Source organism: Bombyx mandarina, chromosome A1 (genome assembly GCF_030267445.1).
Source record: "Bombyx mandarina strain Sakado chromosome A1, ASM3026744v2".
Lineage (NCBI taxonomy): Eukaryota > Metazoa > Arthropoda > Insecta > Lepidoptera > Bombycidae > Bombyx > Bombyx mandarina.
The window spans coordinates 20,867,040-20,939,128 of NC_143234.1; the positions used below are offsets into that span (position 1 = coordinate 20,867,040).

Here is a 72,089-nt window from a genome sequence, read left to right on the forward strand (position 1 = left end):
TGCGTGTTGTCAATCACGCCCTCCCCCGTCTTACCCTGCCACATACCTCAGGAGGTGACTAGCGCTTCCGCGCGCACTTAAGTACTTATATATTCAAATAAAATGTGTATAACACGCACTAGGACTCGAAAATCTACTTCTCTTTGTGGGAGTCAGATTAGGATTCGATAACGATGTGAAGGGTAACACAACGGGTCAAATATTATTTGTTGAAGGTTGATGTTGAAGGTTCTGTAAAATAAAAACGACATAATATCATTGTAAGGCCGTGCATCATAAAGACATGAAATATATTAACATGAAACAAATAAACTGAAATAACTAACTTGGATCACACCAAAAAATCGGTGGTAGTTATGTTCCTTCTTTTTTTTATTGCTTTTTGATGGATGGACGAGCTCACAGGCCACCTGGTGTTAAGTGGTTACTGGAGCCCATAGACATCTACAACGTAAATGCGCCACCCACCTCGAGATATAAGTTCTAAGATCTCAGTACAGTTACAACGGCTACCCCACCCTTCGAACCGAAACGCATTACTGCTTCACGGCGGAAATAGGCGGGGTGGTGGTACCCACCCGTGCGGACTCCCAAGAGGTCCTACCACCAGTGATTACGCAAATTATAATTTTGCGGGTTTGATTTTTATTACACGATGTTATTCCTTCACCGTGGAAGTCAATCGTGAACATATGTTGAGTACGTATTTCATTAAAAAAATTGGTACCCGCCTGCGGGATTCGAACACCGGTGCATCGCTACATACGAATGCACCGGACGTCTTATCCTTTAGGCCACAACGACTTCTTCAAGTGTAATGAGATTTCCAGACTCGGAATGGCAGTTTTCTTCAGTTGAGTTTTTTTCTTCTTGAAATCTTTACTTCTGAAATGCTTTTCACAAATATATTTCTATTGATGCAATTTTTCAATTGACACAGACTAAGCGTTCTTTTCCTGTTACTTTAACCCATTGTTTACACCTAAAAAGTAGGTGAAGAGTTATTTTTATTTATAAATTACGTAAACTACTGCATTATAAGAATGTAAAGAAATAACTTTATACAATATCATGATATTGCTAAAATGATACCATTAATACGTATATTTTATGCACTTGTTCGACCAATGTAAGGAAATTTATAATGACAAAAGCAACTAATTGAGAAAGCATTGATTTTACTTTAAATTCAAATTCATATTCATTTATTTCAACTAAGATGTCAGTATGACACACTTGTTGAATGTCAAAATATAAATAACAATGTTAACTCTACCACCGGTTCCAAAAAAAGCCACAGTCCTGAGAAGAACCGGCGAAACAAAGTCACCGGGTTTTTTTTTTTTCTTTAAATATTTTCTTTTTTTAAATAAATAAAAATATTTACAATAAAGGAAAAAACAAGTCAAAAAATACAATTAAAAAAATATAATAATAATGAAAAATGAAAAGGCCATGAGCGAACGTGTCATTTTCACGTAGTGCCATCTAGTAAATCATCCTTAACTTTATAATATGCCTTGTTGCACAAACGTTCTTTGACAGTTTTCTTAAGTCTATGAACAGGTAGTAATTGAACGTTTAGTGGGATCTTGTTGAAAAGTTGTATACCCAGCCCCCTAAAAGAGTTGCTTATTTTCTTAATTCGAGCCGCCGGCAACGCAAGCCTATGTTTGTTCCTAGTGTTCACATTGTGCAAATCGCAGACTCTGGGAAATTCTTCAATGTTTTTACGCACGTATAATAAATTTTCAAAAATGTATTGGGATGCTAAAGTTAGAATTTTGATATCCTTAAACTTGTCCTTCAAGGATTTCCTCGGGTGCATATTGTAGACGCAGGAACGGAGGATATCCAAAGAGAATTCGTTTTACTTTATAATTTCGTATATTTTCGATTTTTTTTTACAAAAAAGGTGTATAAGTTCGTATACCCTCGATTTTACAAAAAGGCTGTTAGTTCGTTACGTTCGAAAGTTATGAATAAAACGAATTCTCTTTGGATATCCTCCGTTCCTGCGTCTACATTTGTTCCTACGAGACGTTCCTGATTAGAAGAATTGTCAACCAGCGAAGCGAATTATACGGCAGAATATTCGTCTGCGATCTGCATATATACGGGACTTGGATTTTTGACGACAAGATTACGAGACCTACAGCGAGACTACGAGACCTACGACACTCGACGGTCAGGATATCCTATCTTTTAACCATCCTTTACGCGAATTGTGTTAAAATTGTGTTTTGTGCTTACAGTTGCGTGATCGGCCGGCGCGGCCTACTCTTTGTGTCGGTTGGTGGTGTTTTTACAAGTAAGTGCATTTCGTTTTCTCATAAAACGCCACAATGACTGAGGAGACTTCTAAACTATTACCTGTTTCTCCTAGAAAAAAGTCGAAAGATGAATACCTTTCAGAATTAAAAAGACAAAGAGGTCATTTAAAAGAACGGTTAACTCAATTTAAAAAATATGTTGACTCTTTTCAAGATGCCACTTTATCTAAATTACAAGTAGCTGAAATGAAATTGCGATTACAAACCGCCAGCGAATATTTTACGAAATTAAATAATATTGCTAGTGAAATAGAAATAAATTGCCCTGAAGTAGATATTGTTAGTCATTTGGAATACTTTGAATCAATAGAATCATTATATTTTAGTACAACGGCATCAGCTTCATGTTTAATCGAAAGTTTTGAGACTAGTGATAGTTTAAACAATGGAAAGTGTAGTCATATTTTAAACGAAAATACAAAAACTTTAAATGTTAAACTACCTGAAATCAAGCTTCCTATTTTCGATGGATCATATGATCGCTGGTTGGAGTTTAAAAATTCCTATGAAACTATGATTCATAAACGGTCTGATCTTGACGCTATTCATAAGTTTCATTATTTGAGATCTTCACTTAGTGGCACAGCCTTACAGGTTATAAGTGCATTAGAGTTCACTGTCTCTAATTACACTCATGCATGGGAGCTCTTGGAGAATAGGTTTCATAATCACAGATTATTAGTACATAATCATATTAAATCGTTATTCAATATTCCATGTATAAAACAAGAATCGCCATTACAATTAAGAAAGTTAATTGATACAATTTTGAGGAATTTGCGTGCTCTAAAATCATTAGACGAACCTACCGAGTCATGGGACACATTAATCATATATTTAGTCGTAACGAAGTTAGATTCTGTTACTGATCGTGAGTGGGAGAACCACAAAGGTTCCCTTATGTCTCAGCCAAATAGATTGAAGCTAGAAGATCTTCTTACCTTACTGAGAAATAGGGCAGATATGTTAGAAATGATTAATGTCACTCATTCCAAGCCACAGTTTAGGTCCAATCAATCGAATACAAACGAAACTAAACATAACCAAGTTTATAGCTATGTATCTACCTCTAACAACACTAAATATTTCTCTAATAAAAATAAAAACATAGATAAAACAAAGCGCAACTGTGTTATGTGTAACAATAATCATAAGTTGTTTACATGCATTAAGTTTTTAAATTTATCAATTACGGATAGAATAAAATTAGTAAACGATTATAAGTTATGTGTCAATTGCTTGCGCCCAGGGCATTCAATTCAAGATTGTATATTCGGCCCTTGCCAGCAGTGCAAACGAAAACATAATAGTTTATTACATTTAGACGAACATAGCGAAAGTAGCAGCAATACGAATGTGTGCACTACGGCATGCGCTCCTACATTCTCGGCTATGCATTCAGCGGCTTACCGTGCCGATGCGATAAATAATACGGACGGTAGGAGCTCATATTTTAACCAAGTGCTACTTTCAACTGCTTTGGTTGAACTAGCGGATCAAAATAATCGATATCATGTCGCCCGTGCTCTGTTAGACAACGGCAGCCAGCATAGCTTAATATCGGAAAAATTAGCTAAACGATTAAATACGAATTTTACACAGTCCACTGTTCGAATAGCAGGTGTGGGTCAACATCTCACACATACGAATAAATCATGTGTTATTTCTATGCGTTCTAAAACAAGCAATTTTAATAAACGAATATCTTGTTTAGTTTTACCTCAAATAACCTCAAGTTTGCCTATGACAAACATTTCACTCGAACATTTAAATATCCCCGATAATATACAACTAGCAGATCCCACTTTCGATGTATCATCAGACATAGATTTATTACTCGGTGCTGATATATTTTGGGATCTTTTGGAACAGGGTAGGATCCGTTTACCTTCAGGTCCATTTTTATTAAATACGAAGTTAGGTTGGGTGGTTTCTGGTCCTATATTCTCTAACCATTCGAATATAAACGAAGTTCAATGTAATTTTAGTCATTCGTTAGATTTACAACTTCGTAAGTTCTGGGAAATAGAAGATTTATCTGTGTCAAAGAATATTTTGACACAAGACGAAAATAAATGCGAAGAATTATTTATTAATACGACAAAACGCGAAAAAGAAGGTAGATTTTCAGTTCGCATACCGCTACGGGAATCAGCTGATTTTCTAGGGGACTCCTATTCAGTAGCTAATAAACGTTTTTTAGCACTTGAAAGGAAACTTGAACGTTTGCCATTTCTTAGAGATATGTATAATAAATTTATGAAAGAATACGAAGTTCTCGGTCATATGACTCGCGAAGAAAAATATGATAGTCCAAATTTTTTCTTACCTCATCATGGAGTTTATAAAGAGAGTAGTACTACTACTAAACTTCGCGTGGTTTTTGACGGCAGTGCGAAGACTACGTCACAAAAATCATTAAACGACATTCAATTGCCAGGTCCTGCTCTTCAAAATGACATTTTTTCGATTCTGTTGCGTTTTAGACAGTATAGGTATGTAGCGTGCGCGGATGTTGAAAAGCTATTCAGGCAGGTTTTAATTTAACAAGACCAAAGATCACTTCAGTATATTCTATGGCGTGAAAAACCTACTGATGCATTAAGCGTTTATCAATTAAATACAGTTACTTACGGAACCGCCTCCGCACCCTACTTAAGCATGCGTTGCATTAGGCAATTGGCATTACAATGTGACGATGACGTCATCTCTCGTGTTATCAATGAGGATATGTTTGTCGACGACCTGATCACCGGGCATGACGACTATAACGTGCTTCTCGAAATTTGTGAAAAAACAATGCATATTTTGCAGTCTGGATGTTTTCCTTTACGCAAGTGGACCTTTAATTTTGATCCTATGCGAAATAACAAAGAAAGGTTTAATGACGGCTTAGCACAAAGTAAAACTCTCGGATTGGGTTGGTATAATGACAACGATCAACTTTATTTTACTTCACAAATTAACACTAACCTTAATACGTCAAATTTAACTAAACGAATGATGCTATCAGTGATCTCGCAAATTTACGACCCGTTAGGAATTCTAGCGCCAGCTGTAATAATACCTAAAATATTGTTGCAGAAATTATGGCTTTGTAAAATAGACTGGGATACTCCTGTATGACAAGAAATCGCCATGACTTGGAGTAATTTTATTAAAACATTAACTCATTTAAACGAATTGCGTATACCTCGGCAAATTAGAGGTTCAAACACCCAGTTTATAGAATTACACATATTTACGGATGCATCACAGAATGCATATGGAGCATGTGCATATATACGTACTTATAATTTGAATACAGAAATTACTGTTCGATTGCTATGTGCTAAAAGTAGGGTCGCACCTTTAAAAACAATAAGCATTCCACGACTTGAATTATGTGGTGCCCTACTGGGAGCTAGGCTTTATAAGAAAATAATTAATTCGCTAAAGTTATCATTTACTAACACTTGTTTTTGGACGGATTCGACTATCGTAATGGGCTGGATACGCATGTCACCTCATTTATTAAAAACCTTTGTTCAAAATCGTGTAACTGAATTAAACGAATTGACAGGCGACTCAGTATGGTTACATGTAAATAGCAAGAATAATCCTGCTGACCTGCTATCTCGAGGTTTAAACCTTGATTCACTAATTCACTGTCAATTATGGTGGACAGGACCCTCTTATTTACATGATCATAATTTTGTAAATAAAAATATTAATTGCGATCATATTAATTTAAATAACAATAATTTACCAGATTTACGAAAAACTATACAAACAAATACTACGACATTAATCGACTGTTTATTCGACTTCGAAAGATATTCGTCATTTCTTATACAGTAAAACGAATTTGGAATTCTCCTTTTGGATATCCTCCGTTCCTGCGTCTACACATATTATAAATAGCACGAATAGCTCTGTTCTGCAGTATGAAAATCGTTTCGACATCGGCAGCATTGCCCCATAGCAAAATGCCATAGGACATAACACTATGGAAATAACTAAAATAAACCAGACGTGCCGTATCTTCATTAGTATACGTTTCTATTTTTTTTTACCGCAAACGCTGCAGAACTAAGTCTACCCGCTAACTTGCATAATATGTGAGGACCCCACTGCAGCTTGGAGTCAACTGTTATACCAAGAAAAACTGTCAAATCCACAAGCTCCAGTGTCTCTCCACTTACAGTAATATCTGTCTACTTGTCTAACATTAGGTGTGGTAAATTTTATACATTTTGTTTTTTTGTTATTTAATAACAGATTATTAACACTAAACCGATGTACCACGCGCGAGATAGCATCATTCACATCGACATAATCTTCCAAATGTCGTTTAATTTTAAACAATAAGTATGTATTGTCAGCGAAACGAATTTTGAAGTCGTCGTGGCCTAAAGGATAACACGTCCGGTGCATTCGTATGTAGCGATGCACCGGTGTTCGAATCCCGCAGGCGGGTACCAATTTTTCTAATGAAATACGTACTTGACAAATGTTCACGATTGACTTGCACGGTGAAGGAATAACATCGTGTAATAAAAACCAAACCCGCAAAATTATAATTTGCGTAATCACTGGTGGTAGGACCTCTTGGGAGTCCGCACGGGTAGGTACCACCACCCCGCCTATTTCCGCCGTGAAGTAGTAATGCGTTTCGGTTCGAAGGGTGGGGTAGCCGTTGTAACTATACTGAGACCTTCTTAGAATTTATATTTCGAGGTGGGTGGCATATTTACGTTGTAGATGTCTATGGGCTCCAGTAACCACTTATCACCAGGTGGGCTGTGAGCTCGTCCACCCATCTAAGCAATAAAAAAAAAAGAATTATACATATAATTCCTTAAATCATTATCATCATCAACGTAGTCTGTAGATGTCCACTGCTAAACATAGCCTTCTCCAGTAATTTATATAACTGAAGATCGATGTAGATAAATCCGATTGATGGGTTATCTATATCACTAAGTAATGTTTTGTTAAAGTTTTTTTTTTGTTAAAATGCACTAAACCTTTAGGAATTTTACTAGAATTTACTTCTATAAATATCTAATTATGCAAATTGTTCTTCATCTAATGGAAATTTAGCTTATTTTGTTTTTTTTAAAACACTCGACGACAAACAGAAAACAACTTTCTTCCAAGTAAATGATCATTAATACTATTATGCAATTTGTACGCGAAAATATAACTTTAGAAAACTATAAGTTTTAAGATTTTCTCGTAATACTAATGAAGATTCTAAATATTTCTAACACGTAATGACTATCTCTATTATTTTACTAAACTTACTTGAACTACAGTTTGGACTCTGGGCTTGAAAATACTCTTTTTTTTTTTAATAATCCATATCTAAATGAAAAAAAAAACATTTTGAGACATACAGTTGCGTCGTTGTTACCCTAGAAAAAGAAAGTTCGGGTAGTTATGACAGATTGATGTTCGATTAGATTAGATAAAATTTACTTTATTTCGATTTCATTACAATCAAAGTCAGTGGCGACATAGATATGGCAATTTAACAATAACACAATGTAGCGGAGCTTTATCCTAATAACACTTTAATAGGAATGAACTCACTAAGTACTAAACAACAAAATAGGTTTATAGGTCTTACTTTCCTACTATTTATTATCTTTATGGTACTGAAAAATTACAGATGTTTACTACAATATTCTTAAAATCAAAAAGTTAAAAGTTATGATCAATAGAATTCTAGAACTGTCATTAAGTATTTCAGACTCATTATTAGTTAAACAAATTTTCGTAATATCCAGAATAGCATTTGGGGATAATATTTTTAATAAACGTATTTAATAAACGTATTTCAGTAATATTTAAACTATTATTTTATCGAGTTTTACGTATATTAATAAGTTGTTTTTGATTTTACAGCTATCCATTTTTATTTATTTATTTATTAAGTTGCACCAACAAAGTGATCATCGATACAAAACATTGAACAATTGACAAAAGTTCATGGCAGATGTCACCTCAATTATAGGTACAATCGACAGTGCATTAACAACAAAAATGAAAAAAAAATATATAACTAAGATTTGATTACATTTGATTGATTGCTTAAGATTAATTTATATTTAATTGGGAAATGATCTGAATTTTCACTCTCATAAGAATATTTTATATCGTAAGTCTCACTATTTTTAATAAATCGTATAGCTTTTAATCGGGTTGCTTTGCAGATATTTATATAAATATTAGCAAAGTTTGATACGTATTGACGGATCGATGTTTGGCGTGTGTAATCGGAATCTGTTTCTGGAATCGAGTTAATAAATTCTTTGATGTCAGAAATTAATACCTCATCTGATTTATGGTTACAAGTCATTCTTCTAAAATCAGTCTTCAAAACTCCATGTTCGTTAGTCTTACTTTTTATCGTACGAATCACACGATCAGATATATCCAACGTATTAAGAAAAAAAACTACAAACGCGGATAGGATTACTGTTAACAGTAAAATGGAAAGCGTTGTTACAATTTCTTGGGGCCAAAGCATTGGTATATTCTTCTCTTATCTCTTCGGTCGTTACATCAAACTTCGCGGCAATTACAACCCAAGCATCCATCTTAAGGTTACGATCTTTATACGCACTAGCTTCTATATTCCATAATTCTGGACATTCAAAATTTCTCGTATGAGTACTCAAAAGCTGCTACTAGCTACTTCAAATCAAAGCGGGATAAATCATTTGCAATATAGCCGGCTAGTCATTAAATACTTGCAACTATAATGAAACATATTGACAATAATGCAGCATTTGTTGCACTGTCTTGAGATATAAGGGTTTTCCATTAAAGACTTTACAACTTTTTTTCAAAATAAAATGAAATCCATTTGAGATATTTCAAAACTTTACTATGGGGTTGAAGTACATTCAAAACATTTATGAGTGGAACTCAACTTCGCTTATATGGCCACCGCAGGCACGTTTGCAACAGTTGATTCATTGGACCCAATTTTCTATGACTCGGCCACACATTTCGGCCAAAACGGCTGCTACTTCGCGTTCAATGTTGACTTTGAGCTCTTCCAACGTCGTCGGCTTATTAGCATAGACCAATGACTTGACGTAGCCCAAAGAAAAAAATCTAGAGGCGTTAAATCGCACGAACGAGGCGGCCAATCGACTGGTCCATTTCTTGCGCTCATCAAGCTTTTTCTTCAATAAATCGATTGCAACGTGTGCTGTGGCTTGTGGCGCCGTCCTGTTGAAACCACATGCTGTCCAAGTCCATACATTCCAATTCGGGCCAATCATAATCGATAATCATGGCGCGATAACGATCACCATTTACAGTAACGTGGCGACCACTATCGTCTACGAAAAAATATAGTCCTATGACGTCACCGGCATGCAAACCGCACCAAACAGTTATCTTTTGTGGATGAAGCGGTTTTTCATTAAGCACATGTGGATTTTCACCGCCCAATAATTTTGTTTATTGACAGACCCATTGAGCCAGAAATGAGCTTCGTCACTGAAGATGATTTTGCGATGAAATTGATCTTGGCGCATCTTTTCCAGAGCCCAATCGGTGAACGTACGTCGCTTCGAATGGTCCATCGGCTTCAACTCTTGAGTGAGCCTGATCTTGTATGGGTGTAAAGTAAGATCCTTACGCAAAATTCGCCATAAAGTGGTCTTGGCAATGCCCAACTCTTGAGAACCCCGTGGAATTGATTGATTTGGATCATTTGCTACGGACGTTTCAACGGCAGCGATATTTTCGACACTTCGACCAACCCGTCGTCTCAACTGGCACGGCAACATCACACAACGAATATGTAGACTCAAACTTTTTCACTAAACTTGTTACTGCCTGTCTACTAGGGCGAGAATTACGACCAAAAATCGGAGTTAACGCTCTTTAAGTAGCGGCCACCGACTCCGAATTTCTGTAGTAAATTTTTAAGATTTGCCGACGTTGTTCGTTCGTGTACTTCACAATGATCTAAAGGTTATGTTTACTGAATAAACTGACAGTGATAGTTCGATGTTAGTGAAAAGGTGCGTTCACAAACTAAATTCAAAATTGTCAAGTCCCTATTGGAAAACCCTTTATAAATAGACCAATTTCACTGGCAACCATCATAGCCAAGGTGTTCGACAGCATGCTTGACTCACATCTCAGTGGATACACTAAACTACATGATACATAGTTTGGATTTTGTGCTGGGCTATCTACTGAGAGAGCCATTTTTGCACTGAAGCATGCTGTCAAATACTACACCGATAGGAAAACACCAGTATATGCCTGTTTCCTGGACCTATCAAAAGCCTTTGACCTTTTTTCCTATAATATCTTGTGGAAAGCTACTGGGAGAGGGTGTACCTCCTTCATTAGTAAATATATTATCTCTGTGGTATGAGAAGCAGAGGAACTTTGTACGGTAGTCCAACGTACTGTCACACATAAACACATTTGTTTATAACAAAAAGTAATAAAAACATATGTAGATTTTTTTAAATTGGACGTATTGCTATTTTTATCTTAGTCGAAATTATGAAACGAAACGTTTTGACAGTCCGTTTGTCAATAAGCAGTGATCAGTTTCTTTTGTTTGTTTTTCTATTGTTTACCTACTATATTATATGATGACTTGCCTCCAAACCGCTTTAAAACTTTCGTTTATAATTATAAGTGTGTTTACAATTATTATTAAAGAGCTTCAGTGAAATAAAATGAATTCTGTAAGTATCTATGAACTACATTGATAATAATAATTTTACTTTGAAGTCTTTGAGTTCAAGTTTAGAAAATATATCTTTTTCAGTCAAGAAAGGCAGCACCCATGACAAAAGATGAAACGATGATTCTAGCAGAACTTGTGGCGGCGAAAAAACATATCAATAATAAGGCAACAAATGCCACAAACAATAAATTGAAGGAGCAGGATTGGCAAACCCTTGTAAATGATTTTAATTCGTCCATTCGTCGTTTCCCACGAACTCCATCGCAGCTTCGACTAAAATGGGAAAACTTAAAGAACACTACGGCAATATAAGAAACAACCTTAGTAAGGTTAGTATAATTAGTTGATTGTTTCTCTAATGACACATTGATAAACATGATTTTTTCTTCAGGTTGCCGTAGTATTTGAAATAATTATGCTCTTTGTTACAGGCTGGAGGTGGTAAGGATTGCAGATGAAATTTTTGATAAAGCATGCACATTGTTGTAGGTCACATATATTTTTAACACTTTTACAGCCAAGCGGAAACAAGATGGAAGAAAAGAAATGCAAGGCTAGCATAAGGACAATGCATTAGCAGAATATCTAATAGCAAAAAAGAGACTTGACTTGGAAATTGAAAAAAAGGAGATTGTTGTAGCAAAACTTAAGTTAGATTTAGATAATGCTAGATTAAAAATAAAAAAACTAAAGGAATATTAAATTTCATAAATTAAGTAGGCAATAATAATTTTATGTTAGATAGTTTTTTAAGTATATGTACAAATTCTAAATTAAATATCTTGCATGTACTAACTACTATGTAATTATCATTTTAGAAAATAAAAAATAGTCAAATTATCTTTGGAGTTTATTTTATAAATTATCTTTGGAAGCAATTATTTATAAGTAGTTGTATTTCAGATGTAAGTTCTGGAAAATTGTTACGAACAATTATATTATTTTCCTGTAATGTATCTGCGACTGAAATTTCTGATTCTAACTCTTCTAAATTCATATTCCTGACGATATTATGCAGTATGGCAGCTATAATAACAGCTTGCATATTTTCTAGTTTTAATCTACTTTTCAATGATAATACAGGGAGTCTTCTTTTACAAACACCAATGCATCTGAAAATTATACATTATTCGCTTACATTATTTTACAATACAGTCTAACAAACTCTTAACTAAAAAAAAGATTACCTCTATAGTATTTCTTGTTTTAATATGTGATTCATTATAAATCGTTTCGATTGAGTATGTGGGTTAATTAATCATGTTAAAGATAAAGTTGTGGGGATAGCCTCTATCGGCAAGCAAATAGCAATTTCCAAGTCCACCTTGTTATCAATGTTCTCTTGATATGTGGATGATTTATTATAGTAGTGTCATATTAACATAATCATAAATTCATATAAACACCTAAATAAGGAATACCTTTTCAATCGGAATGGTTAATTATAGTTGCATCATGAGTAGACCCAGGCCACCAAGCAACAACATTTTGAAACATCAATGATGCATTGCACACAAATTACACATTCAAAATACTCTTTTTCTATTTCTAAATTCCTCTCCTATATTTGAATCTGTAACACAAATATAAAATGTAGAGGTATCAGTGTGTATATAATAAGAATGAAGGTAAATAACCTACCAGGTTATTGTATTAGTATATGAATGTCATTTAAGGCACCATGAGAATCCAGCAGTATTATAGAATTCCTGTTGAGTGTGATTTTGTAACACAACAAAAATTGGGTATAATTTTGCTATTGCTATAAACAAATATAAGTTGTAATAACGAGTACTTTTATGGTTAACATTTATCTTACCTTTTTGACGTTACACTCAAATATGATCTTATTAGTCAATTCATTCACAACACCTTTGCTCAGAAATCTATAGTCAAATTCGTAATTATTGATCTTCGCCATGTAATTCAGACGATCTTTATTTTCCTAACCATATGATATCGGCCTCACTATCACTATCTGCATCACAATCCATTATCATTTGAAATAATTCCATATCACTATCATCACTGCTACAATATGCCATTATGAAGAGAAACAATTATTAAATTATAGCGATTTACTTTCGAAAGATAAACATGTAACCGGCCGATTTTGACAGATAAGCGAATGCCCTTACTAGAGATAGCGCCGCCTACCGGAGAGTTACTCAAAACTCATATTGAAACGGAAGTAAGCACGATTTGTATGAGCGTTCTATCTTTAGTAGGCTATCAGTCCTCCCGACGATGGATGGATAAATCCGATAGGAACTGCTGTCCGTCGATAGGTTATTGGAACGTAAGTAAGGACAAAAGGATAGATTTGTCTATCTTTAGTAACCGAAACTAGGGATAGATAGGTTATTGTATACGGCCGTTAAAGAAGGCATTAAAATTTAAAGTCTGTTTCTGCAACTGAGTGTCAGTGGATTTAGTGGATTTAATGGGCTCAGTGGACTCAGGGGAGTCAGTGAACTCAGTGGACTCAGGATACATGTTTGATTTCTTATTATTAGGTGACTCTATGGTCTTAGTAAGAGCAGCGTCGAATTTGTTAATATTGTGGTGCCTCGCACGACACCGATACGGGCCACCTATTCGTTTTTTGGTTTACCGTTTTCATGTACGTTGTCATTGTTTCCATGTTCGATGTAATTGTTCTCGTAATCGTTTGTGTTATTTTCGTATTCGCATTTATCAACAAAGTTTACGCGTTGTGGTCTGAAACCGGAAGAACATGGATTTTCGAATTCACGAGCACGATTTTTAAATTCTCTCTTTTTGCAATTTTCAACAGAGTGTCCGGAGGATTTACAGTATTGGCAAAAGCTATTGTAAAAATTATTATTTCGGTTAAAATTATTAAGATTAGGACGATAGGTCTGTGGACGATAGAGAGTTTGATTAAAATTATCAATTCTGTTAGATTTAGAAAACCTATTTTCCGTATTTACAGGGCGTTTGTTGAACATGCTTTGTTTAATGCGGTCTTCGGAAATCGCAATATTAATAGCTTCATTAAGAGTTTTGGGAGACCTGCATCTCACAATTGCAGATAACCGCGGATGTAATCCGATAGTAAAATGATGCAGTGCGAGGTCCTCCATTGCCGCTGTACGGCCTGGTAGTTCCTTACTTTTGCAATTTGATAGCGAAATTTCGGTGAGTAATTGTTAGAGGCTATAACGTGTCTGTGTTTAAGGGTGTCCCTGGTATGCTGATGTTACATGAGGCCCAGTCGCGTCACTCCCCAAAAGGTGGTCTATGGGTCGAGAGACACGGGGCCGAGTCGCACCACTTCTAGACACGTCACCACCGGTAGACAACCGGTGAACAGGAGACTCTGTGAGGAGGATCTCAGGGCGCCACCACTTACCGCTCTGGAAGACTCACGCCAATAAATAAAAATAATTACAATATAACACTTGTGTTTAGTCGATACAAATAACACAGTTACAATGGTTATAATAATTTACAAAGATTAAATTAGCGGTTAGGTACAATGTTACATGTGTGTCGGTAGGTATACCGAACACACGAGAAAGTTATCAACGAAATTAGTTTAAATTAAATTACTAGAAACAATGACGGCTTCACCAATTTAACAAAAAGACGATGAAACTTCCCAGCAACTGGGGTTGCTGGATCCGAGCAAGGCTGTGTATGCAGGTGTGTTCTTGGTCTACCGTAGTCAAGTACTCTTTCTTGGATCGCCTAGCCAGAGCACCTCGCTTCCGGCAGCGTCCACGCAGAAAGGTACTGCGGGATCTCGAAGGTGATCTAAAGGTCACACTCCGCACCCTAACTGATTGTACATATAATGTACCAGTTATTAGGACCCTGGTTTAAGAAAAGACACCAAGGAACTATTTAACTGACTCAGGTAAATGCGTAAGAAAACTTTCACTGCAGCTCGAGAGATGTTGATCGAAAAAGGACCCGGACAAAGTGACTTGTCCTTTTATATTAATAGTCTGACGGTTCTTGAAGTTTCTGCCTAATAGTGCGGGGCTAATCTCACCTTCGAACTGTTATAAATGGTTCCCGTATACAATAGTGCTAAGGAACCCCATTACAAATCACAAAGTCAGCAGTTTGATCATCTCTTTATATTTACTCGTATAATTTAAATCAGTTTGAAACCATCATCCGCGCGCGTGACACTTGCCCTAAATTGAGCCCAATTTATTGTAATTTAATTAAATAAATCTATTCTTTCTTAATTTCATTTTTTAAAAAGGCCTTCGGCCAAATCCCTATAACAATTTGGTGGCAGCGGTGGGATACCGAAGGTTAAGGTATCCCTGGGACGTCTCCGTCCGGGCTCATTAATTAGTGAAAAACTAAAAGTGAAAACTAAAGTGACCTTGCCGCGAGTGTCAAGAAGTGCATCAAACTCATATCCATCTCAATTCCAATAATTAAGAAGAATTTCGTGCTCAAATACGCCGCATTATCCTGGCGAACACTTAGTCTCGACCCTGAAAAAATAAAATATACCAGTTTCCTGAAAAACGTATTATTTAAAAACGAAAGTAGCTTGCTTTCGTCTTGTTACGCGTTACGCTCCTGAAAAGAAAAATAATTATCAAACTTACCTGCTGTTCCTGTGGAAAATCTGCGAGTCCTAAGGCGTGTGGCGTTTCCTGAAAGAAAACAAGGTGAACCAGTCATGTTCCTGTACCTCTGTTGCTGCGTGATCCTGTAAGCGAATTTATTTATCAATTTACTCCATAGTGAAAGTGCATATCAATATTAGCTGAAAATAATCGAGTGCGTAATTAAAGTGAATCATCGTGACTGAAAATCCGTGTTTGACGAATTGAAGAATTAGAAATAATATAAAAAAAAATAATTTTAATAATATTAATCATAAGTTGCCAATATTGTTTTTAACATTATATTCTCACGGGTCAATTCTTAGAATTATACTTGTCACTCACCACACCTGCATTAACTACTCAACGCTATCTGTGTATCAAGTTACTTAGGTGGCTGCCTATTACACCGTATAGTATCATTGTTCACTATATTTTATTCTATTTCATTTGTGTGTATTAATTACTTTTAGCTATGTCTCAAAAAGAGTCTCAATTTAAACTAGAAAAAACCGATAACGTAACGATTGCTATATTATTTAAATTTATTAAACCATTTGACGGAACACGCGAGAAATTAAATTCGTTTCTTTCTAACTGTCGTAATGCCATTGAATTAGCGTCAGAACCACAACAAGAAATTCTTTTTAAATTTATATTATCACAACTAGAGGGAAAAGCCGCAATAGCTTGTTCAATAAAAGAATTCAGTAGTTGGGACCAGTTATGTGATTTTCTAAAGACACAATTTGGGGAAAGAAAGCATTACGCCCATTTGTTAACCGATTTGCAAGAATGCCGTCAAGGTAGTATTAGTGAACTCGTCAGCCAATTTGCTCTACGCCTAGAAACTTGCCTCTCAAAATTATTAACAGAAGTAACCTTATCCAATAAAAAGAAGTCTGAGCTTAGCGGCCGCGTAGCAGCCATGGAAGACTTAGCTCTTCATACATTTTTACTCGGCCTTAATCCTGAAATTTCTAATTTAGTCAGAGGTAAAAATCCATTAAACCTCAACGAAGCTATTAATTTAGCAATTGCCGAGGAGAAAATATTAAATTTATTTAACAAACGTAACCCTTCCATACCACAACGCCAGTCCCCAAAACCCTTCCAAATCTCCAAACCTCCCAACTTCAACGGAAATCCTAGGCCTCAACCTCAAATACAGAGACCTTACAATCAAAGCAACCAAGGTCTGTACTGTCGTTACTGCAAAACCCAAGGCCACACAATCGACACCTGTAAAAATCGTGAATACAATAATAATCGATTCAAAATACCTCAACCCTATTTTCAACAACGTCCAATTCAAGAAAACATTAAACCTAATCCTGCTCGCGTAAACTGTTTAGTTGACGAAAATTATACCTACGATGATTTCGAGCCGCAACCATCATCTAGCACAGATTATGCACAAGATAATCTTAATCAGAATTTAAACGAATAAGGGACTCACGAAGGTGTCTCGTGAGGCCCAAACCGCAACTTCAAGCTAACTGTAACGATAAAGACACCTTTTCTATATCCAAGGACCACATGGGTAACCAGCCCCAAACAAGTGTCCATAATTCAATTCCCAAGGACCACACGGGTAACCAGCCCCAAACAAGTGTCCGTAATTCAATTTCCAAAGACCACACGGGTAACCAGCCCCAAGCAAGTGTCTACATTCATCCAATATCAAAACACAAACGCAATATCATTGAAAATACAATTACAAAACAAAACGAAAGTAAAATTTATGAACTATCTTGTATTTCTAGTAAAATATCCTTACCCCATGTACTTGTTTCGACATCTATATCCTTCAAGCCGCTTACTTTCCTTGTTGACACTGGATCCTCCGTATGCCTCATAAAAAAAACATCTATTCAATCATTTTCACACATAAATCTCATAAATAATATAATTAAATTAAAAGGTATAGATAGTACGGAAGACCCCGTACCTACTTTGGGTAGTTTTGATCTTAAACTTATATTTGGAAAAGAATCAATTCCTTTCACTTTTCACGTAATAGACAAAATAGATTTACCCTATGACGGAATAATAGGCACAGATTTACTCACCCGTTTTCAGTGCTCTATAGATTACAATTGCCAAATTCTCTACTTAAATAAAAATAAAATTAAACTCAATTTCACGGATCCCACTTACCAAATTCCGCCTCGCTCAGAGGTAACTGTTGAGTGCTCAGTTACAAATCCTGAGCTAAGAGAAAGTCTCATTCTTGATCAACACGTAAGTGATACACTTTATATTGCTAATTGCTTAGTGAAGGTAAAAAATAATAATCGCGTAAATCTTACTGTCTTAAATACCTCTGAAAAACCTGCTATTATAAATTCTAAACTTCAACTTACTCTACTTCCAGTTGACTATGAACTCTGGAAGTCGCAAATCACAACTAAAACCTGCTTAGATAGAACTAATGATGTCCTTAAATCATTACGCGTATCACATTTAAATAGCGAAGAAAGTGAAGCCCTTTACGATATGTGCTCTAAATATTCTGATATATTTCACCTCCCTGATGACTTACTCACCTCGACTGACGCCATCCAACATGAGATTAGAACTTCTTCCGATCAACCTATTAATGTCAAATCCTATCGATTTCCTGAGATTCATAAACAAGAAGTAAACTCACAAATACAAAAAATGCTCGACCAAAAAATCATACAACCTTCTCTATCTCCTTGGTCCTCGCCTATATGGATTGTCCCAAAAAAGACCGATGCCTCTGGTCAAAAGAAATGGCGGATTGTAATTGATTATAGGAAACTTAACGATATTACTATTGGTGAAACTTACCCCATACCTAACATTGTCGAAATTCTTGACCAATTAGGAAACTCAAAATACTTCACAACATTAGATCTCGCTTCTGGCTTTCATCAGATAACAATGACTCAAAAAGACGCTTGCAAAACCGCGTTTAGTGTCCCTCAAGGACACTTTGAATATACAAGGATGCCCTTTGGCCTAAAAAATGCCCCATCAACTTTTCAGCGCTTAATGAACAATGTGCTCACTGGCCTACAAGGTGAGCGCTGTTTTGTGTATTTAGACGATATTGTGTCTTATTCTCATGACCTTAAAACTCACATTGAAAACCTCGGTGCAATATTCGATAGACTACGTAAATTTAACCTAAAATTGCAGCCAGACAAATGTGAATTTCTACGAAAAGAAGTCGGCTACCTAGGTCATATAATTAGCGAGGAAGGGCTAAAACCAGACCCTAATAAAATAAAATCCCTTAAAGAGTTTCCAATCCCAAAATCCCCCAAGGATATTAAATCCTTTTTAGGATTAATATCATACTATAGACGCTTTATCCCAGAGTTCTCCAAACTATCAAAACCACTCACATCCCTCTTGAAAAAGGATGCATCTTTTCTTTGGACTAACGAGCAACAATTAGCTTTCGAAACGCTCAAAGATAAACTCATTACCTCTCCTGTATTAATATACCCAGATTTTACTAAACCATTCAACCTTACTTGCGATGCATCGAACTATGCAATATCAGCTATCCTTTCGCAAGGTCCTATAGGTAAAGACCGCCCTGTAGCCTATGCATCCAGAACACTAAATAAATGTGAAATTAACTATAGCACAACCGAAAAGGAGTTGCTAGCTATAGTTTGGGGCTGCAATTCTTTTAGACCGTATTTATTTGGTCGTAAGTTCATCATAGTAACAGATCATCGTCCACTAAAATGGCTATTTAACCATACTGATCCAAGTAGCAAACTACAACGTTGGCGTCTCCAACTACAAGAATTTGAATACGAAATTATATATAGAAAAGGCAAATTAAATTCAGCAGCTGACGCTCTATCTCGTTATCCCGTTAATCCTGTCTATACCGAAAATCCTGAAAACTTAAATGAAAATGAACTGATTGATCTGGGTCCATTAGACATCAGTCCCTTTAATGCCGAAGTCCCTGATTTTACGCCTCTAAGTCCAAGTCCTAACAATTTACCTGATACTCTGCTCCAACCAGAAATTGTACCTGAAATCACTGATCAAAATCCAATAATAGAAAATGAACCCCAACCTTCTAGTAGTCAAGCTCCTATTCTACAACAACCTAATACTTTAATAAGCCCCCATAACTTACCTGATCTCGACGACACCTATACTAAATTCTTAAAAACTCCTTCAAGCTTTAAATACGATACAGCCATTTTTGAACATAATGATAGTATAATAAAAAGCCAACACAAAACTATCGTAATACCTGCATCCCTTGATTTAGATGAGTCAATTCCCTATGTTCAAGAAATCTTATTAAATTCACCAGATTCAGAATCATTCACGAATTCAGAGAAAACCTTACTTTTCTACAAAAACCTTTTACTTAATGATAAAAACTATTACTTTCTATTTATAAAGGTACATCACTTTGATAATTGCACCTACAGTGACATTTTTGAGTCATTAAAAGCCCTTAGAAACCATTTAATATCCATGAATGAAACTATCGATAAAATAAGCATTACTGACTTCAAGAACCCGTTCGATAAACATATTTATATAAAAATCTACAACATACTTGCTCACTTATTCCATAATACCGGTATCCAAATACACATTTATAGTAATAAAATATACTATCCTTGCCCTACCGAAGTCCAAAAAATTCTCCGCGAAAATCATGACTTACCTGTCGCCGGACACCTCGGTTCTAGTAGAATGTTCAACAAAATCCGGGAACAATTCTATTGGAAGAACATGCGTAGTGAAATAGAAAATTATGTTAAAAACTGTAATCAATGTCAAACTAATAAAGCGCTTAGGAAAATTAACCGTGCACCAATGCAGATAACAACCACCTCAACAGCTCCCTTCGAAAGATTGTCCCTAGATATAGTTGGTCCTCTCCCCGAATCCGGTACAGCAAAAATTAAATACATCCTTACCCTTCAAGACGATCTCACCAAGTATTCTGTAGCTTATCCCATTCGCAGTACTACCGCTGAAGAAACCAGCGATTGTCTGATTCACTTTATTTCCTTATTTGGCATTCCCAAAACCATCTTAACACGTTAACTGCCAAGGTATATTTTCTAAATCCTCCTAATTTAATTTCTTGAATTTGATTTCAAATGGTTAATAATGAATAATTACGTATAGAAAAGAGTTCCCTTTTCTTTATTTTAGTAAAAAAAAGAAAATAAAAAAACTGTCAGGCACCGGTCCCTGACGTGGCGCGAATGATACAAATTGTAGTCCCTGCGCCATGTCAAGCATTATGTCAGGCACGTAGGTGTAAATCCACGAGTTTGAGCGCGCTTCCTTCTGCATTTTGGCGGGAAATAACCGTCAGCGTCCGCCGCCTTCGGCTAACATCGGTCAAGTGTCGTGTGCACTGTGCAGTGTCATATCGTATCGCAGTTTACTCCGTTGCTCCGTTACCCCGCCCACCCGCACTGATGTTTTGACTTTTGAGTTATAATTTCGAATCCCATGCATTTTAGTTGCATTAGAGTTACGGAAGCAGCGGGTTTGCGTAAAAATAATTGTAGACGATATTGTCGAATATGGATGATTTTGATTTGTCCTTATCAGATTTGCAACAAATTGATGAATTAGAAAAGCAGTTAACTCAAGGTAATCTTGAGTTATTAGATGTTCAGAGTAATGGTGAAGTAAGTGTTGAAGAAGAAGAGACTTTGCGTTTGCGTATCAACAGGAAGAGAAGATATATAATTGAAAGTGGAGACGAAGATGAAAGCACTAATCAGCAGGTTAGATTACCAATAATTGCAAATAAAACTGATTTGTGGTACGAACCGTCGCGTAACCAAAGGCGAATTGTTCCATTTACTGAGTGCCCTGGTTTGAGACCTTACAGTCTGAGAAGTTTGATGGCTTATTCAAAACCAGAATCATTTTATGCTTTGTTAGTCCCGAACACTGTTTTTGAAAATATAGCTATAGAAACCAATCGCTATGCCGAACAAATTATTACAAAGCTAAATTCAAGAAAACAAATAAAAAAAGGATCTCGATTACTTGGCTGGACAAAGACAAATACGGAAGAGATCAAAAGATTTTTTGGTCTGATTTTGTGGATGGGAATTGTCAAGTTACCAAAGCTAGCTGATTATTGGTCAACTGATCCCTTGATTTGTCAAAATTTCCCGCGTACAATTATGGCTCGTAATAGATTTGAGATTATGTTACGAATGGTGCATTTTACTAATAACGAAGATCAACCTCCTGGCGACCGTTTGTTTAAAATTCGTAGTTTGCTTGATGCTTTGAATCTCAACTTTGCTGCACATTACTACCCTCAGGAAAGCCTCTGCATTGATGAGTCTTTAGTGCCATTTCGAGGGCGAGTAATTTTTCGACAATATATTAAATTAAAAAGGCACAAATACGGTATTAAACTATTTAAAATATGTACCAATCCAGGATATACATTAAAGGTTCAAGTTTACTCTGGTAAACGTGATGAAACTGAATATGTAACACCTAGCAATATCGTCATGTCTCTTATGACCAGCTACCTTAAACGAGGTCACACGCTCTATACCGACAACTGGTACACCAGTGTAGATTTAGGCAGAAAGCTCTTAGAAGAAGATACTCACCTCGTTGGTACGTTGCGCAAAAACAAAAGACATTTGCCTAAGGACGTTATGACAGGAAGCCTAAAAAAGGGAGAATTTCGAGCAAAAGAGAACGAAGACGGTATGACATGCATGAAGTGGAAAGATAAACGAGACGTTTATTTACTCTCGACAAAACATTCAATTGGATTTTCAAGAACACTGAAAAGAGGCAAGGAAATAATAAAACCTAAAATTGTGACCGATTACAATAATGCTAAAGCAGCAGTAGACCTATCGGATCAAATGATCGCCTACTCAACACCGCTACGAAAGTCAGTAAAATGGCACAGAAAACTGGCTGTGGAGTTACTACTAAATACAGCTTTGCTCAATTCCTACATAATGTACAAAGAAACTACTAAGTCTAAGATGGGGATAGTAGACTACAGAAAGATTTTGTGCAAATATCTAACAGAATCGGGCAAAGAAAACAACGAACCAGAGCTGCGATTTACAAGAAATACAAGAAAAAAGCATACATTAACAAGAAAAGAAGGGACTGTGAGAAAATCTCGGAAATATTGCTCTAGATGCTATAAAATAAATGCACAGACAGTTGACAGAATATATGCAAGAAAAAAGACCAAACAAGTTGTAACTTACTGCCCTCAATGCCCAAATGAACCTCATTTTTGTCTTCAATGTTATAATATTGAACATAAATAATAATTTTGAATATCTCTATTGTTCGTTAAACAATGATTCGCCAAAAATATGTGATTACCTCAGTAAATATTAAAGTTTTTAAAATTTCATTGTGTTTTAATTCACCCCTATCATAAAAATACATGATAACTTTTTTTCTAGATATAAAAATAAGAGGCCATGTTGAATATGTCTTGCTTGGGGCCACGTCAGTCATTTCTAATAGAAAAGAACACTGTAAACGTGCTAGACGGCACACTGCGATCATTTAAGTTTGATGCTTCGATGTCAGTCACCGGTAGCTGACATGGCCTGAACAGTTAGTGAGTCTGTCAGGCACCGGTGACTGACATGGCAGCTAACGTGTTAACCGACCAGGGTTCAAATTTTACTTCTGAAATGTTTAAAGAAACATGCAAATTCTTAAAAATTAAACAGCTCTGGTCGTCTCCCTATCACCCACAGACGCAAGGTGCATTAGAAAGGAGCCACTCTACATTGAAAGAGTATTTGAAATCCTACGTATCCGACAACCAGGACAACTGGCCAAGATATGTATATACAGCCATGTTGGCATATAATACTGCAACCCATTCAACAACAAATTATACGCCTTACGAGTTAATTTTCGGTCACAAACCCGTTCTTCCAAACTCCATTTATGAACCAGCTCCAAATGCAACTTACCCTGATTATATTCGAATGCTGCAACATCGCCTTAAAGTCACTAGAGAACAAGCTACTAAACATACACTGAAATCTAAAGAGTCTTCCAAGGCCCGCTACGACGCCCACACTCGCCCAGTAACTTATCATGTTGGCGACTACGTTTATTTGAAAAATCACCTCAGAATGCGCAAGGCTCTTTCACCTATCTGGAAGGGTCCTTATAAAGTAATTAAATTAAATGGTAGGAATAGTTTAACCTTATTAATAAATAGGCGTCATGTAATTCATCACTATGATGAAATAAAACTAGCACGCCGATGTAATGCATGAAATTATTATTATATATGTTTAATAAGTGCTTAATAGATAACTATATTTAATACATAACTATAGTAAGATACGTATATTAAGATTTAGTATAGTTATTATTCCCTTACAGTTCCTTGTCTTCATCACACGAAACATTCATTGAACCCTCAATGAATACATCTGGTATATACTTTGACCCTATCGGGTCACTCAAAATAATAGACGGACATCTTAGTGTAATAGTTCCTGTAGATATTTCTTACATACAACCACACATTATAAATCTGAACGGTGTGATAGGCAGCTCAAAATTTCTGTGTAGGCAAAGTGCTCTCTACTCCAATGTCGAATGTTTAAACTTACACCAGCCGTTATCAATAAGATATAATGACATAGTTCGCGACTTTGAATCAATATCAATGAACAACAGCTAAACAGTGCAATTGATACTCTAATTCATGCACAACAAAACTCCACACTACTTTCGGACAATCTACTTCAAAGGTCAAAACTTAACGAAATATTGAACGTTCTAGAGAGCAGTTTGTTAACGCTATCGTTTAAATTACAAGATATTATTAACGCAATTATGTTCAGCAAGTCAAATATTTTATATCCGTCCAGAACTTGTAGACAATTATAGATTTTTGGCTGATTATCACCAATTCCCCATAAGTTTGTCATTAGATAATATTTATACACTAATGAATGTATCTGAAATCGCTACTTATTATAATAACAATAAAATTGTATTTGTTCTAAAAGTACCACTTGTCGATTCAAAAGATTATCACTTATACCATAGTATTCCATATCCAGTCATTATTTCTAACAAAACATACGCAACTATCATTCCATCAACTAAATATATCGCCATCACTAGAAATAGAAATCATTATTGTAAGTTGAATAGTTTAATTAGTTGTAAGGTAATATATAATTTAAACTACATTTGTGAAAACATAGATGCCTATTCCAGTTCTAGATCCCCGATCTGCGAATCGGAAATTATTTCTAAAGCCTTAAACTCTGTACCTAATGTTTGTAAAACTAATTTTCTTGGAGGTCATTTAGATATTTTGCAACCACTGTCCAATAATAGGTGGGTCTTTGTAATTACAGAACCTTATAAACTCTCCATAGATTGTCAAGACCAACCCAGTACAGAGATAATAATAGTAGGTACAGGCATCATTAACCTTCCCATACATTGTGTAGCATTTTATAAAGATTCAAGGTTAATACCAAAATATTCAAAGATAATAAAATTTCAACCAATTATTGTAAATTTCAACCTTTTAAACGACTCTTGCTGTAATTCTGTAACTCTATACAAAACTAAATTGCCTTTATTAAATTTATCTAACTTTAACCTTATTCTATCACCTCCCAACAACATACACAGATAAATAATATTATAAAAAGTTTAGATACGATTAATGAAAAACCGCATATTGTTCTATACGGCGAATATTATTCATATACAACCATAATTATTTCTATTATAGTTATTATTTTTATTTTAGCTCTTTTTTATAATGTTGTAAAATCGGGTACGTGTCACCGTCTTTTAAAATTCAAAACTAAATTAAATATTGAAAAAATCGAAGAATTATCGGAAGTCGCCGCCGTTTCCCCTAGTGTGCCAAAACTCCGTACATCTTTTTCCTAAACTTAACCCTTTTGGGGTAAGTTTACTCTCGGCCCCGGGGCTGTTATAAATGGTTCCCGTATACAATAGTGCTAAGGAACCCCATTACAAATCACAAAGTCAGCAGTTTGATCATCTCTTTATATTTACTCGTATAATTTAAATCAGTTTGAAACCATCATCCGCGCGCGTGACACTTGCCCTAAATTGAGCCCAATTTATTGTAATTTAATTAAATAAATCTATTCTTTCTTAATTTCATTTTTTAAAAAGGCCTTCGGCCAAATCCCTATAACAGAACCACAGACAAGATCGCACAGTCACAAAATTATTTTATTTCTAAACACTGCGCCACGTACACGCTAGATGGCGTTAATTTAAAAAAAAAATTATTTAATTTTTCTAGCGTTACAAGGCAAGTTTCGATTTTTAAGGCAAATTGGCTAACACTCTCTTGCGGGTTTTGCTTGCTATCACTAAGTTCCGTTAGTAAGTGAGAATAAAGCTTTCTCTCGCAAAATTGTTTTTTTAAAAATTCTTTTAATTGTTTCCAGTTTTGAATTTTTTTTATTGAACAGGCAACCTCCGCTCTACCACGTAATTGACTTAGTATGTACTTAAATTATATATGACGTTGTAGTTCCGTAGCGAGCTCGTAGGCGTTATCGCAGCTCATTATCAATGAATTTAATGTTTCTCGTGTACCATCATAGGGGTTAATGAATTTGAACAATATATTTAAATCCATTTCGAAGATAGGCTTTATGACACGTGGGGATAGAATCGGTGATTTTTCTTCGTTAGGTTGAGCAGGTAATTCCACGTGTAAATTCAGTTCGTTTTTGCTAGTCATTTTTCGTAGTCGACTTTAATGGAATGAGTTCGACGAAAACAGTTTGTTTAGACTAGTGCGGTGTTTTGTTTAGACTCACTGTATGAGGGCCACAGCGAGGGATGCGATAAGCATATCGGTGCGTTGCGGTGCGGTGCGTTGATAACACAGCTTTCGAAGACTGATTATTTTATTTTGTTATATATTTAATTAATTGTTTTATTTTCTGGTTTATTTGACACTTCACAATTAGTTTGTTTTTTCACAATACTTATTTTCACTTTTTTATTTTATTTCTTATTTTCCACTTTACACATTCACTTATTTTAGACGTGGAGATGTTTCCGAGGGATATTTATATCCCCTTGAGCTGCCACCAAATGCTATACGGGACTTTGAAAAACTCTATTTAAAAAAAAGATTTTATTCACTTTGAAGATACAAAAATTCTACTTAGAAAGAATGTAGCTTATTGTAACGACGCAGAGTGACTGACATCGAGCCAACGGGGCTCTAGTAAGTATATGTTAGACTGGAAAGTGTTGATAGACGCACTTTTCGATCTTAGGTAAATTAATTAATATACTAGGTGATATTATAACATTACAGTAGACCTCACAAAATACTGGAAAGGAACGATAGAGTATTCAAACTGTTGATAAAAGGGAAACCAGTTTCTGTAACAATGGAATGAATAAAACCTGCCTATATACTCACGGATACCGCAGATCCTGGAAGATTTTAAATGGATTTTGGATTTTAGATTTAATTTGCCACGTGCTCGCAGAGCTCATCAAAAACGGAATCGGATTAATTTTAAAGCATACTACGATATGGAAAAAAGGACACAACTAACAAGCACTCAGCCCCTAAGCCCGATTTATGAATCTTTAAACGACGACAGGATATCGCCTTACTGCCTCGCTGTGAAAGTCCTATTCCATGTTCATCCCATACACAATTACACAGTTTGCAGACTCCTCAGAAATCTTCTAGTTTTACGTTCCCGGACAAAAGAACCTACACTCGGGTGCAATGAAATCGCACATCTGTACATTTTTTGAAAAATATTATTTACTTCTTTTTATTTAAAAAATACATATATTTTTTAACATAAGATTAAAGGATAGTTCAATACCTATTCATTGATACCACATAAGACATGATAAGTTTACCTGCCTGCTGAAACAAAACGACAACAGCAAACTCCAAAAATTGCTCCCTCAACTCACTGCAGTTTGCAAGTTGCAACTGCAGGTATAAAAAGGCATGTTTTGTGTAAAACGTCATCAGTTGCAAGCCAACGCTTAACCTGATAAGACCTCTAGTGACTCCAATTGCATTTGTCTGAAAAAGATGGATACTACTCCGGAAAAAGCCGCTCAAGTCGTCGCTCTAATTGAAGCGGGCCAGAGCCCGAGCACTCTGGTGCTTGTAGCTCGACAAAGCGGGCCAGAGCCCGAGCACTCTGGTGCTTGTAGCTCGACAACTGAATATCAGCCGATATTCAGTTCGTCGTGTGTACCAGCGCTATCGGGAGACTGGTGGCTTTGAAAGGCGACGAGGATCTGGTCGAGCAAGAGCTACAACACAGCGCGACAACAGATTTCTTGTAACGACAGCGTTGCGAAATCGTCGTTTGACTGCCGTTGAACTTGCACAGCAACTTCAACAGGTGCGTGAAGTGGTAGTCAGCAGGTGGACAGTCAGAAGGAGACTTGCCGAAGGTGGTTTGACTGCGCATAGGCCAGCAAATGGCCCTAAATTGACGCCAGCTCACCGCCGGGCTCTTTTTCGATTTGCACAAGAACACGTCAACTGGACAGCCGACCAGTGGAAAGCAGTCCTGTTCTCAGACGAGTCCAGAATGTGTCTTCATGATAATGATGGACGTGGAAGGGTCTACAGAAGGCGCTCAGAGCGATTTTCCCAATGTTGCATCACAGAACGTGTAGCATACGGCGGTGGTTCGTGTATGTTCTGGGGAGGTATCTCACTCGAACGAAAAACAGAGCTTGCCTTCATCGTTGGGGCCAATATTAGGCGGCAAACAAGAGGTCTAACATCTCAACGATACATAGAGGAAGTTCTACAAGAACATGTCGTACCATTTGGCCGTTTAATTGGAAGTAACTTCCTTTTTATGCATGACAATGCAAGGCCTCATACCGCTGCGATAGTGAGACAATACTTACAAGAAGTAAATGTACCCGTGATGGAGTGGCCAGCTCGGAGCCCGGACCTTAATCCGATTGAACACTTGTGGGACGAATTAAAAAGAAAAATTAGAGGTCGAAATAGTGCTCCAGCTAATCTCCAGAAGCTACAAAATGCGCTCAAAGAGGAATGGGATGCCATGCCACAAGACTCGATGGGGAATCGGTGTGAAGCTGTAATTCGGGCAAGAGGGGGCAATACTTGTTACTAATAAATGATTTTTCAGTATTTTTTGTGTTTTTTTTTTATTAATCCCCAAATTTTAAACGGTTTAGTTGACTAATAATTTTGTAATAAAGATTAAATTGTTGTTGTATTTTATTTTCCTCAAGAAAGTAACCTTATCTCCACTTATATGGTATCATTGAATAGGTATTGAACTAACCTTTAACCCTATGTTAAAAAATATATGTATTTTTTTAAATTAAAAGAAGTAAATAATATTTTTCAAAAAATGTACAGATGTGCGATTTCATTGCACCTGAGTGTAGTTTCACTGATTGTATTTCCGACACAAATTTCGCTGAGACCAGTTCCAATCCTTCAAGAGTTCCTTATACTAATCGTTCAAATACCCCAATTTATCGAGCATCTTCGCCCCTAATCACTCCCAGTATTGACAGTATTCAATCGCCAGATTCAAGTTATGCGCGAAATAGTCCAGTATCAGATATTTCTACAGATTCTCCTGTATTAAGAAGAGAATTTAATGATAAATTAAGAAAATACCAAAAACGAAAATCCGCTGAAATTATATCTTTAACAAAAACTATAACAAAAATTAAAAAAGAGAAGGAAATGTATCGCAAAAGATTATTTAGATTAGAAAAAATTATAAAGACCAGCCCGAATATTAAATTGCCTACGATCAAGATTAGAAATAATATTAGTCCAGAAAAACAAAAAATACGCAATATAGTAAAAGCATTTTATGAAGAAGATGCGAATAGTAAGCAGTGTCTAGGAAAACAAGACTGTAACACAAAAACTATATTTAACTGACTCACTTAAGGATCTCCATCGAAAATATCTAGACCCTGGAAACCCGGCTATTAGTTATGTAGCATTCACCCCTTTTGGATTGTACAACCTAGCTTACAGTCTCGTGACACATGCTTGTGCAAACAGCATGCTTAAATGGACTTATTAGTTTTATCTTTGACAAATCTATATATATAAAAATGAAACCCGTTTTCCGTTGTCACGACATAACATGAAAACGGCTTGACCGATTTGGCTAATTTTGGTCTTGAATTATTTGTGGAAGTCCAGAGAAGGTTTAAAAGGTATAAAAATATGAAAATTCTCGGAATTAAATAAAAATAACAATTTTGTTTTCCCTTTGACGTGTCCCCCGTCGGACGGATTCCTTTTGTTTGTTTTAAGTTTATTCTTCATAAAAGTTTAGGTCTTTTATTTATCGATTGAGGCACTACGAAGTCTGCCGGGTCAGCTAGCAATAAGATAATTAAAGAAAATTCCACCTCAGAAGTTCTTCGTAATTTTTTTTATTGCCCTTGGTGAGTGGTTACCTTTGGCCATGGACTTCAGCAATGCCAGGGGCAGAGACAAGCCGCTGCCTACCATTATTCACTACCATAATTTCACTTGTAGGGAGGGTAAACTCGAATGTTTGCAACGTAGATGTGATAAATGTAAATTTAAGATAATTTCGTATAAAGAATTTGATAATTCTAATAGTGATACCTATTATGTTTGGGAAAAAAGTACTAAAACACATGTCAGAGACAATTAAGAAAAAACTGCCAATATTGTGAAGAAATTTCAGAAAGTGGTGAAACCTCTATAAATCATTAAACAATTCGAAAAATAAATTAAACCATTCCTGATGAGCTGTGGTAACATAAAAAAATCAATATGAATCTATAAAAAAGTTAATGACTGCTTAGCGGAAGACTAATCTATATTATATATAAAAATTAATTGCTGTTCGTTAGTTTCGCTAAAACTCGAGAACGGTTGGACCGATTTGGCTAATTTTGGTCTTGAATTATTTGTGGAAGTCCAGAGAAGGTTTAAAATGTAGATAAATATGAAAAAGCTCGGAATTAAATAAAAATAACAATTTTGTTTTTCCTTATATGTGTCCCCCGTCGGACGGATTACTTTTGTTTGTTTTAAGTTTATTTGATACAAAAGTTTAGGTCTTTTATTTATCGATTGAGGCACTACGAAGTCTGCCGGGTCAGCTAGTGCTTATTAACATATGGATTTCAGTGAAAACTATAATACGACGTATGCTTCAGAAATACAATCCGTTCATTTTGGTGCTAACCGATCTCAGATAACACTGCACACCTCAGTCATTTATTATCGTTCAGGACATGAAACTAAATCTCATTCTTTTTGTACTGCTAGTACTTCATTACGACATGATGTGTCTGTGGGGTGGGCACATGTTATTCCGATTTTACAAGAGGTTGAAGAAATCGTTCCCAGATTTTCTACTATACATTTTGTGTCTGACTTTTCATCAGCAAAATATAGGAACAAAAAGGTTTTCTATTTCATTCTACAGTTGAAAATGTTTTTTTTTTTAATTGCTTAGATGGATGGACGAGCTCACAGCCCATCTGATGTTAAGTGGTTACTGGAGCCCATAGACATCTACAACGTAAATGCGCCACCCACCTCGAACACTTTAGGTTAGGAAGACACATTTTGAAGTCGTTGTGGCCTAAAGGATAAGACGTCCGGTGCATTCGTATGAAGCGATGCACCAGTGTTCGAATCCCGCAGGCGGGTACCAATTTTTCTAATGAAATATGTACGTACGAAATATGTACGTACTCAACTGTACTGAGAATCGGCTAAGGTTCAACTGTCGAGTAACGTCAACCTGTCGCAGTCCTGTTTGCAATAGCGCAATGATTTGAGCGGCTTCTTCAGGGGTTGTATCCATCTTCAGGTATTGTTCTTTGGAGTATGTTGTTCCGGTGTGTTCACTCTAAAGTCTGAATAGTAACTAACCCATTTTTTACCTGGGCATGACCTTTTGTACCCTTTTAAGGTAAGAAGTAGCTAAACGCATTTTTGCTCCACTAGTTAATCGACTCTTTAAAACAAAATTTATTAAAATCGCCTTATCACCATCAGCAAGCATTGAGATGACTCAATGCTTGCTGACATACAAATCAATCGCAGAAATTAAGTCACTAGTTACCTCTTCATCACCGGTCATTTTAGGCAATAGGCTTACAGCCGTCTTTAAATTAAACTTTTCACCTGACACTGACATTGTGGCAGATTTATCATGGCTCTGACTACCACTCGAACTAGATTCCATTTCAAATTTCAAAATTTTATCATAGCGTTTGTTTATATATGAGCATATAAATAATAATTCTTTAGACGGATCTTTAGGTAAAATACTCAAAATATTTTTGAACGACACATACAAGTTCTTAGCTTCTGAAATCTTATTCTCTAAATTACTACCTACTCTCGTTGAAGGACCTAACTTAGAAATAGAATCCGTGCAATGTTTTCATTGCTTATACATATCTGATAATTTTAATTCTATACTCATAATCTAATTCAATAAGTAGGTATTACCGATTACGACTTACTTGTTGGTCACTCTTACAACTTGGTTTCTGGGTCCTCATGCTCTCTGATTTCCCTGCGACGTCGGTAGCTTACACGCGCGAGAACTCGTTGCAAAGCGTTACTACTCAGCTGTTTCTGAATCCAGTTGGTGTGGCATCGCTTGTACAGGCAGAAGAATCCGATCAACACCGCCAGCAGCATACATACGCATATTATGGACAAAAAAATATTGTTCGTCTGAAGGTGTTCCGCCGTCGCTTGTGCGTGGTTGCTCCCGGCTGCAGACTGCGCAATGACCACTTGTTCTTTGCTTTGCGTTGTACGTTCTTGGTTCGTGTTCTACGTAGATATCCCAAAAATCGCGAGAATCCTGATGCCAATGCAATATCCAAAATCAACCAATATCCCGAAGTCTTGAAGATTGAGAAATATTGTAGAAGGTGCATGTAGCTATAGAGAAGACAGCTACCTGGCATGGTCGCCATGTGGTGTGGTCTGGTCACGATAGATTAGAAGAGTTGAAATAATACGTCCATTTAGTTTGAAGGACTGGTTTATTGTGTAAAAAGGTATAATTCGTTACAAGACAGAAGACAGTAGTGCTGAAGAAGCACTTTACATAAGGCTGTTTCCATACTTGAAATGTTACACACTACTCCAGATGCTAGATACCGTAATGTTACAGCTAGTCTTGTTTGAGGTAAAATTGGCTGTCGAAAATTTGTTGCTCTTTTAGCTATTGACGTATCAATTAACTCTAAAAGATGTTCGAAATCACTTTTTGACGTCCTCATAAAGTTAATAAAGGATCTATTTGCCATCGTAAGACCACTTATCTTTTTGCATTTCGCACCCACCACTTCTTTTTTCTTCTTTTTTTATAGAAAAAAAACATTATAAGGTACGCAGATCACAACAACACTACTTCCTCGGGCAACATTTTAATGTAGACTTGCGTTTGGATGGAAAGTATGGCTGTAAACATTGTTGCTAGCAACTCTGATGTTGAGAAACTTTGGTATTTAGAAACAGTTGCGCAACAAATGTTTACAATGAATACGGTGATTTATTCCAACATGTTTACCATCGACGCCACCGATAATATTAGGAAAGTTAGTACGCTCGTGAAACTGATCAGCAATTTTATACCCACCTTCTTCATTTTTTTCTGCCATGTACAGAGGTTGCAATGCTTCCCATATCGATAGGCATGTTGAATTTACAATATTCCAAAGCGTTGTGGCTCCAATTAGATATTCAAAAGATCATGTAATGAAACTTGCACCAGTTGCTAAATACCTGTAAATAAAAGAATGCAAATTTTTAGTGATACAACGTTGTTGGAAAAATTTAAGAGCATGTTTTTCGAGGGAGCTTCGTTGTCAAAAAGACGTAAAATTAGGGCAAGCTGCACCTAAACGAAAACAATACGTGTTCTTCAATAAGTTACTATTTTTGGTGCCTTTTATGGAGCCAAGGGAGAGAAACCTCAAGTAACGTGACATCGCTTGACGAAGAAGCATTAGTGAGAGCGATTCTTCTACAACAATAACACGACCAAGACAAGAAAAGAAGAAGAATAAAAGTTACGAAGAATCTTTAATTAGACAGAAATAAAACCAACCACCAAGACATCCAGACACTACCAGACCCAGACAATTATTTCGCGTTATCTTTGGTTCCATTATTAAAGTCAATTACACCAGATCAGAAAATCAATTACGATTTTGTACAGCCTAAAATATTATACCCAATCTTCTAGTAACTATAATAATTATAATTCTGCATTATTCCTCAACCACAACAACCTTATATATTATCCCAACAAATAATATCCCCAGCCCAACCAGCACCAGCTCGTATAGTTTCTCAGCCAATAATGTCTACACCCAACCACAGTTTCAACCACCACCACCGCCGCCACCCCGTGTACTTTCACAGCAATGTTTCAATCCCTCTGCGCCCTCTACATCTACTTCAATCTTTTTATGATAACATATCTCCCCCGCGGTCGAACGAAACTGTGCAATCATATGTGTCAACTCTGTTTGTGTTACTCTGTAGATGATTCTGATATTGCAAATGTTTATGCCTCTGAATCAAAGATTTTTTCGTCACATACACGGCAAACTTACGAATCTGCCTTTTTTGGTAAAATCAGTATTTAAAAATAATGGAAAACCGCGTATCATGTACACAATTAGACGAATTGCTGGATTATTTAGTTGCGCATCCACATCTCGTTAAGGGCATCGGTTTAGGAGCCAGATCCAAAGAAGCCATTGCTCGGGAATGGGATAATTTGGCTTCGAAATTAAATGCCCACGGATTGGTTGCTACAAAAACTAGCCAACAATGGAAGCGGGTGAGTTTTAATATAGAATTAATATCACAAATTGTTAGTAGTCTTAGTTCATTTTCGTTCACTTAAATGCATGATGATGTTTGAATCTTTACATTCGTAGTACCGGGCTGACCTTAAGCACAAGGTCAAAGCCAAAGCTGCAGAACGGAAAAGGAATGCTTATGGTACTGGTGGTGGACCTGCGAGCCAGGACGACCTAAGCAAAATTGAAAAAAAAAATTTTTGCTGTAATAAGTGACGCATAGCACAGGCACCTGCAATAACTGTGAGTAATAATTGTAATTATGTAATGCTAAACACTAATAACGTTTTTATTGTAATTAATGCTTAATCATAATAGTTATTTGCATCATGTAATTATAATTATTAACGTGAAATTTTAACTTTAAAAACAAAGGTTTATGTCACTTTATTTTAGACCACTATTGTTCCAAAGGAAGGAGGAATAGGGGTATCGTCGGGATTGGCTGTCACTTCCGAAGATCAGGGTATAACCCAGGAAATAGTAGTTTGGTTTGTGGCGCATTTACGTTGTAGATGTTTATGGGCTCCAGTAACCACTTAACACCAGGTGGGCTGTGAGCTCGTCCACATATCTAAGCAATAAAAAAAAAGGTAAAATTAATCTCATTTGATGAACTAATTATTTTTGTAACATTAACAATAAATAAATTTCAGATTCACCGCCTCAACGCCAGATCTATCCCATTTACTCAGTTCTCCATCCTAGAGAAGACAAACACGTGTTTGTTAGTTATTTTTAAACTTTTATAATTATTACGCCAGTTTAATATTATTGCAATTGCATTTTGTATCTGGATTTGGATCATTAACCGTCCTACCGTCAAGATTACGTAAAGAATATTCGCAGGTTTGATTTTAAATAAAAGATCATCTTTTATTTAGATACATCACTTTTAATACGCAGGGCGGCTTATTCACGCGGCATAGGCAGAGACAACTTCAAATGAAATGAATTAGTTATATAGTTTTTCCAGTAATAATTTGTAAAACAGATGCTGCTCACGCTGAGATGATCCCGTCAACGCTATAACAGCCAATCAACGATATTATAGGTAAGATGCTGATATACTTGATAAAGTAGTGGTTAATAGATTTGCTAGACTTTGCCAAAGTATGCTGAGTTTATTTTTGATGACTTGATTTTTTTTTTATTTTTTTATTTCTTAGATGGGTGGAGGAGCTCACAGTCCACCTGGTGGTTAGTGGTTACTGGAGCGCACAGACATCTACAACACAAGTTCTAAGGTCTCAGTATAGTTAAAACGGCTGCCCCATCTTTCAAACCGAAACGCAATACTGCGTCACGGCAGAAAAAGGCTGGGTGGTGGTACCTACCCGTGCGGACTCACAAGAGGTCCTACCAGCGATCACTCGTAAGCGCGTGGCCTCTGCGTGGTGCCGGCTCCGGAACAGCCCGAACAGCCTCCTGGCCGTGATAGGGAGTCGCTATTGCTGCCCTATACTGAGGCACTGAAATAAGTCCATGTTGGCTCAAGACCAGCCATGGTCAATGTAAAATAAATAACTGAACTGCTTTTTTTAAGAAAGATTTTGTATTACTAACACTTCATATGGAATTTAATTCGGAAATAAAAATTTATTATTATTATTAATATCTTTTAAGACTTTACATAAATATTTGTTTTATAGTTAAACCAGTTTCTCGTCGACCAAGAAGTCACCTTAGAAAAAGCTTCATTGCGAATACCAGGCTGAAATTTAGTAAGTTGTTTGTATTCCATAGCCAAGCACTCTTTGCACTCACTCACTACAATCAGAATAATAACCAATCATTATTTTATCTATAGGACAACAAACAAGAGTAGACTCCTCCTGGGTTATAGAGCTGGAAAAAAGCCCGTGGAAGCTGAAGGGAAACTGGCTGATGCAGCTTTAATTTTAGCAGAGGCTGCCCGTACGCAAACCAACGCTGCACAACTTCGAGCCGAAGTAAATGTATCTCAGCATAAAATGTTAGAAAAATTAATCAACAGCATTGAAAATCTTGTTAAAAATAAATAAATTAATATTGTTTTATTATTGTATATTTTTAGCAAATTCCAAAATGGTATGTCACCCTAAGTACGAAATAGGAATTGTTATTTAATAATAATGAAGAAATTCTAAATTTTTATAATTATGTTTTACTTTAGGCAGGCACCATAGTAAATTTTATGAAACTCATGAATATAATCTACCGAAACAAAACAACTCTCGCATTAGTATTTCAAAATGAGCATTTACCTTGACATTATATTCAGTTCTTGTCATATTCTGCCAGTAATCTACAAAGTATATATCACCTACTTCTGCCACAGTTAGTCATGTGTTTCATTGAAGTCATAGACACAATCGATATTACATTTCATTTGAAATTTCGATTTCATGTTGCTAGGAGTTGGATCGTCTTTTAAAAACAAACTACTATTTCCTTAAAAAAATATTATTCAAATAAAATTTTATTAGATAAAAGAAAGGTACAGAAACTAACTACAAAGAACAAAAATCAAGCTGGAAAGATTAATATGTGTTTTTAATGTGATAGAAAAATATAAATGAACTAGCTGTACCCGTCCGCTTCGCTGGGCATTTCAAATTATCCTTATTATTTCTCACCCCCACAAAGATCCTCATCATTAACGCCCCCGCAACTGGTATAGGGAGTCCAACACTCATATAAATATTAGCCTATCCATTAAGTACATGAATTTTCTACATGGATACCAAGTTTCAAGTCAATCGGATTTACGGTTCAGTAGTCATAACGGAACATCCCTAAAAACCACTGTAGATTCATATATTAGTGTAGATTGAAAATTTCTAGCCAATCTACTGGTCATCCTAATCTATAATTAAAAATAGCCGTAAAATAATATAACTACACAACACACAAGGTAAGCAGAAAGATAAAATAATACATAATGATACAAAATGAATTGAGCATGACAGATTAAAATAATTTCTCAATAAGACCTCACGAAATTTGTCCAAAAAAAGGGTACCCTGGCATTAATCCACAAGCTGAAAATTTACGGGTATGTAAGGAATACCATTCTAATGAAAACCTGAAAAGTCCCTTGATCCCATATGTGCTAACATTTTTATTCAAAACAAGTTCGCAACAATGGAATTTTTACAGACTGAGTCAGTACTTCGTCAGTAGTCGAGGATATTATTTTTCTATATTATCTATTATCTATTTCTATATTATATTTCTTATGGTGTACACACGTTTGTAAAGTTAGTGCGGAAAAATGAATTCTCGAAAACAGCAAAAAAACAGAGTTAATAATTTGTTAAGAAAATGTACCTTTGTGTGATGCAAGAACCAACTGTGATATATTGCAATTATTGGTAATATATCATATTATCTATTTTTACACATTGTGTATTTTTACCGCGTAGCAACACTATTTTTGACAGTAGTAGGTCAAGATGGCGACCAGACCGAGCTATCTTCGTGTCGTTCAGATAAATAATTTCTTTTAAATAGTTTAATATACATAAAATGTGAAAAATACTATGTAAATCAGTTGACGTATATGTAAATTGTGTTTTAATTTATTTTTCAAGTGTTAAAATCATAAAGGAAGGTTATGACAGACTTCAGACAAAAGTGTTGAGTCCACTCCAAAGCTTCGATTATTGTGTTGAGTATCCTCAACATAGTTGCTTGGTGTGGATTTTAATGATTCTTTTTTCTTGAGTTTGGTTTTTTTTTTTATGTCTGCTTCTCTTACTTTTAAGCATTATATAACTACGTCATTATTTATTTATTTGTTTTAGAGTGATAATTTTCACCTATGTCGAACCTTCCATCTGTAACGACATCATTTATTCTTGATCAAGTTTCGAATTCCGCTGTTCCATCTCCTCGTTTTTTCCTTTGAACCACCTAGTGCTTTTCAATCTCCTCAAATAAGTACTCCTAATTTGACTCGTAAATCTAGAATAATCTAGATCAATGAAGAGAATTCAATGAACAAAACCACATAATCAGCCGCGACACTCAGTAAGAAAAAAGCAACTAAATTTGAACTTCAAGTGGACTACTGGACGTTTTCAGCATCGCGCTGATATAGAAAATGACAAGTTTTTTGTTGTAAATATATCAAAATACAGATGCCACTAGTGACATCTCCTGATACTTATTTATAATAACTAATCTATTTCATTATCTGATTTATTAAAGCTCTGTCATTCGCTTCCCGTCACAGTTTGAATCACGTTGTTTTATTTTAGGTTATGGGCGCAGACTCATAAAGAATCATAATCAGTGAATTTATTGTTAGAATTACCAGTGTGATGAACAATATTTTTGCTAACAGTGTTCTAAAATATCAAAATCGTGCGTGAGTGGCAGTCATGGCATCTAGCTCCAATTATTTAATTAGCGTGCCTAAGCTAAGAGGACGCGAGAACTTTAGTGAGTGGTGTTTTGCGGCAGAGAACTTTCTAGTATTAGGAGGAATGGTTGGGTGCATTAAACCAGAACCCGGTGAGCCCCCAGCAGCTGCAGATGACGCTAAAACAAAAGCAAAACTGATCCTTACCATCGACCCGACTCTTTACGTTCACATAAAAAGCGTCAATACATCGAAAGAATTGTGGGATAAATTAAAGATGCTGTTTGATGACTCTAGATACACGAGGAAAATCAACCTATTGAGGAATCTGATATCTATCTATTAGATTAGAAAATTGCACATCGATGACGTCGTATGTAACGCAAATTGTTGAAGCGGGTCAGAAGCTACAAGGTAGGGTTTTAACATAATTGACGAATGGATCGGTTCTATCATGTTGGCTGGATTATCTGACAAGTATATGCCTATGATAATGGCGATCGAACATTCGGGCATGATTATTACAACGGACGCCATTAAAGGGAAGTTGATGGACATGGAACCGGAAGATAGTGATGTGAATAATGCGTTTGCAAGTTTCAAGAATAAATCGATTCATTATTCAAAAAAAGTGAAGTCTATGCGATCTATGGTCGGTAAAGATGGTGGAAATCAAAGTACTCAAATGTCGTCATCTGTCAAAGATAAACTAAACGTCAAATGTTATGGTTGTAAACAATATGGCCACATTCACAATCAGTGTACAAATACAAATATACAAAAATCTTGGAAGATTACGCAAGATTCAGAAAGTAAAACTAAAACAATTAATGCATTCAGTGCTGTGTTCTTTAATGGAACATTTGATAAGGGTGATTGGTATGTAGATTCAGGTGCAAGTTCACATTTAACGTGTAACATGGGTTGGCTAAAGGATGTTTGTTATTCTGGTTATACCAAACAGATAATGATTGCCAATCGAAGTACAGTTTCCGTAGAATGTTGTGGAACCGTAAACGTAACTACGTCAACCGCGGAAAACGATTACAACATAACAGTAGAAAAAGTTTTGTGTGTACCCCAGTTGGCCACAAATTTATTATCAGTGAGCCGACTAGTGAAACAGGGCAATAAGGTGCGTTTCACAGGCAAAGGGTGCGAAATATTTAATAAAAAAAACACTTTGGTTGCTACTGCATCACTTATAAATGGTGTTTATAAATTGAATACTTAACAATAAACTTAACCGGCTTCTCAATAACTGCATTCGATTTATTTATAATCTTCGGAAATACGATCACGTATCTTCTTATCGCTCCCAACTCAAATGGCTCCCCATTCGTCAACGCCGTAGCTTGCGTGCTCTCAGTACTCTTTACTCTTTGTTGCACTCCCCAAATCCACCTGCTTATTTTACTACTTCCTTTCAATACTTAGGGTCTGACCACAGCCGAAACTTCGTTCATCTCACTACCTTCTTCTTCGCTGTCCTCCACATAGTTCTGATTTTTTACATTCTTCATTCACTATTCAGTCTATTCTTCTATGGAATGCGCTCCCACTCAAAATAGGGTCGGCCACTTCACGTGAAGCGTTTAAGACGAAGGTTCGGGAACTGTTTCTCAGAGAGTTAGCAGAGTCATCTAATTGATAATATTTGTTTATATATGTTTTTATATGTATATGTTTATGATATGTATATATTTATATATATCTATATATTTATGTATATGTATTTATTTAAGTACGAGTATTTGTATCTATAAATATTATGTATGTTATATATACACATATGTTTAAGTAATATCACCTTCACACTACACCTACCAAGCTTCATCTCTGCACTCCCCTAAGGTAGACTGTTAGAGAATGCCTATGGCATTAAGTCCGCCTTTATACTTTCCAGTATAAGAAGTTATAAATAAAAAACACTTCCACTAGTTTGGTGGCAGCAGCAATTGAGTCTGCAATAGTCTGGTATCGTCGATTGGGAGATGTGAATAGCTTCAATATGAATAAAATGCCTGGTGATGTGGAAGGAGGTCAGCTTACAGAGACGGCAAACATTAGCAAGTCAAATTACATTGTATGCTGCGAAGGAAAACAGAGCCGATTACCTTTTGCTCATAAAGGAAATAGAAGTAATAAGCTGTTAGGTGTAATACATACTGATATTTGTGGTCCAATGGAAAATATATCACTTGGTGGATTAAGGTATTTCATTATTTTTGTTGATGATTATAGTCGTATGACACAAGTTTATTTTTTAAAAAGTAAAGATGAGGCTTTGCAGAGTTTCATAGGTTATAAAGCTAAAGTTGAGAATTTATTGTCAAAGATAATTAAAACTCTAAGAAGCGATGAAAGTTATTTAAAGAATTCAGGTATTAATCATCAAAAAGCTAATTCATATACACCAGAACAAAATGGACTCTGTGAGAGGATGAACCGAACAATTGTACAAAATAGAATTGTGAAAATTGGATTAAACAACCGCACACCATATGAGGTATGGACAGGTACTAAGCCAAACCTGAGTCACTTAAGAATATTGGGAAGCGCTGTTATGAAACACATTCCTAAAGAAAAAAGACAAAAATGGGACAAAAAGTCTGAACAATGCATACTTATAGGCTATCCTGAGGATGTTAAGGGATACCGTATATACAATCCTGCAACACAGAGCATCACAACAAGTCGAGATGTTATATTTATAGAAGAAAATAACTTTGATGAACAGAAGGTAATTGAAATAAAAGTAAATGATTTAAGTAATAAATCATTGTCATGTTCAGTGGGAGATTTGCCGGACACCAGTAGAGAGGATTCATTTACATCAGCTGAAAATTGCTACTGACTTGGATGAAACCTATGTACCATCTTCTGAGAATGAGGAGTCTTTGAAATTAGAAAAAATGTCTTTTTCTGAGAACATTACCGAAAAGGCACAGAAAGCAACCTGACAGATATGGATATATGTGTACAGAAGAATGTAACAATCCGGTCAAAGATGAATTGACATTGTAGACTTGTAGACTAGCATTGCTGACGTCCATGAGTGACGGTGACCACTTACCATCAGGTGGGCCGTATGCTCGTCTGCCTACAAAGGCAATAAAAAATAAAAAAAAGACTGCAGATGAGATATAATTTGAACCCCCACTTGTGGGGTTTATTGGGCATGTATTGTTTTATGTAATGGCTCATTTTGGTTGCACACATCTGCTCGTCTATGGAAAGCCTTTGGTCTAAGGGAACCTTCCCAAACTGGCAGTTGAGCGTTTCCTCAAGAGGTCTTATTTTGATTAGCCTGTCATAGTCTGGATGATCTTTGGGCAAGCATAGCGTATCGTCGGCAAAATGGAGAGTGGATCTAATTTTTTCAAATTTTTTTAACGGCATAGTATTTTTTGTGTGATCATAACCAAATTTTTCACTCCAGTAAGCCCTGGTGTTTGGGAATTTTATAACTGAGGTGTAAATCAGAATGCCTAGGAATTTATTTAGGATATTTTCATTTATAATTTCAGGATTGGGGATTTCTTTCTTTGCTGCGTATAAGTTACTTTGTTCTACAATTTGCTTTTTTAGATCTGATGTAAAATAAAATGAAAAAAAAATCATACGGCGTGTTACAAGACATCAATGCTTCCGTTATCTGAGTTTCTCCCCTAAAAATAAGGCTGTCTTCAGCAGTAACAAGATTCCGTTTTCGCCAAACCAGAGGTCGTTTAGAAATCCCTTGTGATCTACTCTGGGGTGCTGCTTCTTCGGCTTCCAAAATAGGAGGGTCTGGCATATTTTCATCGTTGTCGATTACGAGAGGAGGATCAGCATCCACTTCATCAGACTGGGCAATCTCACCTTCATCACTATTTTCAAGGTCTCGAAGACGATCTCGAGCTGTTTGATAATAGTTACCTTCATCCTCTACTTCGAAGTCTGACCCGTCTAATAGTCTAGTCAACATGTTCAAAAACGTGTTAAATAGACATAAAGCTCCTAAAAATATGTACGATAGCTCATTGGATGCGGAATGATGTCTACAAAAATGTTTTTTAAGGGCTTATTAGCACATAAAAAATTGCGATTGTTATAAACAAAATAAGATTTAAAAAAAAAGGAATTTGATTTTTCCTTAATAATTTCTAAAATAATGATATTTAAGGAATTTTGAAAAAAGATCCTGAAAGAGGAGGAAATTTCCAATAAAAAAGTCCCAACTCCCGGAATTCTATCTCTATTATTTATTAAAAAAAATAACGCTGAAAATAGCGCTCCGCGAGGTCGCTACGGCATAGGCGCGCAGTCTAAAAAGCCGGTATATCACCTAAAATAATTTTTTTATAGTATTAAATAACAATTTAAAAATTTGAATAAATTATGGTGTAATCTAAACACTTGAAGGAAAAAAACCTCGGTGAAAAAAAAATTTTACATCGATTTTTGAAAAATTTACACCATTGTTAATTAACTAACTTTTTTCCAATCTCTGTTTTTATAAATTACGGTATAAAAGTTACAATAATTCATCTATAAATTTTTCCCTTCGTGGAGCTCTTATCATTTAAATACTTAATAAAGTTAAGCAAAAAAAATTTTTTTATCTTTATTATTTTGATAATTATAATTTTTTTTAATTAACAAAAAATTTAATTTCTAAAGAATGTTATGAAAAAAATTTTTTTTTCGTAATATCTTAATATTGCTGTTTTTGCATCTACCATAGGTTTTAATTAACATTTAAAAAAAAATTTTTACGCTATTTGTTAAGAAATTGTTTATAAATAAATAGACTATATTGGGATTTAAAAAAAAAAAGAATTACCGTCTTATTGTATAGGTGAAATAAAGATTTAGAAAAAAAATAAAATTCTTAAATAAATGTTTTAATTGTTTAAAATCGTTTTTTTCATATTTCAATTGTTTAAATAATTAGTTAAGAAATTATTTTTTTCTTAAAAATCATCATTGACTCTTTTCAGCGGATTAACAAAGAAATACATTTTTTTATAAATAATTTCATTGTTTATTAACTTAACAATTTGTTATAAAAAATTAATATTAATCGTTATATTTTTTTTCGAAAACTACAAAAAATTATAAAATAACATATAACTATGTTCTATATAACAAAATATAGAAAAAAAAAATTGTATTTTTTACAGCATTTTTAGATATTATATGATAATGAAATTACAGCCGTTACATAATTTGTCAAGTTATAAATTGTTATAACGTTTAAACTATAAGAGATACGGTAAAGGACACTCAGGTCATTTTTATAAAGGATTTATTTATCTTTAAAATAAATTCAAAATCGATCCTGTAACTATTGTTTATCAGTTGTTATAAGCATTTGATAAATAAATGAAAACTGATCGATAGCAGAATGTAAATGAGGTAAGTATAAATTAAAACTAGTATATTATTTAAACAAAATTATATATTTCTATGATTTATACGTAATTAGAAAGATACTTTATCATAGAACAAAAAAGTTTTTGGGTCCGTAGCTGTATCTATATTATTCAACAAATTATAAGCTATGAAATTTCAAAAAATATCAAAGAAATCATAATTTTTTATAAACAAATGCTTATAACTTACAGGATCGATTTTGAATTTATTTTAAAGATAAATAAATCCTTTATAAAAATTACCTGAGTGTCCTTTACCGTATCTCTTATAGTTTAAAAGTTATAACAATTTATAGCTTGACAAATTATGTAACGGCTGTAATTTCATTATCATATAATATCTAAAAATGCTGTAAAAAATACAATTTTTTTTTTCTATATTTTATATATATGGTTATTTTTATAATTTTTTGTAGTTTTCGAAAAAAAATATAACGATTAATATTAATTTTTTATAACAAATTGTTAAGTTAATAAACAATGAAATTATTTATAAAAAAATGTATTTCTTTGTTAATCCGCTGAAAAGAGTCAATGATGATTTTTAAGAAAAAAATAATTTCTTAACTAATTATTTAAACAATTGAAATATGAAAAAAATGATTTTAAACAATTAAAACATTTATTTAAGAATTTTTTTTTTTTTCTAAATCTTTATTTCACCTATACAATATAACGGTAATTCTTTTTTTTTTTTAAATCCCAAAATAGTCTATTTATTTATAAACAATTTCTTAACAAATAGCGTAAATTTTTTTTTTTAAATGTTAATTAAAACCTATGGTAGATGCAAAAACAGCAATATTAAGATATTACGAAAAAAAAAATTTTTTCATAACATTTTTTAGAAATTAAATTTTTTGTTAATTAAAAAAAATTATAATATAATTATCAAAATAATAAAGATTAAAAAAATTTTTTTGCTTAACTTTATTAAGTACTTAAATGATAAGAGCTCCACGAAGGGAAAAATTTATAGATGAATTATTGTAACTTTTATACCGTAATTTATAAAAACAGAGATTGGAAAAAAGTTAGTTAATTAACAATGGTGTACATTTTTGAAAAATCGATGTAAAATTTTTTTTTCACCGAGGTTTTTTTTCCTTCAAGTGTTTAGATTACACCATAAATTATTCAAATTTTTAAATTGTTACTTAATACTATAAAAAAATTATTTTAGGCGATATACCGGCTTTTTAGATTGCGCGCCTATGCCGTAGCGACCTCGCGGAGCGCTATTTTCAGCGTTATTTTTTTTTATAAATAATAGAGATAGAATTCCGGGAGTTGGGACTTTTTTATTGGAAATTTCCTCCTCTTTCAGGATCTTTTTTCAAAATTCCTTAAATATCATTATTTTAGAAATTATTAAGGAAAAATCAAATTCCTTTTTTTTTAAATCTTATTTTGTTTATAACAATCGCAATTTTTTATGTGCTAATAAGCCCTTAAAAAACATTTTTGTAGACATCATTCCGCATCCAATGAGCTATCGTACATATTTTTAGGAGCTTTATGTCTATTTAACACGTTTTTGAACTTGTTGACTAGACTATAAGCCGTCTTCTGAATCTTCAAGAGTTTCTAAATACTTTGTAATTTCGCTTTCTAGTAATCGCGGCATGCTGAAAAGCAAAATAAAAATCCTTCACCAAACATGCATTTATTTAGCAGGCAATGCGCATCGTAGTTTTCTGCCTAATTCGACAGTAGCATCAAGTGATTTTCAATGTTTTACAACATGAATATGTAATTGAAGATATAATCAAGCAAATAAAAATATGTTATATACTTACATTATATTTTATCAAAGTCCGAACACAGCTACAAAACTCAGTTTCGCGCCACTAGAAAAGTTTTCTTCAAAGTGACATTTGACATTAACTTATTTTCAATGCATAAAAATATTGGAGAGTGCCAACATTAAAAAAAGTACAAAATCTAAATCAACTAGTTGTCAAAATTAACAAAAAATTAAAAGAAGGTCCATTTTATCTGTGATGTTTAGTATGTTGTTTAAAAACAACATTGTCCATTTAAAAAGAAATACGATTCTGAAAATAATGTGCGATATCGAGCGAGACTTGTGGCTAAAGGTTGTTCACAAAGATATGGTGAGGACTACAGTGAAACTTTCTCTCCTGTGGTGCGGCATATAGCACTTAGATTATTATTTGCATTATCAGTGCAGATGAATCTGAAAGTGATTCATCTTGATATGAAAACTGCCTCCTTGGATGGAGATCTGTCTGAGACTATATACATGCAAAAACCTGCAGGCTATGTCTGTAAAGATGATAAAAAGGTTCTTAAATTAAACAAAGCTATATATGGTCTCAAGCAGGCTTCTCGAGCAAGATTTGCCATTTTGTTTTTTCCGTTTTTATTGTACACGAATTATAAAATTTCCAAAAATAAAAATTTTATACGTGCAATCCTCGCGAGTTTATTTATTAAGTCCCTTACCCATCATAATCCTACAGTTCACTACATATATTGGTCCATTACTGCCGAAGAAAAGGAATTCTATGAACGATAATAAACAGGCCGAGGCGAAGCCGGCGAGCGACATTGAAAGAGCGAAAACTTAAATAAAAAAAATTATATCGGCAAGGCAGGAAGCAGTGCAAACAGCAGCGAAGAGGAACTCAGACAGGCAAGCTAAATCAGGGATTTTGGCGAGAAGACATGAGGGCGATAAAGATCCTGGTTTCAACAATGTCTCTTGAGGAGCACAGGCATAAGGTTTATATTTTTTTAATAAGTAAACAAGATCACTTTTTTTAGGAGTGATGCTTTGACAATTCCATTGAAGAATTTTGACCATCATTTGGTAATAAGTAATTGCAGAAACTATATATATATAACTATAAGACAGTGTTGGACGACGTATAATCATTCGTTTGACTAAGAAATTTTGAAAGAGAAATAATTGAATCAATTACTGAGGTTTCCAATGGGTTTTCATTTTCTTTGTTCATTAATGAACATCCATTAGAGGGTTGGGGAATATTAAAATCCCTTAAGATTTCTTGTTGAGCTGATTTGTCATATCCTTTGCTAAGTGTAGGTGGAGACTTTGGTTTAATAAAAACAGTTTTTTTATATGAAGTACTTTTTATAGCTTTAGGTGAAGAATGTTGATGCTGGATTGAAAAAGTATTAAGAGTGATTGAGCAATTCATCTGTATAAAAAATTCGAGAGACAGATGGATGTAACTTTGAAACTTCTAAGTAGGAAATACAGCTTTTAGCCATTGATTCCTTTATAGCTCTTTGTCTAATAAAACCAGAAATGAACTCAGAGCGTATATTACGCAGGAGCGCTCCGTCCGACATGGCGACTCGCTCGCTTCTGAGCTCGAGAGACAACAACGGAGCGTTTTTATAGCAAGGTATCGTATAGCAAGGTAGCCGCGCCAAATACGGTGCTTTTATAGGCCTACTCGGTAGTGGGGGTACATCTAACACAGCTATTGGGGGTACATCTAACACGGCCTCTCCTGACAAGGGGTCGTCCTCGAGCCCGGGGCACACATGCGGGTGGCACGTCCAAATCCTAGTCGAGCAGCGGCATTGACAACCCGCTCGTGGGCGGTGGTGAGTTCCTGGTGTCATCTGCGTTGCGCGGCGACGCTAGATCCGATGCTGCTTCATTAACTCGCTACGAACCAAATAGTAAACGGCGACATGACATCTGTTACCATATCGGGTGTATAATATGCTGCGAGAGTAAAGTCTGGTTGACATGGCCAAGTTAACATGTCAAGCCAATACACTCGTAACGTGAACTGCGTTACCACGTCATACCTTTACGCGAAATTTGTTACCACGTTAACACATCTACGTGAACTACGTTACCATGTTACAACATCTACGTGAACTATGTTACCACGTAAATCCCTGCGTGAACTATGTTACCACGCTACGTGAACTATGTTACCACGTAAATCCCTGCGTGAACTATGTTACCACGCTACGTGAACTATGTTACCAAATAAATCCCTGCGTGAACTATGTTACCACGCTAGGGTTCAAAGTATGGCCTCAACACCATTGATAATTTTGCAACAACCAAGCCTACACGCTGGTGTTCAAAGTCTGGCCTACACGGCATCAACAACCAAGCCCAAGCGCTGGTGTTCAGACTTAGGCACACAAAGAGAAGCCTCATTCCAAAAATTGTATCTCATTGATCTCTTCTAATGGAAATTCATACGCCAACACGGCAATAGTTTGGATTACGTCATTAGGCCGTTTTTCGTCACGTGGTGATCCCACTTCTGATGTTGGAGTATTTCCACTTTCGGGTAGCGACATGGTAAGCGGGCGGTCTTCGTAAGTCAATAAAATCAGAACAACACCAACTTCACATCAAACGAGTAACATTTGCACCAATTTTTTTTTCTATATTTATTCGTCCTATGAACGAACAAAACGGAACAACTCTGCTCACTATTTCCGTTTCGATTCGTTTTCGTTGTCAAAAACGTGACACGAACAACGCTAAATTCGCCATTTTGTGTTCTTGTTAATTCTTGTCGAGTCAATCGTTCATCTTTGCATAGAAATTGTGTTATTTTATTTTATTTTAACAACATTGTTCGGAATCTAGCTTCATCATGGGAAAAAGTGATACTGAAGACGATAATCTTATCACGACGAAAGAAAGAAGAGCATATAAGCAGCAAGCATTAACAAAGTTATTGACGAAAATCTCAGCCACCGACTTCGCTGCAGCTTCCAAAGCTTCTTTAGCAGTCTTGGAGTCAAGACTTATTTCGATCTATGCTGAATTTGAAACCCTTTGTCAAGAAGCGTTCGCATTGGGAGATAAGTCAACGAGCAAAGCTGATGAATTTGAAGAAAGGTATATCAATGCTCTAACGCTGCTGAAAGAGAACTTAAGCCACTGATCAAGCCATAATCAATCCGAACAAAAAATTAAATTACCAGTGATTCAAATTCCACTATTCAATGAAAAACGAGCCCTAGCTCTCGAGAATGCAGAGTCAGCAGGCCGAGGTAACAATACACCTCCTATACAGCGAGCTGAGCCAGTCTACGGTCAACAGCGAAGGTCTGTTGCCAATGCTTCTGTGAACCAAGCTTCGAAGAACCCTGCATCTTCATCTGCCTGCGCTTATTTCATTACTACCCCAGCCTGAGCATCATGTCAACAGACCATCACCACCTGGCAGCCCAGTCGATCCAGAGTACCAGCATGCATCCCCTAATCTATTATACACCAAGTTTGGTGTAGTCTATGCAGGTAGCCTTCCAAACATATGTCACTACAAGCAAGCACAAAATCAATCTATTTCTCTATTTTGTCAATCTTGCGACTATGATATTAATGACACAATTAAAAGTTTTTGGAAGACCGATTCCGTGCCAGAAATTTTCCCAGAAAAACGATCTGAGTTTGAGGAAACTGAAAGACACTTTCAACAGACCACACAACTGAACAACAACCAATTTCAGGTCAGCTTACCGTTGAAAGTCCCGCTCAGTCAAGTTAATAATTTGCTCGGTGATTCAATTCACCAAGCTTTAAAAAGGTTTGATAGCTTAGAAAAACGGTTTAAAAATGATCCTGAGTTACTCAAAGAATATAAAGCCTTTATTGATGAATATGTTGCGTTAGGACATAGAACATGAGGACGCTTTTAACGCGATTAAAAAATGTTTGGCGTCGGATCAAGTATTAGCTCATTTTAATCATAACGCGACCATCATTTTAACTGTCGATGCGTCGCCGTCAGGTCTTTCGGCCATTTTGTCTCAGATAGAACCAAACGGGTCTGAGCGACCGGTCTCGTTTGCGTCGCGAACCCTAAATGCTGCTGAGAAACGTTATTCTCAGATCCAAAAGGAAGCCACCGCCATTATTTTTGGAGTTAGGCGTTACCACCAGTACCTATATGGCAGGACGGTTCCCTTTATCTTACGCACAGACCATAAGCCACTCTTATCGATTATTGGCCCTTATCGAGGTATACCAGAAGTTTCTGCGAATATACTTCAGAGATATGCGATGTTTTTAAGTAGCTATAATTATATAATTGAATATGTTCGTAGCACAGACAACACCGCAGACTTCTTATCGCGCGCCAGCCTAGGAGAGGCGGGGACAGCCGCGGAGGGCAGGGGCAGTGTAGATTCTATGATACCCGATTTGGATAGAGCTTCTTATATAAATTTTGTTGTGGAAGGTAATTTACCTGTATCGTTAGTCAAATTACAAGACGAAACAAATAAGGATTTAATTTTACGTAAAGTTATTATATATGTCTTAAAGGGCCAAAAAAATGGTCTGATGAACGGTTAAAGCCATATCACATGTGTAGGTTGCAATTATCTTATGAAAACGGTTGTCTGATGCGGGGACACAAGGTTGTAATTCCAGAGTCATTACAAAAGGATATTTTATCAGAGTTACATCAGTCTCACTTGGGAATTGTTAAAACTAAAGCTGAAGCACGTTCACGGTTCTGGTTTCCCGGGATCGACGCCGCGCTCGAGCGCATGATAGCTTCGTGTGACGTATGTATTCAAATGCGACCGACTCCAGCACGGGGCCCGATCGCGCATTGGGAACACCCCCCACAACCGTTTTACAGAGTACATATGGGTTTCTTGGGACCGATAAACGGTCAAACCTTTTTGATATAGTAGATGCTTATACTAAGTGGGTGGAGGTTTACAATATGAAATCCGGTACATCTGCTTCAGCCACGATTGAAAGATTATGTGAGTTTATGTCTAGGTTTGGTATTCCTCATACTTTAGTTAGTGACAATGGTACATCGTTCACATCACATGAGTTTGAAAATTTTTGTACATTGAACGGAATTTCACATTTGAAGTCACCGGCTTATCATCCCGCTAGCAACGGACAGGCTGAAAGCTTCGTCAAAATTATTAAAAAGGGTATAAAAACGACCTTGCTTAGTGGAAGTGGAGCGAGTCTATTTAGTAAAAAACTACTAAAATATTTATTTGATTACAGGAACTCCGTACACACTCTGACTGGGGTTTCGCCCGCAGAGCTTGTTTACGGTAGAAAACTCAGAATGCGTCTTGATCAAATTATACCTGAGTCGTCATCGCCCTCATCTACAGTTAAATTTAAACAGTGTTCGCAAAATAAGACCAAAGTAAATAAAAAACAAAGTTTTACCAAGGGAGATTTCATTCTATATAAAAAGCATACGGTCAACGGAAAGTTTATTTGGTGCAAAGGCTTCATTGAAAAGACAATTGGGAAGGTGTTGTACTTAGTCAAAGACTGTAAGTCTTCCTTGTTATTTAAAAAACACCAAAATCAACTAATACCTTATAAGGGTACCGATTGCAGTATTCACGAATACAAAGATGTGGATGTAGAACCGGTTTCATGGAGAGGCAATTTGTCAGCAGAAGAACAATCATCCTCGAATGAAGTGACTCCGATAGACACAGGGGACGAGGAAGAGGACAGGTCTGGGATGGAGGGCAGCTCAGAAAGGGGGGAAGCTACCAGTTCTAACGCTGGTGATGATATTAGTTTACCGGTCGAAGTACCTCTCATCAGGTCACCGTCGCCGCAGCGGCAAGAGTCGAGTTAGCAGAAGAGGAGGATGAATTTCTTGAGGCCCTACCAGACCCGTCTGTCGAAGAAGGCTCTGATAGCATACCCGCACGACAAAACGCCAGCATACCTGAGTTTACATCACGGAATAAACGCAATCGGCCTAGGGTTAACTATAAGCAGTTTTTTTAGTTTAAGTTTCTTTTTTAAGTTTAGTATAATCTTTTGTTTTGTTTAGAGTAGTTATGTACATATTATATCTAAGCTAAGGGGAGGAATGTTAAGTATGTGTGCGTGTGCCTACGCATACGGGGTATTTCAACAAATATAGGACAGTGTGTTAACAGTAGGCAAGTGTTTCACACGTGTATTCCTCGTATCTAACAATTCCTCTTACGTTTCCTTTCCATTTTCTTTTCTTCTTGTGGTGTAGTATTTTCTCCACTATCTTGATTTAGAGAAACTTCTTTTGTTGCAAGTTCATTAATGTTTATTTGCTCTGATTGTTTTTCTGCGGCTACCTGAACTATGTTATTTTGTATTTTGTTCATCACTAGAATTCAAATCGGAACTGTGGGTGACTCACATGTATTTATTTATTTTATAATATGTTATTATAATTACACTACACAACAACACATACATACTTTATTTTATATCAACACATTTATTTATCACACAATCATACAAAACATCATTTACACTAAGCATTCCATCAAGTCTTGTGGTGAGAGTCTCTTTAATTCCGATAATCCAATCTCTCTCCTTTTATTCTTCACTGCAAACGCCCCTAACACTTGTTTTCCTTCATTTGTCATTGCATGCTGAGTGTATCGTGTAATCAAGACATTTTTAGACATCACTAATGTCTCCAACAATTCTTGGATTACTCCCTCACATGCAATTTGATTGTCTAGCCTAGTCTCTTCATCAGGTACCATATAGACACGTCCTTCATGAATATCCAATGATTTCCTGAGTACATCCATCGCATCTTCTGTTAATGTAGTGATCTTCAATGCCGAGAAATCTATATCTGCAATTAGTGACTCATCTATGACAATCGGGGTCTCAATAGGGCTCATACACTCCTCACAATCCCGGGTTACACACCGTACGATTTTATTGTCTGATGGCGTACAATAAATCTCATTGTGCAAGAAGACGCTAACTACAGCATAACAGTAGATGTGTAGGAAATTAATCTTGTAATGTTGTCCAGGCTGGGAGTTCACATGCATATTGGAATCAGACTCTCCCTCTGTATGTGTATACATATTTAGTAGAGTATTGGGGACTATAGACTCTCTGTATCCTGGACATCTGATATGATGTTGAACTGTACCAGATCGTCGGCAGCCAACGAATGGTGCAAATACCTTCAAGTCATGATCAGTGTATTGTTCAACAATTTTAGCTATCGGCAGATGCAGATTACTGTTGATTGATGCAGTCTTCTCTTTGTTCAGTCCAGTCTTGTTTGTCCATGAAGCCAATTCTATGACGTTTTGCAGTTTCGATAGTAAAACATCCTTCTCAATAAAACTCATAGTGGGCTCCACGGTACCAGTTCTGGTAGTGTATCCCTCGAAAGGTCTACAATTCCCTGTGCTGTAGTGAGGACGACCGTCTTCGGTAATGGTAGTTGTGGACTGGTTACATTTAATTGTAAAATGACTTTTGATATCATGCATACTCAATGATCCTCTTTCAGATGTTGTCATATATACTTGGTGCTGAAGAGGAGGCATAGTGACTGTCTCAACAGGTTTTCGCCATGACTCTTCCCTAATTAAGTTCGCGGCCTTTCCTGGGCACTTGTTACCTAGGATAATATGCATATAATCGTAACCACGAACACGACCTTTTATAACATTGACTCTCCAGTTCTGTAAAATGTGTTCCTGTTTAACTAGTCGTCTTAGCATTTTTCTAGCCGCATACTTTCCGCTTCCTAAGATAAGTACTTGTAACACACTTCTTGCTGTTTCAAACTTTGCGAGAAATTCCGACAACATCCCTTTAGGACTTGCTGCATATAGAGCAGCAAATACACGAGCAGGTAATATATTAGATGAATCTAAGGCCTTAATGAACTCCTGACTGGACACTGATTTAGCAGCCTGAATCAGATTCTTGACGTCTTGATTCTTAGTGATTTTAGGCAATAATGTTTCCATCTTATTTCTCAACACTGTAGACGGTAACGCTGGCATGTTAGTCGTGATAGAATAAGGGTCGTGATAGACCTATATGCCAAGTCTGAGACTCTTGATGGACTTATCGAATATTTGGTAATCAGAGCTGTACCAAAAGAGAAGGAACTCAAAGTAGAACCCAGATTCTTCGGGTGTAAGACGTACGAGGAAAGGTTCCGTAGTTTGGCTCAGGAGAAAAATGCAATGAAATTCCTTGAATATTACTGTGATGAGCAAGCCATGACATTGTCCGAACTTGAGTTGGCTAGAAGGATCATTGCATTCAGGAGGCTTCGCCTTGCATATAGAGATCATTATATTCTATACATAGTTGTTGATGCATCCTCTTGGAACAATCATTTCAGATCAGAGAATGTAGACGATACAACATTACTATACATTCCTAACTGGCAGTCTTTTTAATCTATCAGTTTTGTTATAGTTTTAGTCGTCAGTGTGAGTGGAGGGATAATATAAAATGATATTAACCTGACACTGTTATTTGTCGAATCTTAGTATGTGTGCGCATTCAAAGCCAATATGTCCCATCTTCGAGAGTCAAAGAACGGTAGCACTAGCCTCTCCAGAATCAATTGTCACCGAACGTAAGTTTGATACAGCAATTAGGCTATCACAAGTTGTCTCCTTTAAGCGGAGGCTAGAAGAAGGTCAATCTACATTGGATGATAAAATCTTGATAGAAACCTTGAGGAGACAGGGTGTCAAGGCACAAGATCTGATAATTGACCATGCTGTGTATTCCAGGCTGTTACAAGAAGTTCTAGCATCTGAAACCCCAGCCAGGAAAATCAACTCTAAAGAGAATGACCAGATCAGTCAAATATGGTCACTAATACAGAGGAATCTTACGCTACAAATAAGTTATATGACTGAACAAAACACACTGCCGGAACATGAAAGTACAAAAGCAGGATTACATGAATTCTTCTATTCTAAAATGCCTGATAACACGTTGAGAAGACTAGTACTTCTGGCAACAAGATTGGCAGTTATGGTCGAGAAGATGGGATTACTCCAGTCTGTCAGGTCAGCAGGAAAATCCATTGAGACATTTCTAGACGAGGCATATAAATGTAACAGGTGGGATGATCAAGCATTTAATATTAAGACCCTGTGGTCCAATCGGCTATGTGCAATTAATCTAGGATCAGACCAATGGTATATAATGCCCAGACCATATTTACTTATGATGCACAATAAAGTGTCAGATCTTATATCAGTATTGGTATGCAGCAACTCTATGTCAGGAGTGTCAGGCGATAGTAACCTATACAATACTTGTATTGAACTGGTGAGAGAGATGTGCAAATTATACGTCAGACATCAGAGTAAATTTTATACGGTAATTAAGATGTTAGAGTCTCTAGTAGTAGCTGAAGCCTTAAGATCACGTCGGGGTCACCAGTTTGGTCGTCTTGGGTTGGTATTATAAAGTCTTTGCAAACACAAATGGACACAAAGTATTTATTTAAGACGAACACAAATATAAAAGGAGAAAGTAACAAGAAATAGTTCAAGCAGTACAAGCAGGTAAACGAAATAAAAAGCAATAATTAAAAGGCGTAGTACGAAAACAATAACACCGGATGCGCGCTCGCAAGTCAGATTTCGACTGGTGGCAGTGGATCGGTAAAAATGCGACGACCGGTTCGGCTATGCACCGATGTACTCGCGAAATATTATCGCCGTCGCTATACTGCAGTTATCGCCCGACTTTACTTGTGAATTTAATTTTGTTTAGTGCAAATGATGTTTTGTATGATTGTGTGATAAATAAATGTGTTGATATAAAATAAAGTATGTATGTGTTGTTGTGTAGTGTAATTATAATAAAATATTATAAAATAAATAAATACATGTGAGTCACCCACAGGAACTATCATTGGAAGGTCTGGAAGATGATGAGGATGAAGAAAGCTTAGAAGACAAGGAACTTCCAGAGAATTTTGATTGACTTGCTTAAACTGGTATTTTCCTTTTATTTTGAGACGGAACTTTGTATGTTGGGTCTTGATCACTTAAATCGACATCGCTATTTTCAGGTTTTGAATGTCTTTCACCAGTACAATCGTGGACGACTGACGTATGTATGAATGTGGTTTTCATTGCTGATTGAAGCGGATTACGAATCTTTAAAATATACCTGTAAGTTTGAGAAACGCTGATTTTCGGGCTTGTTTGTTATATTAGCTAACATCTAGAACAAAAAAAACGTATTTTAATAGTAATAAAATAAATAAGATTAATACAAATCTAACTTTTAAAATTAATTGAAATTGTTACCTGTACTGAAATCGATGGCACCGATTCATGTTCTTTGTCTCGTACCTCAACAAGTTCTATCATCTTTTTTGACCTATTGGATGAGATTGTCAATCTAAAACATAAATAGTAATATTATGCTTCCTGTACACATAAAATATTGTACGTAGTATTTAGACCAACAATGACTTAACACGTTAAACGCCATGGGGTCACCGGTGACATTAACATTATATTGTCATCTAATCCTAATTACCAAAATTAAACAATCATGATGTTATGAACGCTATCTGGTTACAAAGCGCTAAAAAGTTAAAGTTGTAGTTCGTTTAACTTCTTTGTGTTGCTACGTGTACCTTTATATTATGTGTGTGTATTATTTGTACTCTGGATAATGCGTCCGCATTAGTGTTGGCTTTTCCTTTTTTAAATTGTACATCGAAGTTATACTCTGCTAATCTTAGTCGCCATCGTGTTTGTTTTGAGTTCGGGTCCTTTATGGACATTATCCGTGAGTGGACGGTGATCTGTATATATGGTGAACTTTTCCCGTACAGATAAGGACGGAAGTATTTTATGGCCCACATTATGCTTAGTAGTTCTTTTTCTATTGTAGAATATCCCCCGGTCTCCGGAGACCCATCTAGCGCTCTTCGCCGATGACACGGCTATCTACTACTCGTGTAGGAAGATGTCGTTGCTACATCGGCAACTCCAGATCGCAGTAGCCACCATGGGACAGTGGTTCCGGAAGTGGCGCATCGACATCAACCCCACGAAAAGCACAGCGGTGCTCTTCAAAAGGGGTCGCCCTCCGAATACCACTTCGAGCATCCCACTCCCTAATAGGCGCGCAAACACCTCCGCCGTTAGCCCCGTTACTCTCTTTGGCCAGCCCATACCGTGGGCCTCGCAGGTCAAATACCTAGGCGTCACCCTCGACAGAGGGATGACATTCCGTCCCCATATTAAAACGGTACGCGACCGTGCCGCCTTCATATTAGGACGTCTCTACCCTATGCTTTGCAAGCGAAGCAAACTGTCCTTCCGTAATAAGGTAACTCTCTACAAAACTTGCATACGCCCCGTTATGACGTATGCAAGCGTAGTGTTCGCTCACGCAGCCCGCACCAACTTGAAGCCCCTTCAGGTTATTCAATCCCGATTCTGCAGGATAGCCGTCGGAGCACCATGGTTCCTGAGGAACGTGGATCTCCACGATGACCTGGAGCTCGACTCTGTCAGTAAGTATCTACAGTCGGCATCATTGCGCCATTTCGAGAAGGCGGCACGACATGAGAACCCTCTTGTCGTGGCCGCTGGAAACTACATACCCGATCCTGTAGATCGAATGGTAAACAATCGACGTCGCCCAAAGCACGTCATTACGGATCCTCCCGATCCATTAACGGTGCTTTTAGGCACCACAAGCACCGGTCACCGTCCTCGTCGAACCCGTCGCTTGCGACGAAGGGCTCGACGAGCGAATTAACCCCTAGACACAGCCCACTGAGTTTCTCGCCGGATCTTCTCAGTGGGTCGCGTTTCCGATCCGGTGGTAGATTCTGCGAAGCACTGCTCTTGCTAGGGTCAGTGTTAGCAACTCTCCGGTTTGAGCCCCGTGAGCTCACCTACACACGTTAGGGTGAAGCTGAAATAGCCTCTCAAGGCTATCAGCATAGGTAGGAAAAAAAAAAAAAAAAAAAAAAAAGTAGAATATCTTTGTTCTGTGCGTATTGTTTGTCCTTGAGACAATACTGCGCCTGTTGCTACGTCGGAGGCGTCCGTTGTAAGGATAAAGGGTTTTTCGAAATCTGGATATTGTAAGACAGGTGCATTCATTAATACCTGTTTACATTTTTCGAAGGCTTATATGTATCCATCTGTCAACACTAGTCTGCTGTTTTTCTTCAAGTATTTTGTGAGTTTTGCAAAATCTTGAATCAACTTTCTGTAGTAAACTATTAAATCTAAGAATGATTTTATTTCTTTCTGGGTTTTAGGTAGTGGAAATTTCTTTACAGCACATATTTTATTTTCGTTCGTTCGTTCTTGTAATGATGACGTATATACATATAATGACGTCATCGAGATACGTCAAAACGTTATTTAGTCCTCGCTTTACTGAGTCCATCAACCTTAGATAAGTACTTGGTGCTGTTATATCCCTAGCCTGTATTGACTAATGCTTACCTTACTCATCATAAGCTCTCTCACAGTGATTTCATGAGAACATCTCAGTTCGGGTCAGATAGTCTCAGTTCGGGTCAGATTGTCCACGCATCGAACGCGTGGACAACAGCGGCGGGAGACGCGGCGGACGGGGGACGCATCAGCTGATCGCGATCGCCGACAGACTCGATCAACAGCGGACGTTTCGACCGCTCGTAAGAATTTATGTTAATCTCTAAATTTATGAAATATTAATTATTATAAAGCGAGTTGTATTATTGGAGTTTTATTAACATTAGTGGCGACCGTTTACAATCGCGACTCAAAGCTGTAATCTTCGGATAAACGTCGAAGAAAAACGGATAACGGTTATGGGAATTTGAATTTACGGAACAAAGAGATTGCATTGGATTGCTGCTTATGCTGCCTTCTGCCCTGGTGAAGTGAAGACTTTGCTGAGGACTGCTGGACGTCTGGCGGGATACCCCAGGGAAGTTGGCCTTTTAATCCTATCCACTATTTCTGATTTTTTTTCCTTTTTGATTTGCGTACGGCTTGCCGCTCCGAAAGCGTTACAAGATAATAACAAGTGCACTATTACTATTTCTTCGTAATTTACGCTTCGGCTATTGCGAAAGCTTGCCTATAAGTACTTATCGCATTCCTACTTTTTCTTTAAAAATTAAATCAAGTTAGAAACTTTATCTAGATCGCCGACAGACTCGATCAACAGCGGACGTTTCGACCGCTCATAAGAATTTATGTTAATCTCCAAATTTATGAAATATTAATTATTATAAAGCGAGTTGTATTATAAAGCGAGTTCTCGTTCGTGCTCGAGAGCGGATCGAATATGGCTACTCCTGTGACGGTATCTGAGAAAAATGTGAATACGCTTAAATGTGTGAACTGTAACATAGTTATTAGTGAACTATTGTCATTTGTCCAAAATAAGATCACAGTGATTGATAATGAAAGTTTAATTCGGATCAGTTCATCTGCTTTTTCTGAAGAGGAGGTGGAAAGTGCTAAAGAATTGCTTTTTAGTTCCCTAAAAAGCTCGCTAAAAAGTACTCAGAAGAAGATTTCTAGGCGCAAAGAGGGGAAAAAGCAAAGGAATCTTGAAGATATAATATGTGTTTTCAAAGTGACCGAACCCGACACAATACCAATATTTGTAGCGCGTGACTTGCAAAAATTACCGCCCGTAACATTTGATCATGTAGATGTTACTAAATTGCTAAAAGACTTGATAATTATGCGTGCTGATATTAATGGCATTAAAGAAAATTACGCAACAATAAAGCAATTAGATGAGCTAAAAAATAATATGGAATCATACAGGTCAACAACTCCATATTTAAACTGTAATATAAATACGAAAAAAAGGGGGTATGTACAAAATAGTGTAGAGGCTGTTTTATCGCCGGCCGGTAACAAAGTGACGACAAGCCCGAACCTGGAACGTGCTGAGTCATTTAAGAATTTAACTCCCTTTCCTGCACAAACTAAGACAGATCAGGCAAGTACGCTTGCTCCCAATAACTCAATGTCGATGGAACGTGAAATATGCGCACAAATGTCAGAATCATCGGACTGTCAACATATAGTTCATAATGACAGAATACAAAACCATATAACCTCAAAGTCAAAGGAGCCCACTATGGCTGATATAGTAAGACACGGCAAATTTATACTGAGAGATAATCCAAACGATGAATGGATTTCTGTACAAAAACGTAGGTACAGAAACCGTTTTGAGGGAAAAACTGGGAAAGCTGTGACGAAACTAAACGAGAAATTTAAAGCGGCCAAAATCAAAATCCCTTTGTTTATCTCTAACGTAAACAAAGAGACCACCGAAGATGATATCTGCCAATATATTAAATTTAAAACATCTGAAGCTGTTTCGTTGGAAAAAATCATAATGAAAAAGGAAAGATCCTATAATGCATTTAAAGTTTTAGTGAACAAAAACAAATTAGAAATGTTTTTGAACGACGAGATGTGGCCCGATGGAATTACATTTAGACGTTTTATCCATTTTAGGGGTAGAAAAAAAGAAGGAGAAAACGTTTCTCAAAGCGGTGAGTTAACAATATAAATGGATAGTACTGCAAAAGTGAATATAATTACATTTAACTGCAAAAATGTGAAAAGGTCGTTGAATTGTGTACGTACATTGTGCAAGACGGCTGACATTATATTGCTACAAGAAACTTGGCTATATCCCCATGACTTATCTTTTCTTGAAAATATACATGAAGAATTCAGTTATACTGGGAAGTCCTCAGTCGACACATCAGCCGGTATTTGTAAAGGCAGACCCTATGGAGGCCTTGCCATATTATGGAGAAAAAGTGCATTTAATTATGTATCTGTAGTGAAAATTCAGAGTAATCGAATATGTGCAGTAAAAATATTAGTTAGTAATCGATCATTTATGGTTATTAATATGTATATGCCAACAGACTGCAGTGAAAATTTACCAATGTTTACACAATGTCTTGGTGAAATGTATTCTCTAATAACAAATTGTAATATTGAAACAGTATTTGTGTTGGGGGACTTCAACGCACATCCTGGTGAGTCTTTTTGCGATGAGCTTATTGGTTTTTGTACTGAGCAAGAATTAATATTTGCAGACATAGAGTATCTTGGTGCATTGTCACAAACTTATACTTTTATTAGTGACTCACATGGGTGCAAGCGTTGGCTTGATCACTGTCTTGTTACACAGTCTGCGTCTAATGCAATCCTGGATATTGAGATTATTTATGATTCATTCTGGTCAGACCACTTTCCATTAAAAATTATGTGTGATATAAATGTTATACGAGAGAAAAGGTGTGATATTAAAGTTGCTTGTAATGGGATACGTTGGGGAGAAAGAAATATAAATGAAATAAATAAATATTTAGATTTATGTAATAGTGAATTGAAGAACCTAGACTTCTTAAATGATTTTGAATTATGTGCAGATAAATTTTGTGATAATCTACACCATAGAAGTTTGTTAGATAAAATGTATAAAAAAATTGTAAATATATTAAGTAATGCTGCCTGTAATAGTAAAGTACCGGGAGGTATTATAGGAAAAAATAGAGGTATAAAGGGTTGGAATAAACATGTAAAAGAATTTCATAAACAAGCAAGGATTAAGTTTAAATTATGGATGTGGTATGGGCAACCTAGCTGTGGCCCTATTTTTGAGGACATGAGAATAGCTCGTAAAATCTTTAAATCTAGACTAAAATGGTGCATTAAAAACCAAGAAAAAATTGAAATGGACATTTTGGCTTCTCTTCATTCAAAAAAAAGTTTCTCATCATTTTGGAAGAGTACTAAAAAATTTGATAAATCACCAAGTCTTCCAGTTAGCGTGGAGGGTGAGAGTGACTACATTGGAATAGCAAATATATTTAAAGATTATTTTAAAGTAATTTCTCCATTAAAGACAGCATCGTTGAGGAATGGTGCTGAGTTCTGTCAATCAGGTTTGCCAGTTCATTTTACATGTAAAGAAATAAAAACTGTGATAAAGGGTATGAAAAGAGGCAAGTCTCCTGGTAATGATGGACTCAGCATTGAGCATCTCCAGAATTCTGGTGTTCACCTGCCGAGAGTTTTGACTATGTTGTTCAATTTGTTTGTAGGGCATTCTCACTTACCAAGGGAGATGTTGGACACAATAGTTGTACCTATTGTAAAAAACAGGACAGGAGACATAGCGGACAAGGGAAATTATAGACCAATTTCACTGGCAACCGTCATAGCCAAGGTGTTTGACAGCGTGCTTGACTCACATCTCAGTGGATACACTAAACTGCATGATACACAGTTTGGATTTTGTGCTGGGCTATCTACTGAGAGTGCCATTTTTGCACTGAAGCATGCTATCAAATACTACACTGATAGGAAAACACCAGTGTATGCCTGTTTCCTGGACTTATCAAAAGCCTTTGACCTTGTTTCCTATAATATCTTGTGGGAAAAGCTACTGGGAGAGGGTGTACCTCCTTCATTAGTAAATATATTATGTTTGTGGTATGAGAAGCAGAGGAACTTTGTACGGTGGTCCAACGTACTGTCGGACCCTTACAAACTAGAATGTGGTGTAAGGCAGGGTGGTTTGACCTCCCCGAGGCTCTTTAATATCTATGTAAATAAGCTACTTGAGGAGCTCAGTAGCACACATGTTGGTTGTCATATAGATGATTTGTGTCTTAATAACATTAGCTATGCGGATGACATGGTGCTGCTGAGCCCATCAATATGTGGGTTAAGAAAGTTGCTTTCCATATGTGAATCCTATGCTGAGGATCATGGCTTAAAGTATAACCCTAGTAAAAGTGAGCTGTTGGTGTTCAGAGGTGTAAACAAAAGTCCACCTCATGTCCCGCCTCTAAAGCTCGGTGGCTTACCTGTACAAAGAGTAACACAGTTCAAATATCTAGGGCATATTGTAACTGAGGAATTAAAAGATGATATGGACATGGAAAGGGAACGCAGGGCATTGGCTGTCAGAGGGAATGTAGTGGCACAAAGATTTGCAGGTTGTTCAGTGCCGGTCAAAATTACCCTCTTCAAGGCTTACTGCCAAACCTTTTACACAAGCGGTCTTTGGGCTACTCATACCCAAAAAACGGATAATGCCCTGCGCATACAATATAATAATGCCTTCAGGGCGTTGTTGAGGCTTCCACCTTATTGTAGTGCATCAGGCATGTTCGCCGATGCGCACACGGATGACTACTTCGCGATAATGCGCAAAAAGGTGGCATCCATTATGCGTAGAGTAGGAGGAAGCACCAACAACGTCTTGAGGGTACTAGCTGAAAGACTGGATGGCCCGACCCTGGGTAGGTTCATCAAGTTGCATGTTCTACATGCTGCTTGATGGGGCTGCCAGGGACGGAGTTGATTGATTTATTTAAATACTAACATAGTTCGTAAGTTATTTGTAATACTAACACAATATGAGACCTTTGTCTTGAAATAATAGTTTTTTTATTTTAATTTTTTATTATTATTTATTATTGGAGTTTTATTAACACAGATATTCATTGAAGTGAGACGTTTACCAATTTTCCTCAGTATCTCCAAATTCTTTTATTATAATTAGTTATTCATTATAAATAATGCGTAGTGTCGAATAAATCCTTTTTTAAAAAGAGTTCGGCCTTCTCTCTACTAAGATTTGGTGGCAGCTTAAGGGATTTTAAGTAAAGAAAATCCGGGAAACGCCTTCGTGTGTGAACTGTGTACAAAAGTTGTAAATTCAAAAACTAATTTCGGCTGTATTCGCCGTTGTGAATTCTGCCGCAATCTCTCATTTAACGCAAGTGCAAATTAAGTGAAAAGTGAAAATAACATGTTCGTGAACATCTTATACATGTAAGTTAATTAATGTGCACATTCCATCGGTGGTGTATATTCAAATAAATCATAAAACTAAAAGTGAAATAAACTTTCAAATAATCCACAAACACCTCACGCTATCGCTACAATTGTCCAGTTCCGAGAACTCTTATCCTAATCCGCTCACCTGAATTCGGTATCGAATAAATTCACGATAAACTATTTCGATGACTATAAAGGAAGAGACTAGGAAGAGAGGTCAAAAATCAGAGAGTGAGAGTGAAGAGAAAATCGATTTGAACATTTTATTAAAGTTTGTTAAAAACTTTGACGGTACCAGAGAACATAATGAAAATATTCTAAAAACAAACTAAAAGCACATCGTAATACCTACCTCTATCGACTTTGATGAGTCAAATCGCTACATACCCGAAATAATTGGCAAAATCCCTGATTCTAAAGAATTTTTAGCATTAGAAAGAACTTTATATTCATTCATAACAACTGAGAAAAACGATGTTAAATATTACTTCTTATTTGTCAAAGTTTATCACTATGACAATACAGCCGCGTACTGACTGAATGTCTTAAGTTAATACAACTATACGGGGAATATAGACGACTTTGGGATGCGCAATGTCCGATTACACCAATAGAGAACTAAGAGAAGATGCACGGAGAAATATAAGTCACGAAATGAACATTCCAATAGCTGACTTAAAGAAAAAAATGGACTCTTTGCTAGGATTTTGCAGGAGAGAAAAGTCAAGAGAGAAAAAAAGCCTAGGATCATGTATTTATTAATTATTATTATGTTTAATATTATGTTAAATAACATTCATTTTTATTATAATATCGTAAGTAAAATGGGTTTTAATTACGTTATAATATCTTATAATCATTTTTTAAATTATACATTATAATTCTGATTTAAACATTTATTTTATTGAAGGTCGTGGTGAAATATATATTTCAAATTGGTACGCCTACGAAGCCTTTAGCTTTCTGGGAGATAGAAACCATCCAGGAAATACGCAAGATACGAGTACTTTAAATGAAGAAGTGAGTATTTACTGATAACTATTCTGCCAAGAATTGTAATGAAATGTCTCCCTAAGTGTGAATGTATTTCTTTTATATCTGTTGATGCTCGCCGTGGTATAGCTTGAATGGATAGCATTGATGACACTTCTGTATCTTGCCGCCATCGGCCAGGTATGAATACTCCTTCATCTTCGGCATCGAATGATCCTGGGGGAGTGAACCTTTGCGAGGAATCTTGATCTCTACGCAAGTAGTTATATAAGTATATTGTAGTCAACACAACTTTTGTAGCTTTTTCTGGTTCTAATAGTAGCAGCTTCCTCAATACCTTGAAAACAGAACTTAAAATGCCAAAGGCATTCTCCACAACTCTTCTTGCTCGAGACAGCCTGTAATTGCTTTCCATTCCTTTCCATTGAACCTCTTTCTGAAGTACCTCCATAAGGTTTCAATGTGTACTCATTCAGTGCAAAAGCTTTATCGCCTAAAATAAAATAGGGGACTGCAGTTTTATACGGTACTTGTAGGATTTCTGGCGGAGTATTGTTAAGTTCCTTCTTTTCTAGTTTTTAAAAATAAATTAGTATTTTTAAACACACCGCCATCTGATATACGACCCTTGCTGCCAACATCTACGTAGAGAAATTTATAGTTAGCGTCAACTAAAGCGAACAGCACTGTACGGGGGAACATTTTATAACAGTCATAATCATTGCCACTATTTATAGGCGACTGTAATATGACATGCTTCCCATCCTTTGCCGTTATGACATGTGGGAAATTCCATTTGCTCTCGAACTCTTTTGCTATGGTAAGCCATTCTTCTTGAGATGATGGTATCTGTAAATAAAATCAAATTTAATTTTTTATCTTTACAGAATGCAAGTCGGGATAAAACTCATCATAATGAAGAAACTTCTATGGAAGAAACAAATGAAACTTCAAACTCGACGACAACGACTACGAGATCTAATAAGAGATCGAAAACAAACGAGACTGATGATCTAACTGATAATGCGATATTCGAAGCATTAACTCTTTTATAAAAGTGTGCAAGCAATAATGCCGTTTCAGAAAAAAAAGATCCCTACGATATTTATGGACAATATATTGCAAATGAGTTGCGAAAATATGATAATTTTACTTTAGCATATGTAAAAAATGCAATAAATAAAATAATTTTCGAAGCAGACATGGGAACATACCAGATAACCTATCATACTCAATCATACAGTGGACACGACAGTTCCAACTATCGTCCCTCTTCCTCGTCGACGCCTTCTACCTCATCAATGCCTGCTACCTCACCGATGCCTCCTACCTCACCGATGCCTCCTACCTCACCGATGCCTCCTACCTCACCGATGCCTGCTACCTCACGCGGAAACTTGTCACTGCGGTGCCTGAAGTGTAAATGGTGGTTGAAGACATCAAGAGCATCAAGACTGAAATAGGTGATCTCAGCATATCAACTCATTAGTGATCTCTCGAGCACTGTGATGGACTTGAACTCTAGGATATGTAAAGTTGAAAAGATTGGCAGTGAGGTTCCTGCTCTTCGTGATGAAATGACTAGATTGAACACTAAGCTACAAGACCGGGACCAGTGGGCCCGTGCGAATAATGTGAAGATCAGTGGTATACCAGAAAATCGCTATGATGTTGTTAGCTGTATCAGCCAACTTTATAATTTGTCCATTAAGAAAAAGGAGATTAACTACATTGCACGTATCACAAGTCTTGTGTTGAAGGCTGAGAAATCTCTTATTGTTGCGTTCAACAATCAGTATCGTAAGGAGGAATTTATTGCTATAGCTCGTCTATGGCCTTATTAACTTCTTTATTTTCACTATATACAACAATATCATCAGCAAACAACAGGCATTTAACAGAGGGGTCTACTAAATATCTGTTTATATGTGAAGTGTAAATGCCATATAATAAAGGAGAGATTATAGCACCTTGCGTTGTGCCTTTATAAACATAATATGTTTATAAAGGCACAAATTATCTAGGTCCATGTAGAGGATATTGTATTGATATTTGACAAACATTAACCGTTCATATAAAAATTGAAATATCCATTTACAGACTTTGCTAGGGACATAAGTAAAGAGAGATTGACATTATCAAATGCGCCACTTACATCAAGCAAAGCGCAAGCTGTGTATGAAGGGTTGTAAAAAGAATTTTTAATATCTGTAACCAGAGACATATAGTTTTCTGCTGCACTTTTACCTCTACGGAAACCAAATTGCTGTTCAGGTAAAATTTTATATATTTCACTATAAAATTCTAATGTCAATTTGAGCATGCATTCAAATAGTTTACCTACGCAGGATGATAGTAATATTGGTCTATAAGAATTGTAATCATTTTCAGGTTTATCAGGTTTTAGTACTGGAATAACACACTGTGTTTTCCATGAATCTGGAATCATTTGAGAGGACCATAATAAATTATATATCTTTAATAGTCATTTGGGCATTAGGGTGTAAGTTACTAATAAATTTCTAAGGGACGTCATCGAGACTAGGAGTACTATCTTTTCTAGATTCTAAAGCTATTTTAAACTCATTAATCCTAAAAGGGTTTGACAAAAAACAGCCTTCAATATGTCCAGGTGAATTAAAAACTTCATTTAACTCAGTCACGTCTATATACTTCTCCGGTGGAGTGTTGGAGCTAGTTTATCTAAATAAGAGGTGATCCATTCATCATTCTTAGGTCTATTTTTTAATCCTATCCTTTTAAATTTCCGCACGTAGTTCCAAATAATACTAACAGGAGTGTATCTGTTAAAATTGTCACATAATAATTTCCAACCACTCTTCTTTTTTTCATTTAGTAGCTTTTCTTTATTGCATCAACTCTTTTGTATTGAATGTAATTGCTTATTGAGGGTTGGACTCTGTAGTTTTTTAGAGCTAATCTGGAACTGTAACAACTGTAAGACATTCTTTGTCCCACCAGGAAGCTGGACTTTTTCGTTTATAAGGAACCTTATTTATAATTTTAGGTATATTTTCTGATTTTATTCTATACAATATGTTACAAAATTCATTATAAGTTTCTACAGTATTATCAGATTGAAACTTTAAATTAAGAAATGACTTTACTTGCTGACTGGTATGTTGACCAGTTGGTCTTTCTATATATGAAGCGCTCTGATGGCTTACCTATTACATACTTTTCTATGGATGTCTGGATATGTGTGATTGTAGGAAAATGATAACTAGGATCTAATAGGATCGCTATGCACAGTCCATTCACATAAAGGTGCAACATTTGGACTAACACACATTATGTCAATTGCAGATGGGTTGTGATGAACTGTACCTACGGTGGTTGGAGATCCGGAATTTAGAATGCAAAGACTACATTCATCTAACTGATTGTATACATCGTTACCTCTGGAATTTGATGAAGCACAACCAAATGCAACATGATGTGCATTCAAGTCGCCGGCCTGTCAGTACTTCTATAAAGCAGTGTTGCAATATCGGTATTATGGAAACTCTAAAAACTCAAAGAAGTGTTAAGAGTGTTGAAATCAAAGCAGATTTGAAAACAGTTATTCAAATTATTGAAGCAAATTGGAAATTTGACGTTTCTTTCCATGCAGCTGACGACCTAAATATGAAAATATGGAACAAAATTACAATAGCTCTCTGGCTAGTGATTTGAAACTATTAAAAGAGCATTTAACTAAATTAGCAAATTAGCAAAAACCAGCAGTAAGTTACAGCATACCGAATTAAACATTACAGCATAAGGAAACCCTTTTCTTTTTGCCAACCCTGGTGCAATACTTCAATTTATGGTTATAAAGTAATTGATATACATGCTTTACTCTGAAAAGCGAAAAATCCAAAGGCTATATCTTTAACGCGCTTAAGAAAGCATTTAACGACTTTAACACAATAATTTAACTTGACCAAAAACGACTTAGAACAGCTCGCGAACTTTGTGGGTCATACGAGTGCAGTCCATAAACAGTTTTACAGGTTACCTGACGACATACGGGAATAACCGTAAAGTAAGTAACCACTAACTTGTGACGGAACGGTTACAAATCAAGAACCTATGAAAGGATAAGACGTAAATTTACGTATCCTGACTTCATAACTTCATTTAAATATCCCCAGGAAAATACTAACGTTTATTGTTTAATGGATCCACCACTCATGCTAAAGCTCTCGAGAAATCTCCTCACTGAAACAAATTTAAGCTCGGAAAAGGGACAAGGGAAATTTTTACAACAAAAAGATGAACGTATATTTATCTGCTCAGTTAATAATTAATTCATCTGTTGCCGATGCTATTGTTTTTTTTTTGCGGTGTCCCGAAAATATGCGATTTTTAGGTAGTGAAGCTACGGTAGAATATATGAGAATGATACATAGATTTTTTGACATATTTAACTGTAAAAATCCTTTTGGTAAAGGTTTCGATTCCCCTATGCGTCTCAGTAATAAAGAAATAAGGGTGTATCTTGCAAGTTTAAAAATAAATAATGATGAAATTTTAAAGCATAGCCGAGAAACAGCTGCTCTTGGATTTATTATAAACTTGTATAGTTTTCGTCAGAAATAATGTTAAGTGATCAAGAATAATCGGAACGACGAGGACGACAGACAATACACAGGACAATGAACAGGTCGAATGCTTGTTAAAATTAACAGAGCATAAAAGTTTAACTGATTATAAAAATAACATTTTATATTATTGCATCGGTATTTACATTGTAAAAAAAATATTCGAAAATAATTAAAAATCACCATTGCATGCACATACTTTTAACAAAACAACAAGCCGAAGACCATAGTTACGCTATAGATGTTAGAGGCGGTTTAAAGTATGTTACCAAATTAGTTTCTGAGGCAATAGTTTATGCCGAAAAAATATTTTTGACATTGGCAGTCAAATCTTGTAATAAACTACAAAAAAATAGGATTAAAGTCATGATTACTCAACATATTATGAAAAATTACATGCGTTAATTTATCCACCTCATCCCGTTAAGTCGATTAATTGTGAGAACAGACATGATGTCGAACTCATAAAATGTATCGCTGATAAATATTTATTACTCAGAAAGGCTTCGTATGAAAAAATCGCCTAAAACACATCATTACGGATCCTCCTGATTCATTAACGGTGCTTGTAGGTACCACAAGCACCGGTCACCGTCTTCGTCGAACCCGTCGCTCGCGACGAAGGAAAAAAATTGACATTAAATATTGTAGGAAACAAATCTTTTGTAGGTAATTTCATAAAATTCTACAATAAACTACCCAATTCGATAACCCATCTACGAGACCAATTATGTAAGACACATATAAAAGTATACTTATGAATAAACAATATATTGAGAATAAAGAACCCTGGCATTAGATTTTTTCTTGCACATTGCGACCTCCTGGGGCACTGAAGTGTTCACATAATATATTTACATGCAAAAACAATATTGTAGCAAAGCGACCTGTACGCCACTCTCGCGGCCGTATGCTCGTTCGCTATACATAGTTTTATCCGTCTTTTGACAGATAATTATGATTGTTTCCGGGCGCTTCCGTTTTAAGTGTGAGTTGCGTGCGCCCGCGTCATAATGTAATTATTGTTTTATGTCGTAAATTGTGTGTGTAACAAGACTAGAATTAAACAATTGATATTAGTGACTAACCCATAGTTTTATTAAATAATACCCTGAGACCTACCCCTCACTATAATATACAGTTAAATATATAAATAGTACTTTTTCAATAAAAAGAATAAATCTTTCTAATCAAATCAACTAACTTAAACAAAATAATAAATTATTAAGCACTAAATTAACTATTAAGACGAACGATCGAGTAACAATAATAATAATAATAAATTATATATGTCGACGCAAGTCCATGATAATTAACAAATTAATTGTTCCGATTATAAAATCAATCATTGTGTCGAATAAATTGATTGTGTTTAGTTATTAATTAGTGTTATGATTTTTGGAATGTGTTTTGCGTTAGAATAAAACCTAAAATCAATTGATGAAATTATTATGAGTTGTTTAACAGTTGAAATATTCGTCGCCATTTGTAGACCGGATGTTTCAACTGAAATTAAGATTTAAAAATTAATTCAATTGTTCATAATTACTTTCGAAATATTTAATTAGTTTACGAATTATTTTTGTAATTAAAATTAATAATTTAAAGAAGTTGCAATATAAATGGTGTGTTGACGTTTTCCCGCCCGACGCCATCTTTTAGTTTTTAATTTCGTTGGCGCACGAAACTACGATAGACGAAATGTTAAAACTTAAAACACTTTTTGTTCGAGCGCCGGGCGGTGAAGGCGTGGTGAGCTGGTGTATTATATCTTGTGAGTACCTACCTATTGTTTTATTATAATTGTGATTATAAAACCATTACTTTGAGAACTCTCTAGTGTCTTGTAAAATAAATTGTTTAGTGTGTTTCTGGTTGTGTTTTATTGTTTGCGATGAGTGCGCCGAATAGTGGAGGCAGTGACGTTAGCAATGCTGACGTCACTGCTTTTAAAAGTTCCTCTGGACCAAACCCTTCGTCATATATTAATATCATAAATATTTTTTTATAGAAATTGATCAAAAATCAAACCCAGTGAGTTTGACTCGCTGGATTTACTCAGAACGGTGCCGCACCAAGTTATACTATAAGACTACCGAAAAATAACTAAATTTAATAAAAATAATATAACAAATATTTTGTAAATAGAGATCAAGTACTGTGCCAAACGCACGGGTCGGCAATCCTTTTGCCAAAACGTTTCACCATCTACGCATCCATCTGTAATGTGGAACATGATAAGAAGATTCAAATCTAGCTAACTAGCCATCCCATCCCACCTAAAACAAACCTAAATAATAGCTGAACAAAAGAATTTTGCGATAAGCTATCCCCAGCTTATGTGCCTTGGTTTTCTGATCTCCCTATGACCTATCATTTTGCCCACTCTACTGTTCTAGATGTTCCGTTTTCAAGTGCAGAGCTAAAAATAGTATTCGGCAATTTAAAAGACTCAATTTTTGATACAGGTTCCATTCCATCATCTTGGAATCACCAAATTATCCTCCCCAGAGAGCCAGGTCAA

General features: G+C 36.0%; 3 protein-coding genes, 2 long non-coding RNA genes and 1 pseudogene across 11 annotated transcripts in view; 4 read left to right on the forward strand and 2 right to left on the reverse strand.

Moving 5' to 3' along the window:
- The first annotated feature begins 10,928 nt into the window (after nt 1-10,928).
- On the forward strand, nt 10,929-11,889 carry LOC149499628 (uncharacterized). The gene is made up of 2 exons (XR_016325611.1): nt 10,929-11,378; nt 11,481-11,889. It is a non-coding gene; the product is annotated as an uncharacterized LOC149499628 (long non-coding RNA).
- Nucleotides 11,887-13,646, reverse strand: LOC149499629 (uncharacterized). The gene is made up of 2 exons (XR_016325610.1): nt 12,471-13,646; nt 11,887-12,161 (listed from the first exon to the last, which is right to left on the reverse strand). It is a non-coding gene; the product is annotated as an uncharacterized LOC149499629 (long non-coding RNA).
- A 2,263-nt stretch (nt 13,647-15,909) lies between these two features.
- LOC149499630 (uncharacterized) lies at nt 15,910-17,097 on the forward strand. The gene has a single exon (XM_089739731.1). The coding sequence runs from the start codon at nt 16,123-16,125 to the stop codon at nt 17,095-17,097; it is 975 nt and encodes a 324-aa protein (XP_089595857.1). The 5' UTR covers nt 15,910-16,122.
- A 16,409-nt stretch (nt 17,098-33,506) lies between these two features.
- Nucleotides 33,507-36,604, forward strand: LOC114251770 (uncharacterized). Of its 5 annotated transcripts, XM_089739249.1 has the most exons (6): nt 33,507-34,543; nt 34,644-34,808; nt 34,962-35,158; nt 35,560-35,619; nt 36,218-36,289; nt 36,376-36,604. In XM_089739249.1, exons 1-2 carry the CDS (start codon nt 34,352-34,354, stop codon nt 34,779-34,781), a joined length of 330 nt encoding a protein of 109 aa, XP_089595375.1. In that variant the 5' UTR covers nt 33,507-34,351; the 3' UTR covers nt 34,782-34,808; nt 34,962-35,158; nt 35,560-35,619; nt 36,218-36,289; nt 36,376-36,604. The 5 variants fall into 5 exon arrangements, with proteins under 5 accessions (XP_089595375.1, XP_089595378.1, XP_089595376.1 ...); XM_089739252.1 differs by lacking the exons at nt 34,644-34,808; nt 34,962-35,158 and adding an exon at nt 35,222-35,292; XM_089739250.1 differs by lacking the exons at nt 34,644-34,808; nt 34,962-35,158 and having other exon boundaries at nt 35,222-35,619.
- Nucleotides 36,605-52,106: 15,502 nt separating this feature from the next.
- On the reverse strand, nt 52,107-57,019 carry LOC149499631 (uncharacterized). Of its 2 annotated transcripts, XM_089739326.1 has the most exons (3): nt 56,747-57,019; nt 56,412-56,505; nt 52,107-56,325 (listed from the first exon to the last, which is right to left on the reverse strand). In XM_089739326.1, exon 3 carries the CDS (start codon nt 54,123-54,125, stop codon nt 52,608-52,610), a length of 1,518 nt encoding a protein of 505 aa, XP_089595452.1. In that variant the 5' UTR covers nt 54,126-56,325; nt 56,412-56,505; nt 56,747-57,019; the 3' UTR covers nt 52,107-52,607. The 2 variants fall into 2 exon arrangements, with proteins under 2 accessions (XP_089595452.1, XP_089595451.1); XM_089739325.1 differs by having other exon boundaries at nt 56,412-57,019.
- A 6,917-nt stretch (nt 57,020-63,936) lies between these two features.
- Nucleotides 63,937-72,089, forward strand: part of LOC149499632 (uncharacterized) — a 9,648-nt pseudogene continuing 1,495 nt past the window's right edge. Inside the window, exons 1-5 of the transcript XR_016325707.1 lie at nt 63,937-63,959; nt 64,491-64,716; nt 64,876-64,985; nt 65,846-67,232; nt 68,286-72,089. The exon at nt 68,286-72,089 is cut by the window's right edge and continues 1,495 nt beyond it. The product of XR_016325707.1 is annotated as an uncharacterized LOC149499632 (transcript). The remainder of the gene's footprint in view (nt 63,960-64,490; nt 64,717-64,875; nt 64,986-65,845; nt 67,233-68,285) is intronic.

Bases quoted from the DNA above. Each gene is read 5' to 3' on its own strand.
- LOC149499630 (XM_089739731.1), top strand. From the start codon at position 16,123: ATGTCTCAAAAAGAGTCTCAATTTAAACTAGAAAAAACCGATAACGTA.
- LOC114251770 (XM_089739249.1), top strand. From the start codon at position 34,352: ATGGAAAACCGCGTATCATGTACACAATTAGACGAATTGCTGGATTAT. The intron at 34,544-34,643 runs GTGAGTTTTAAT...TTACATTCGTAG, and splicing joins CTAGCCAACAATGGAAGCGG to TACCGGGCTGACCTTAAGCA.
- LOC149499631 (XM_089739326.1), bottom strand. From the start codon at position 54,125: ATGCCAGCGTTACCGTCTACAGTGTTGAGAAATAAGATGGAAACATTA.